The sequence below is a fragment of the Pholcus phalangioides genome, unplaced genomic scaffold, assembly GCF_987345545.1.
Source record: "Pholcus phalangioides strain wild (caught in Gottingen) unplaced genomic scaffold, Ppha-v1.0 ptg000009l_1, whole genome shotgun sequence".
Taxonomy (NCBI): Eukaryota; Metazoa; Arthropoda; class Arachnida; order Araneae; family Pholcidae; genus Pholcus; species Pholcus phalangioides.
This window is the reverse complement of record NW_028301602.1, coordinates 37646751-37718839: the sequence shown is the minus strand read 5'-3', so window position 1 is coordinate 37718839 and position 72089 is coordinate 37646751. Positions and strand designations below refer to the sequence as shown.

General features: G+C 34.7%; 3 protein-coding genes across 3 annotated transcripts; 2 read left to right on the top strand and 1 right to left on the bottom strand.

Annotated features, from left to right (window-relative positions):
- The first annotated feature begins 15303 nt into the window (after positions 1-15303).
- Positions 15304-31658, top strand: LOC149083027 (uncharacterized). The gene is made up of 7 exons (XM_089236126.1): positions 15304-15586; positions 19876-20478; positions 21716-21864; positions 27127-27253; positions 28167-28364; positions 29340-29461; positions 29568-31658. Exons 1-7 carry the CDS (start codon positions 15380-15382, stop codon positions 31270-31272), a joined length of 3111 nt encoding a protein of 1036 aa, XP_089092252.1. The 5' UTR covers positions 15304-15379; the 3' UTR covers positions 31273-31658.
- A 3131-nt stretch (positions 31659-34789) lies between these two features.
- On the bottom strand, positions 34790-47886 carry LOC149083026 (uncharacterized). Its single transcript, XM_089236125.1, has 10 exons — positions 47690-47886; positions 46465-46539; positions 42564-42621; positions 41677-41928; positions 39802-40037; positions 39605-39682; positions 38228-38329; positions 36687-36848; positions 35793-35891; positions 34790-35149 (listed from the first exon to the last, which is right to left on the bottom strand). The coding sequence occupies exons 1-10, from the start codon at positions 47717-47719 to the stop codon at positions 35024-35026; spliced, it is 1218 nt and encodes a 405-aa protein (XP_089092251.1). The 5' UTR covers positions 47720-47886; the 3' UTR covers positions 34790-35023.
- A 190-nt stretch (positions 47887-48076) lies between these two features.
- LOC149083025 (ATP-dependent DNA helicase Q1-like) lies at positions 48077-70226 on the top strand. Its single transcript, XM_089236124.1, has 11 exons — positions 48077-48421; positions 50729-50905; positions 52411-52590; positions 55080-55385; positions 55504-55670; positions 56814-56895; positions 59069-59335; positions 62409-62547; positions 65281-65375; positions 65665-65937; positions 69632-70226. Exons 1-11 carry the CDS (start codon positions 48403-48405, stop codon positions 70201-70203), a joined length of 2277 nt encoding a protein of 758 aa, XP_089092250.1. The 5' UTR covers positions 48077-48402; the 3' UTR covers positions 70204-70226.
- The last annotated feature ends 1863 nt before the right edge of the window (positions 70227-72089 follow it).

Here is a 72089-nt window from a genome sequence, read left to right as displayed (position 1 = left end):
ATCGCCAGTAAAATATCATACGCCATGTTACCTACGCACCCTGCAAATGAATTAAAACAGGATCCGACTTAACGATGGACTACTTTAAAAGTTCGTTACAGCTAAGCAAATGCCCGAAATCGACAAAAACCCTTCGGGCAACGGCATGAGTCTTTGTGAGCCTCAACAATGACTTTTGGAATGTTTACATTGGCTGTTGGGGTTCCTAAGCAGTGAGTCTGAGACATGTGTGTTTATTCCTTTACAATTGTCTGTTACTTCTTCAGTGCTCCAAGTATATGGAGAAAATCCGGGTATATTTTTTCTAGTTACATAATAATAATCAAGCAGATAAATGCTGCTGGAATGTAAAAAAGACTAAAAATATCTAAAGTGATTTGATGAACATTTTTATTTATTTTGAATCAACTATTATGCAATTACATTATGCCATGCTATTTTATGATGCACGCAAGGTATTTTAACACTTTTTTCCCTAATGTTTGAAAATTTTCAATATATGTATATACTGTATATTAAAAAAAACACCAGTGGTTATAAATGGTGTAGTGAAATTTCTACCAGCGAATAGTTTTTGACCATATTAAAAGATATAAAACCCTTTCAAGGCAGTAGAAAGGCGATCTTTGGCTTTAATTCATAATTGATTCATAAGACATAATTCGGTACTTACATCTGATATAAAAGAATCATCAAAATTCTCATTGATGCGAAACTCATACTTGGTGTCAACAAATGTGACAAGTAATTGTACTTATCAATTGAATAGGTGGAAATGCATAAGGAGCGTTCTCATGATTGATCTTTGGAAGGGCCACACACACAAGATTTTTCCATGGATTTCTTCCAGAGACTTTTGAGTTGTTAACTTTAAAAAGCCTTTTAAATTAATAGAAATGCGTTAAAGGTAGCGTATAAAGGTGTTTTCTTTCGATATTTTAATTCTTTTATAAAAATATTTTTACTTTTTCAACGTCTTTGGGGGGGGGGCAGAGCATTAGTCTCTTGTGTGCCTCTGGAATTGATACTATTTGTGTTAACCACCTCATCTATCTGGTATTTTTCTCTCACGCGTGGATCTAGAGGCGTACCGCTTCTTTGTTCTTAACGAGGATCTAGTCCTTAAGCTTTCCAGTAATCCTTAACTGAGGACAAGAAAGAAATTCGAATTGTCTTACGGTAATTCAAAGCAACTGGTCTTAACTTCTGACAAGCGTTTTCTAAGAACGAAGAGACGATACATGCTGGGTTCAGTATAATTTGTCCTTAATTTACCCCGCCCACTATTAGTTTTCGATTCGTACTGCATATAACTCGTAATTTCCTTCAACATGTGAAAGATCTGAACAATTCCTGAATAAAAGAAGCATGTCACTTCAACATTGTTCGATACCCAATGCGCGCATTCACATATTACTTAACATTTCGTGATATCGATTGCTCTTGCGAGCTTAAGAGCGTATAGGGACTTAATAATTTCTTCAGGGGGGGGGGGATATGAATTAAAAATTCCGATCAGATCAATACATGATAATACACTTGATTTGGAAACTTCTTTCCATACGTAGTTATCATCAATTATTATACCTCAAATCCATTATCCTATAATGGGATTTTAAAATTATAGAATTTTTTTCATTAAGGTTTTGTGAGCGAGCTGCATAAGGTTCTTGAACGGGCCGGAATGGCTCATAAGCCAGAATATATACACCCGGCCTAATCTGATCTGTAATAGTATGAAAACACGCGGTAACAACTGTAAGGTGGTCAAGCAACGTTATCGTGGTTTAGCGAGATTATCGATCCTGTGAACAGGACGGGAAAAAATAGTAGATAGATCTCACAATTTTACCGAGACATACCTCATTCAACATTACTGACATTAATTCAGTATTTCTGCCATTTATGCAGAAATAAATATCCAAACATCAACTTACCATCATCATAATCTTGGGCAAACACTAGAAGAAAATAAAAGTTAATAAAAATCAATTTTTTAATTATTTTTAATATTTAAAAAATGCTCAAAATTAGACATTTAAAATGCTATAAATATTTATTATTTAAATACTAAATAAAAAATTAAATCAAAATTTTTTTTAAACGTAAAGGTAAATGTTTCCAACTGAAAGTTTCTCTGATTCATATGTACTACACATCTTCAACAATTTCCAAATCTCGAGCACCTGTTTTTTTGTTTCTTCTTTCTTTTTTTTCCATTAGAGACCCAAGTAATAAATCATACATTGAACATTTTTTCAAGGGGCCCCCAGGAACCGCCGCCGAAATCATATGAAACAAGTTGAAGATGCCTCTTCGTGCATCGTAAGTCCTGTGAATGTGTAAAAAGTATGCATAGAAATAGATCGAAACGATCGTTTTGGGGCCTCAAACTCCGTTACCCTCAGTGCTGACTTTATTTTTCTAACCTTGCGGTAGATAGATCGTAGGTTCCGTACTATGTGATGTTAAATATGTACTTTTAAAGCAGACACGTGATGGGGGTTAAAGAAAGACATTGAAAGAAAATGCTAAGAAATAAATAAACATTCGGAACGTTGAAATAAGTATAAAAGCAGTTCTGATATACTCTTTATTCCCTGTGATATACGTAATTCCCTCCAAGACTAACGACGTAAAATGAGGTAAGTTTTACAACTTATATATTGTAAAAAGCAATGATGTGACTAAATTCCCAGCAAATTCTAATTACCATAATTTACTGCAGTTTTTTTTTAGACTTCTTTAACCCATGCCTCCCCCTCTCGGAACATATTGCCTTTTCGTGGCCCTCTTTCTTATTAGAGGCCTCTCCACAACCCTCATCCATGAGTGAGACCCTTTCTACACATTCAACTGATTTTTTTCCATAAAATTTCTATTGAAAAGAAATTTTACAAATAAGGTCGGTCTGTGGTTCGTAGGGCCAGGTTCCTCTAGTTTCAGTTCTACGCACGGCCGTCTTAACATCAAAGGGTAAAGTTATGTTCTAGGGTTCAATATTTAGCTGGAAGTGAAAGTTTACATCATGCCCCCCTCCCACTCACAAGGGTGGGCTAAGGCTCTAGCCCTGGAACCTGGGTCGATTCTCGGCATTTTTGTTTTTTTACCCAATAAATTCATCATTGCGGAGCCCATGAAAAGTCTGGCCTGGGCCTCTCCGTACCCAGGATCCCAGTCTAGATGTCTCTGCTCCAGGATGTGGGGGCCATGGCGTACATATTAATAATCGAAAATAATATTACCAGATCTGGTTTTCTATGGGAATTTCTGCTAGGATCTGAAAAAAAAGTCACACTTTTCCCCCGATATTTCACTTGAAAACTCTATTTATTCGCATCTAAATTATCTCCACAGCTCTCGGTGGGCCCCCCCCCCCATTAATCCCTTAAGCGGCAATTAGAAATAACTAAACTCCCCTTCAAAATGGCATATCTTTTTTAATTAAGTAGGTTTTCTTAACCGGTGCAAACGTAGGAGTGTGGGGAAAAGTTTTCCACTGAGAAATTATTTTTACAAGATATCTGGGTTTGTCAATACTAAAAGAGTCTTTTATGGAGACGAGATATCTCGTCATTGCGGCTTAAAGGGTTAATCACCTGTCATGGTTCCCTTTCCACTTAATTTGAACCCGTGGCCCTCTCTGAATGTCCCACCAGTTGGGAGCCACTAATATACTGTATTTAACGACGACGTCATTAATTTTCGGCAAAGAAAAAAAGTTGCCAAACGTGGAAAAAATTACGACTTTGATTAAAATTTCGAATAAATTCCCTTTGGCCACAAAAAATAAAATAAAGGTCACCCGCAAATCTGAAATCAATGAAAACGTATTTCATGAAGCAAAACGTTTAATATAAGATGAATATGCAAGGCGAATATCTATAGCGTCGCAATTATAGTAATGTAATTTATAAGAGAAAAATAAAAATTATCTTCATGCACAATTTCAGTTTAGATTTACAAGTTCAAAGTAAGCTTCGTTGAAAATACCAGGTAAATATGGATGAGTCCCGTTAAATATGTGGGTCATGAAGTCACTCTATTTTCTAATTAGAGATCGATTTGACTACTCTCTCGTAGAAACATTTTTCTTATGAAAATATGATATGAAAAGCCTTCAACGCTCAAAGGACGTCCAGTTGAAAAAAAAATGAGAAGGGAGAGGGGTGCAGAGAGAGAGTGACATAAGTCGGGGGTATCACTGTATGCAGTTTATTTCATGGAATAAATTAATAGTTATTTTTATAGTTTTGCTGGGGAAAAATTTATTTCGAGGTGTACGAGTAATTTTCAGGAACGAATTAGGCAGGGAGTGGTATGACAAGCGATACAACCGCAACATCGACACTGATAGGTTAAAATCCTGAATTTAAGGTTTTTTAACCAATCCGCGTACTGTAATAGTACTGTTCAGTATGAACCGTGCCTCAAACTTCTAAGCAATCTTGTGATTTCAAACACTCCTGTGTGATAAAAATAAAAAGAATGTGTATTACCCGGAAAGAAAATTTCACGGGAAATTTTCCGAACATTAGTAATCACTGAACGATACGACACAGCTATAATTGTTACTGGAATTCAGATCGAATATGAAAACTAGGTAACAGAGCACCACCTACCCATCATGATGTAAGAAGCCATAGCGAGGGCGTAGATAGCTAGCTTGAAGGCCTTCATGTTGACGACGTATGTTCAATGAAACGGAATAAGTACGTATCGTAACTGCAGTTCTGTCCAGCTATATACTCGTGATTTCTAAGTGGGGTTGTGCGTGCTAATCCTGTTTTGTTTATTTGTTTTTTTCGTCTACGTAAACTCGCCGAGTGTTGTGAAAACAAAAAAGAAAAAACTCCGAGAATCCAACTGAATTAGTTTAATTTGGTTGACCATAAGCCAGTCAGAAGGTAATGAGTACAGGTGCTTCATTACGAAACGATGAGATGAAATGCAAACTTTTCTTGTTTGACTTTTTTAATCATGTTGACTTTCCGAAAAATAATAGGAAGGGCATAATCTTCAATAGAATGTGTAAGACAAGTTAACGGAAATATTTTCTCGGTTTTTCTCTCAGATGGCATTCCACTTTGCATCCACGTCCAAAATAATAAGCCGGTAAAGCGTTTTATGTGCGAGAATTCTCTGCCCTAAGTTCGAGACTTTTTTTTTTTAAGTATGAAACTACTTTAGTTATGGTGGAGTGAATCTGTTACACATGGAAAATCAGCGTCACAAAAAGTGAAACGTTACCACCAAAGTACGAAAGACTGGATATACACCAAGCGAAGATGGATGAAGCTCGGAAAGAAAATTCACAAGCCCTTTGGAGCATCGAACTGCCAACTTCTCACAATCCGAGTGAATGCTCTTACCCTAAGCTACAGAAGACCGACCAATGAATTTTCATTCCGAATTTCATCCATCTCCGCTTGATATCCAGTCTTTCGTACTTTGCATGAACAGCAGAGAGTGGCATCGTTTCTCTCTAAACGCCTCCATCGATACAACTACAACACAAGTTACTGATAACGAATCGTTTTAAGCACATGAGATGGTGTCATAGTATAGTCCCCATCATCCGTTATTAGTATGTCGATGACGGAGGGTTCGAACCTAGTTCACGGAATACATCATTTTTTCACTCCTTCAGAACCCGAAATTGCTGAAGGAGTTTCACTCTGAAGAGACTTGTTTCTACGTTATAATCGCGCTATGAAAAATCAGTTCATTGGATTTTGTAAGCCATTGAACCTGTATTTGCACGATATTTGGAAATTTCTGAAATGAAATGTCTTTATAGGTCAACCACAACTTAGGTGTGTCGTTCTCAGACATATAATCAGTGTAAATACATAATAAGAATGTACCGTTGACACTGCTAGTCACGGATAATATCATAGTTCAAGTGTTGTTATTACTTTTGCAAGGTATGGAACCGAGTAATATCATAACATGAGTAGAGTAAAATTTTGTTTAAAAGCGGACTCCGGTTAATGTTATCTTTTTTTTCGTCGAAAGTTTTTCCTTCTCGCATATTTTAAAATTAAAGTCGAACCAGACTCGTTTTTTTACCCTTGTTACCATTATTAACCTGCAGCGTCAGGAAGAGATCAGAAATAGTCTTGCAGTGCAGTCTAAGTAGGAGGTCAGCATACTACTTTGTTGACAAAAACGTGCATTCTCAGTTCACAATAATATTCAAATTGGACTGTAATAGTCGCTATGATCCATGAACGTGTAAAGCTCGTTTTGCAGTGACTTTCCTATAGTGCAGGTATGCATGAATGACATACTCCCCCGACCCAGTCCTAAAGCCATGCAGAAGTGAAGCCGAAGCCTCGGCAAAATCTGCAACTTTGATGTTACGAAGCAATCCTGATCCTCTCTCTCACGTTCGAGAGATAGAACTTCTATTCTAAAAGTACGCTACACCATTTCCACCAAACGAGCTTCTAGTGCAGCTCGCATTAAAGCGATCACTCGCTTTAACTTCTAATTCGAAATTAATTGGTCGTTCGCGTTAACTTCTAACTGGAAGTTAAACTAACCCTTGTGATCCGTAAACTCCGAATGCTGTCTTTCAAAGCTGGACAATTCTATTGACCAACATATCCGAGGTATGTAAAAATTTTGAACAGGCATGTATTTTTTGTGGAAAAACAAAAAAATTAAACTCGTTTGTAATTTTTTTTTCATTGCCTTCAGCAATTTGTTATTACACGCATTCGTGAAATTCCACAGAAATGCTCTCTTTGTCAGTCATAATAACAATGTATAGTCAACGTATTTTGATCAATTTATCGAGTCCTAATATTTAGCAGCCCGGTACGGCATGGGGCTTATCGGTTCATTTCAACTCTTTAGTGAATTCAACTGTTTCGGTAAAAATAATGAGGGGTTTCATCCTAGGCCAGGATGGTTAGACGTCCCGGTTTCCAGGGAGAATCCCAGTATTTGACTAATAAATGCACTGTCCCAAGATATTGTTTCGGAATAGCTGTTTTTCTTGATATTTTCTTTGCAAATCAAAGATTCAATAAGATCAAATTATATTTAAGAATTTAACTGTTTTATTTGGAAGCTTCAAACCACAGACCCACCATCGAAAGAGCTGTGATCATCAACATGGCCGCAAGTTCGGATACAATATGTATTTCACATAATTACGATACTGAGGCGCCAGCACGGTACTAAATAAGGGCCCCCACCCTTTACAGATACTGGAAAATAATCGTATGATTCTTCGTATTCTATTAGCTTTTCCGTGCCGTTATTTTTTGTATGGGAGAGAAATATTCATAAATATTTTGTATTTACGGGTATTTCTTTTCTATACAAAGAAATATGTATAAGTATTACTTGAAATAGGAAAGTTCTGCTCTAGGATTTTTGCTGCCATCCGTCAAATAATAAAAGCAAAACTATTTATTTTAATTCTTTTTTAATGAGATGATTGTTGGTTTTAAACCAATGTGAAGGCTGAAAATTAACAGCATGTGGCATGAAATTATAAATATTTTATTTTTATGGTGCACTTCGGTGTAAATTTAATGCGTCAAAATATCGTTTACTGTACGCTTTTCGTAAGTTCAGCATGTCATTAGCGGAAAGCATGTATACCGGTATTTTGATCCACATCGATTTAAATCCAACAATTATTCAATTTCAAGAATTATGACAGCTAGTTTTGTTTTTATTCAATAGGTGACAGCAGGGGAAGTCCTAGTTTAACGCGGTTTTTTCGCATTTAAAATAGCAAAGTATACACATTAAATGCAATTAGTCAGAAGGTCAAGGAATTTTAATCCTAATATTTTTTTCATCTGTTCTCAAATTTTTTCTCCCATTTATGCTGGTTTGTAAAAAAATTTCACTTAAGTTCAACGGTCTGCAATGAGGAAAAGGTTGGAGAACACCATACTCTAAACCAGTGGTTCTCAACCTTTTCAAGCCCGCGGCTCGGTTTCATTCATTTTTGTGAGTCGAAGGCCCGGTCAAGCACACGACCAACGGAAAATGAATGAAGAAAAATGAAACGGCTAATCACTCGCGGCCGGTATGAATGATATCAGGGCCCGGTACCGGGCCGCGGCCCGGCGGTTGAGAAACACTGCTCTAAACCGTATCTGGCCAAAGCTTTTCGTTCCGATAGGTAATTTTATACATTGCCTTATAATCCGACACTATATACAATACACTCTGTGCATTTTTTTTCAAAATGTTCTAGTTTTTATCAGGATTTGTCTCGGTTTCCTCAATCGCATGATCTAGCCACCCTATCCTAGTCGCCCAAGTTCGGTCCCGTACCGTAAGGGTAGATTCACATCTACAGACACTCACCGTATCGTGTCAGACAGGACAAACATTCTTTAACATAAAACCAATGAACTTATTCATATCTCTCGTATAGCGGCTGCGCAGGCGCAGAAATTTTTGTATTGAAGAATGCTTGCCGTGTCTGATACGCTGTGAGTGTCTGTAGAGCTATGAACGAAATACGTTAAAGAAATACGATACGTAAAAAGAAATACGATACGTAAAAAGAAATACGATACGTAAAAAGAAATACGATACGTAAAAAGAAATACGATACGTAAAAAGAAATACGATACGTAAAAAGAAATACGATCAACATGTTGGGGTAAATCGAGAAGCTATCCATACTTAGAATAAGACAACCATAAGTATTCTTTATGGGCATTGTATAATATTTTATCATGTGTATATATTGTTTACGATTTTTGTTAATTGCATTTTTAATTGGGTTGCTATATTTTTGAAATATATGGCATCCATATTTTTATGGGCATCTTTTTCTCAGCCACCTCGTTGGGCATTTTGCCTGTTGTGGCGTTGTATTTGTATTTGAATCCACCGTAAATCGGTTATGCATCTAGAAGCGAAGTGAATTATAACTTTCTGACTTCTTTTACAACGCCAACAGACCGAAAAACTGTAATTAGCGGTTTGAAGAATTTTAGATTTTCAATAGGTGACCACATTGCTTTTCAATTTTCGTATTCTTCCAGAGAATTTCGATTTAAAAAAGAAAATTATATCACCTTCGATCATTTTCATATAAATAAATAAATTTGTTTTTTTAAATTTTTAAAGCAAATCTAGTGATAAAATTTTTCGGGCCTGAAAAATATTTATTCAGGCATCTATTATATTTCACGTTACATGCCCGGTCCTTTTCCGCCTAGAGTTATCGAGCCACATGTGCTCGACAGGTGAAGGTATGATATAGCGAAGGTATGTGCGAGGTAAAAACAGAAGTCCCTTTCTTCAGTTCTTGGTCAGTTTCTGTCAATTGTCCACGTTTTTGATAGCTCATAATGAACGCCAAGTAAAAATATTAAAAATGCACTAGTTACAATAAAAAAACCAGACTGATTCAGCTTCCCCTCCCCCTCGCTGCAACAAAAATATTTACTCTGATATGATTACAAAAAAATATACATATAGTAGTAGCAGCTGAAACGATACGAATTGTACGTCTACAAAAAAACACGCTCAGAACTTTCGGTATGACGAATATAAATACAAAAAAATATCGTTAAATATTTGTGTGTGTGTTAATTTTTTACATAGAGAGAGATGATGTTTTCTCGGCCAGCAGTATACTTGGCAAGATATTTTTTTAGATGTAATGCCGATACGAACCTTTATAAAGGAAAGTTGGTTGTCTCTTTTTGAGAGAGAAACGAAACTAACTTTTCTTTTCAAAGGTTTGTGTCGATTGGTGTTGTCTTTAGGAGTTGCACCGCATTTAAGGTCAATAATTTCTTTCAAAATTTCTGGAAAATCTTCATTTTCATCTTGAAAGAAATAATTCTGGAAAGTTCTGCACTTTCTAGATAGAAATAATTCTATAACTATGCATTTTCATCTCGAAAAAAGTAATTCTGGAATTATTTCTTTTATAAATTCTGAATTTCCACCATATATCTGGAATTCGTTTTTTAATCATTTCTGAACTTTCATTTTTGGAATTCTAAATTTTCATCGATTCTGAAACTGTCTTTTATTTATTCTGAAATTATTTCTTTAATTTTCTTTCATTTATTCTGAAACTATTCCTTTCATTCATTCTGAAACTATTCCTTTCATTCATTCTGAAACTATTCCTTTCATTCATTCTGAAACTATTCCTTTCATTCATTCTGAAACTATTCCTTTCATTCATTCTGAAACTATTCCTTTCATTCATTCTGAAACTATTCCTTTCATTCATTCTGAAACTATTCCTTTCATTCATTATGAAACTATTTCTTTCATTCATTCTGAAACTATTCCTTTCATTCATTCTGAAACTATTCCTTTCATTCATTCTGAAACTATTCCTCTCATTCATTCTGAAACTATTCCTCTCATTCATTCTGAAACTATACCTTTCATTCATTCTGAAACTATTCCTCTCATTCATTCTGAAACTTTTTTTTTTTTCATTTATTCTGAAATTATTTTTTTCATTTATTCTGAATTTTATGTAATTCTGAATTCTGATCAATTCTGGAATTCTGAAAATTTTCATCATTTCTGGAATTCTGAAAATTTTCATCATTTCTGAAACTATTTCTTTCATTTATTCTGAGATAATTTTTTTTCATTTATTCCGAGATATGTTTTTCATTTATTCCGAAATTATATTTTCATTTATTCTGGAATTATTTTTTCATTTATTCTGGAATTATTTTTTCATTTATTCTGGAATTATTTTTTCATTTATTCTGGAATTATTTTTCATTTATTCTGGAATTATTTTTACTTTTATTCTAAAATGATTTTTTTCTTAATTTTCATCAATTCGGGAATTCTGAAAATTTTCATTAATTCTGAAACTACTTCTCTCATTCATTCTGAATTTCCATGGATTGTGGAATTTTTTCTTATATTTATTCGAATCCTCCAGGATTTTCATTTTGTAAATTTTTGATTCCCCTCTGTCACAGAAGAGTAAAATCGTGGCTAAGTGGCCGCACTATTATTTTTTGCGCCGTCCCCCCGCGTCTGCAAAGGGCGGTCTCGGTACGGCATTATAGAAAAATATCTTTCTAAATTTTTTACATCCATTGACGACAACCGTCTGAATGAAAAGATGCGCCCGTGTCCTATACACTGTATTTGTGCGATCTGTATTGTTTCCTCGTAAACTTTTTCTCATGACAATTTTTTATCTTGATATTTGACGCAAAATTAGGAACACAAAATCTTTTTTTAAAAAAATCGAAAAACAAAATGTCCAGCTCAATGTTCAAGCGTAACTATCGAATTTCATAATAATTGATGACGAGCAAGAAGAAGCAAACAGTATCCGTCGGAACTATTTGGGCTTGCACAGCTGCAACTTCTATCGCTATATTTACTAAAGTGAAATCAACATGGGCAAATATTCAGTTCAGATTTTACGTCCGAACCACCTTGTTCTCATTATTTCTATCGTTCAAACAACCGAGCATGTTTAATAGCTATCATCGGATATTTCGTAACAGTCTGTACAATATACCCCATATTAATTATATATGCATCGGAGCCAATATGTGTTTTCTCCAAAATAAATAGTCATTTTTTAAGAACATTTTTTATATATCAGTGATTCCTTGCCTATATTCAGCGAATATGAGGCAGGTGATCCATCGGTAAACCAAAAATTTGCAAACCCGAAATTATGCAAACAGAGTTATTTTTAGTGATGGGGATGGGGAGGGGGGAGACTTTGGGGGAAATCAATTTCTGGAGAGAGTCAGTAGGGCGAAAAAATTCGGAGACTCTGGTATATACAGTTTGCGTGTTAGTATGAGTTGCCATTTGAACAGGGTTGCTGGAAGTCTCGTATTTCGGGGAAGGAGGGGGGCGGGGCAGTTTGCCCAGTTTTTGAAGACAATTTGTATATCCTAGGCTGACCATATTTCTTCGAGAGAAATACGGGACATTGGGATTCCAAATACAGGAAAATACGGGACATCGCCAATTATCGCCAAAAACGACGCTGAAACCAAACAAAAATGCCAAATATTGCCAGATATAAAATCACAATGGCGGGAAATAATGCATCGCTGCAAATTGCATTGGATTAAAATCTATTCCACGAAAAACAAGGCAAATGTGGGAGATCAATATTCTCATATATAGTTGTAATTATCGTAAAATAATTTATGAGTTGAAAAATAATGTCAGTCTTTGACTTCAATAAAGAATAAAAATTCAAGTAGGCTTCGTGTAAAATACGGGAAAACCGGGACACTTTTGCCAAAAAGTCGGGACGGCGAAAAAATCAGAAAATACCGGGACTGTCCCGGGAAATACGGGGCGTATGGTCACCCTAGTATATCCTATATTTTGATTTTTTTTTTTTAAGTGGAAGAACAAGTTTAAACTCACAATTTACCTTCTCAGTGACATTAAAGAGATGTACCATCTTCATAAAAGTTTCTTATTTTAGCAATGACTAACAACGATATTTTACGAAGTTGATCTCTCAATGAATCACTTTTCCCTCTAACGCCTAACTCCATGATTCCCAACATGGGGGCCCCCACGTCCCACAGGGGAACGATATGATGTTTAGGGAGGGGCAATTTGATTTTTTTAAATCATTTTTGTCGCTCCACGGTCATTTTCTGCACAGAGAGATAATTAAACCGTGGCCTATACAATTTATTGCTGACTTCAAAAACAGCAGCCTCTATTTTTTTTTACTCACCCATATGTTGGTGCGCTAACCCGTTGGTGTGAGACTCCCCTGTGGCAGCAATCTTTTGCTGTGATCATGTTGCCGTTTCTGTTATACCCCTGTGTCAGGAAAGTTTTCTGAAAAGGACGAACCGCGGGTATCGAACTCGCGACACCTCTAAACATCTTTTAGTACTTCAGGCGAATATCTTATCGACCTCTGGGCTACAGACCCCAATTTTTTATTTATATTTTTTTTGTTGTTAATAAATCCGGGTTTTCCTAGCAGCAGGTTTTCTGTGCCACACGCAACGTGATCCGTCCAGCGCGACACGCCGCCCACTCATCAATAAGAAAAGCAGTACGATTGCTTTCCTACAGAACGCAATACGGCTCACGACCGCGCTTTACGTCAGGCGTGATTGGCGGACTGCTTCTGGAGGAGTCAAATGCGTCGTGCGCCGCGCGTTTCGCCCATCTTCTCTTCATATTTTTGTTGTATTTTCTTTTCTTTCCCTTCAAACCGGAGCTTGCAGACGACACAGAGTAGCTGATGCCAAGGCCATATACTATATAGCAGTCCAGCTGAGCTGATTCGCCACGCTAGGAAAACACAAACGCGTAGCATGATTATGTAACATGTTTCTGCCGACGCGAAATGGTCTAATTCGGTTCACGCGGCGCAAAAAACCTATTACTAGGAAAACCCGGCTTAAAGGGAGCAATAATTTTTTATGAAAATTCGTATATATTTGATGAAAAAATAATTTCTCAGAATTAATGAAAAATTCATGGGAAATTTGTCATTCGGGGGAAAATAATTTTTATTGGTGAGTGGAAGGCATGTCGCTCTGGGTGACTCACGTTGCGCGCGGCACAGAAAACCTGCTCCTAGGAAAACCCGACTTTAATGTATCTTTATAGATTACTAGGGGCACTCTGCCCCTCTCCCCCCTTTTCTCTTCACAACATATCTTGTTTATTTCGTCCCACTTCATCAACGTGCTATGAAAAGGGACACGTGAAAGCACCAGCTAACTGAAGAAGCAAATTTTACAATGATAAAGCAACATAAAACAAATGTGATTAATCAAATACGCCCAGAAAACTTGCCCATGGGGTCACCAGACTCCAATTCGCTGAATTTTAGTGAGGCCCAGACGATTTATCTCGGGCTACCGATGTTGCAAATTCTACAATGTTAAACAACAGAAAAGAATGCGATTCATCCAGGGCCCCACAAAATGGAACCTGTAAACATGGGGCCCTCGACTTGGAAGCTTGTCGGTCATCCCCCGCTGCGAGTGCCACGAAAAATTTTCATTTGTATTCATTTTACCAACGAATAAAATCCAGGCCCGCCTCAATTACCCGTGACCGAATTCGCAAATTTTATGGGGCCCCCAGACTGGACTTCTTGGCTTCCGCTATCGAAAATTTTTCAATGTTAAGCAGCAAGAAAACGAGATCCATCAAAGGCCCCTGGAAATGAAACCTTTTAACGTCCCCATGAAGGTATACGTGCAATTCCCCCCCGGGTACCTCGACCCTGTGTGTTGGGAGCACTGGTGTTATATGTATATCATACATATACATACCTCTCGGCATGACCCCCACAGGGGCAGGGCTGACAGGGGCCGGAACGATTATCACTTTGATTTTTCACACTATAAATTAACCACAGAGGGGGGCCCCCTGAAAAGCTGGTTTAGTGGCTCGACATCTATTCCAGCCTAGGGGCCCTGCTGTAGAATATGGGAGCCTCTCGGTACATGCACATAACTTGGTTCCGATGTATGCTAGAGTTAAATGAAAACTTGACCCAAAATCGTAACCGATTTCCGTCACTCAAAAACGTAACAGATTTCCGTCACTCAAAAAACGTCACCGACTTCCGTTACATAAAATCGTCACTAATTTCGGTTGCATAGAAACAGGCCCTTTTCGAGTTTGTGATTTTATATTATAGAGTAGATTTTGCACTTGTGTCAGGATCAGTTATCCGGACAACCATTGCAGCGGGGTTTTTTTTCTAAACTAGCTCTTTTTAGGGAGAGTTTGCTACATCGATAGTAGTCTGCAGGGCCGCAACTAGATGCTTAATCACCAGGGACAAGTGCGCATTTTGGCGCCCCCTTGTAATGTTGATAGAGAGGTTTGAGAATAAAATTTGCGCTCCCTCTGGTCCAGCGCCCGGGGCAGGAGGTCCGCCTGCTCCCCCCTAGTTGCGGCCCTGGTAGTCTGTATCAGCAATATCGTCAGGTACATTCCATTTGGGTTTGGCTGCGTATTCAAACGCTGGCCGCCATTTTTGTTGACAAAAAGTTCTGGCTTTGACTAGAAAAAAAAATTTCCTCATATCCAGCATTTGCTGCCATCTATGATTTAAAAATAGCATTAGTTGATAGACTTTCGTTAATTTTCTAAGTAATAAATAACAGTATGAATTCAATTTTTTTTTCTTTGTTTCTGATTCATTAATGAAGTTCGCAAACTATTGAATAGATGGCAACAAAAAACCATCATTGACTGCAACTTGTATTGGTACCAGGTGACCATATTTAGTCGACATATTTTTTTGGCTACTTTCCAGGAGAATTTTGGCTGTTGATTTTCTGTGGATCTGGCAACTCTGTCACGTACTTTCTTTGTTTACATACAAATTCAACGTGGTTTGGCGCGTTGATTTGTCTTCTGCTTGGAGATGGACAAACATAAATCGATGACGGACATAATGTCGGCCAGCGAGCTCAAAGACAAACTTTACAAGTATTTCCACGACAGCGGCTCCCTGGACAATTTGAGGTGTCAGCTTCGCTCTCAACTCGCCAGCGAGATGCTCTACAACAAAGTCGATTCGCCACCGGCACAAAGCAACGAATCCGGAGACGTGCTCTTACTACCATTGCAAGTACGTATTGCTTATAATCAGGACCGCAACAAAAGCTGGGGGTTGGGAAGAGTGAAGCAAGCACGTCGGGTGCCCTGGGCCTCCGGACCAAAGGAGGCGCAAATTTCGCATCGGGGCATGAGGAATTCCGGGCATAAATATTCTATGTAATAAAACTAAAACCCGGACCCTTTTTTTTTAATAAACGGATCCGGGCATGAAAAATTCTGTAGGTTCATTTTAAATAATAAACCGTTAAAACAGCAGGCATGGCAATGTATGAGTAACTAATAAATACAACGAAATAATAAAACAGTATGATACAACCTGAGCAGTAGATAATCCAAATGACGCGAGCTACAGAAGGGAGGAATAATAATCAAAGAGAGAGACGCGCTGGAAATGAAACAACGGCTGTTTAGAATTTTTGAAAAAACGCTGTGAACAAAAGAAAAAGCCTGTTTGGCGAAGCCAGCGCCATCACCCAACGAAACCGGAAAGGTGTTAAAAAATACATCAACCCAGAGAAGCATTATGATGGTCTTGGCGACTTATTGCGAGGAAAAAGTCGCCAAAGTCGTGGCGGACCATACTGCATCTGTTACAATTTCGCCATTGCTCCCTCCCTCCAATCATTCAGGGGAGCTACATAAATTGGACAACAGACCCGCAGGTGACAAAAGTTTGAAAACCAACGATTTAACGCTATAATGCATGTTCGCCCTAGTTACACTGACATTAAATTGATGCAATCGAATCTCGTTGTAAAGAACTCCAAGAAATCACATTGACCTAGTGTAAATTTCGCTATAGAACCTAGAAAAAAATGTTGCATTGTTCCTATGTAAAGTTATGTGGAGGATTAGAAAAGTATTCGTTAAAATGAGATTTTCGCTATAACGGTATTCTACTGTATCTGCATCTAAAACTCTTGGGACTTCTTTGCAGCACATAAAAATAAGAACGGCTTTTGATGTCAAGGGAAGAAAAACAATCTTGTTATAGCAATTAATAGACATTGGGGCTGTTGATTAGCCTCCCATTTTAACCCTCTAACTTCAGCTTTACAAAAGGGGGTATTAAAATGGGTGCTTGTCCCTGTTGACGCAGCATGTAGTTGCAGTCCTGATTATAAGGACCTGACAATAAATTGATATCTATGTTTAAAACTGTGGCAACTTCTTCACAGCACTTAAAAATTTGAGCTACTTGTAGAATCATGGCCAATTTATAGGACTACTACTTTACCGCACACCAACTCGGGTCATATATCGCCATACTGCAATTTCCAACCACTGGAGTTGGGTGGGAAATGAAGGTTCCATCCATCGGTGGTCACCCTAGGCTCGGTAGGTAAAGAACTTGCTCCTGACATTCGATGCCCGGATTCAAAACCACGAACCTTGATGGTAACCTTCACAGTGGAAGACAAGCATCTTGCCACTCAGGCGTCAATTTATAAGACTGGTCAGGTGCAAAGGACATATCTGCATCTGGTTGCAAAACCCAAGGGCCATAAAAATAAACATACATTATCAGGGGTTTGTCCAGCAAAAATTTCGGTCCATTTTCTGGATCCTTCACAAAATATATATTAATGGAACCATAAATTTGACATTTCATTTGTTTTGTAATAAGTTAACCAGATCATTTCGCTTCCCATAAAATTACTTATTTTTCACAAAATCAATAACCATTTCACAAAAATAAACAAAATTTTCACAAAAACAGGACCTACAAAAAAGTCTGGACAGTCTCCTGATTATTTACATGGCAGAAGATACGTATATGGAGCTGGTCGTTTATTACGTATACGGCAGGAGACTTGCAGTGATGTCATGCACATTTGCCGGATCTTTTAGAGAAACATGACATCAGACATTTATTTGATGTGTGGCAGGTGTGATTAAGTCATGTCACTGGCTTGCTGTATCATTTAAAAACTAATAAAACAAATAATTATCTCATCTGTATTATAATTAGCATGATGTGTTTTCACTTTTGTTTTGTGCTTGTGCAGGCCAGTGGGCATACTTTACTTCAGGTATTAAGCTACTGTCTCATTTTTTGCAAAATGCGAAAGAAGTGGTAGCCACTTTTGCAAAAATGTATACAGGAAGTATGGAATGAGTAGAAATCCAACCATCCACCATTACATTAGCATTGTAGCATTTTGCTAAAGCTTTTCTCCCCTTTTTTCGCTTTTTTGCAAAAGGAATTTTTTATCTAGCTTAAACCCTGCTCTATTTGCTGATTAGCCACCCTACATAGCAAGCGCATCATCACCCTTCACCATCAACACCCTCACCATGGACATGAGTTAATCGGGCTTGAGTGACAGTAATTATGATGATGACTGGAGCTAAAGTTCAGTTCGTGACAAATCAGTTTTATATATTTGCCTTGCATACCCATATTTATCCTATTACAGATGTCGATGGCACAAAAAAATACTGGTCTTAGCCTTATTATAGTAATTTCCTATGGCGGTTCATGCTCTGATGTTCTGAATTTTGAAAATTATACTACTGCCATCTGCCAAGAAAAAATTTATTCATGTATTTACAATCAGTGATATATTGCACTGCAATTTATAACTTATTTTTATTTATCAAATTATTTTTCACATTATCTGTATATCTATGCAGTACAAAAATAATAATGCTGTAGCAATGCAACATTAGCATAAATAATTTGCACAGTGAGCCTAATCGATATCTTGATGTTGAAAATCCTTATTTAGGTTCAGCAGTTGCCATCGGCAATGGCTTTTTGCAAATAGTGCAAAAGTTCATATAACAATATTAAAAGATAAGCAATTTAAAAGATAGAAGATAGCGTAAGTACCTGGGTGCTTTTTTCAGAGTGGCGAAAATGAGCCTAATAACCTGTGTTATCCATCCCCCTTTCTCTCGTGTTTCTAACTGCTAAGGGTGTCTCATAATGGTGGACACCTCATAATTAATTCCTAATAATGGTGCAGGGCGTCACCCAAAGAGGAAAGAAGAATAGATAGCTCTCCAAGGAAAATGACACAAAACCTTGACCTTTGAAGACCAGACAAACCCCTCTTCCCATCTCGGAGGAGATATCAAAGCGTTCCCGAAGCACGGGTGCATCCTTTATTAAAAGCAAAGAAACGTAGTCACCTCAGACGAAACTTGACCATGTAACCCGTATCTTACAGGACACTTTTTTCTAATCAGTGCTTCTGAAAATGGTTCTTTTTTAATCCATCAAGTTCATTTGAAAAAGAAGAAATTCTGTGGTATTAAGTTGGTATCAGATCCATTTGAAGAATTAAATTAATAACAAAATTTTCAGGTGGGGGGGGGGGAGCACCTTCTGCAGAAGCAGCACCTGGTAATTTAAATAACTTACGTTTAAAAAATCTTTTAACATATCTTTACTTTAACTTTCATTTCAAAGGATGCACTTGCGTAGCTGTCTATAAGAAAACAAAAAAATATTTTTTGTTTTTTTACGCATGCCTGCATTGGGAATGTGGTTTGAAAAAATAAATGCCCATTAAGAGTTTTTACATTTCCGACAATAGATTCGTCCAGCCCTGGTATACAGGCCATCAATAAGGTATTGTGGGTTTTTTAGTTTTCTCATATTGTTGATATGATCTCGCAGTTCATTTTCGTTATAAGTGAAGGAGAGATCACGCTGTCTTCTTCTGACAAATTCATTTTGTAAAAAGGCAAAAAACATAGTTGTCAATGCTTCTGATTTTATCCAGAAGCCTTTCAATTTTTTAGCCTGTTATCAAAATCTTCCAGTCGAAAAACCAGATTCTTCCAATTTCCCATATCTTTAACAAAATCCTCAAATTGGACTTCACAGAAATTTAAATCTTTGGGGAAAATCCCTTCTTCCTTGTAATCTCAAAATCATCATGTTTTCTTGAGAAAAATATGGGAATTGTCAATTGTTAACAAGTATTCTACCAAAACTGAGCAAAGTTTCCCATTATTGCTAAAATTTTCAAAAACCATTGGCAGTAGTGGGAAATGAAGTGCTACTACAAATCAGTAGATTAAAATGGCTGTGGTGGAAGAGTTCTCATGGTGACGGACTCGCATTGCGAGGACCTGGGTTCGAACCCCACCTTCACCGCAGTGGTTGTTAGCGAAGTCTCATCAAATTAGAGTCTATCTCTTTTTTTACTTTCATAGAACTGTCTGTGTTTTAATAAAATAAAGATTTTTTTACTTTCTTCATATTAAAATAGTTTCTGTTCATTATGAAATCATAGGTTGTAACGAACTCTATTATAATCTGTTTGTCATTGTTCTTTATTCTAGGTAAGCAATTGGCTTGTTTATGACCACTTGAAAAGATTAAACTTCGAGTATTCATTATCAGTTTTCATGAGCGAAGCAAACCTCAGCGATCCAAAGAGACTTCTTAGCATCAAGGACATACTTAAAATTACTGGAATCTCTGAGGGCTCGTCAGATTACAAGAATTTATTGAGCAGCTACGAAAAATGCTCTCAAGAGAGCTTTCTATATTTGTTTGTCTCTTCTTTGAGCAAATACAGAAATTCTGTGCCAAAGACGGTAGGGAAAGATGCAGATAAGGACAGAACTGTTTTAGAGGATCAAAAGCAAGTAAAGCTTGATGAGACACAACCAGCATTATCGTTGGGGCCATGCACTGGTTTTATGGAAAGTTCAGTGGAAAAGAATTCTTCTTTTACCAGAGAAAATGATTTGCCGTACCACCAAATACAACTGGAGAAGCAAAGGCATAAGGCAGAGATGCTGAATCTGCAGCAGAAACTTTTACAGGAAGTTGACAGTTTGCACGAACGTGAATATGCTCAGAAACTACTGTTAGAAAAAGAAAGAAATCGACTGATTCAAGAGCAAAGTCTTGTCAGCATGGAGAGAGAAAGACTGAAGGTAATTTTTTCAAGTGCTATTTTTATCAGTGGGACCAAATTTCAATAAAAATAAAACTGGAACATTAGGCCAATTCTTGCCAAATACGTTGATGCCCCCCAACTTTCGAATTTTTTGGCTAATGAAGATTTTTTAAAGATTTTTCTGTCTTGGCTAACAAATACAACTTCGGCTAATTAGAATTTTTGCTGATATGAATGCACATGCTTTTTTTAAATAGCTACATCGTGGGCTGAATTGTAGCACCAATTATCACCAGAATTACTACTACTACACCAAACACCAACTCTGGCCATATCTCTATAATGCAATTTACTGTCATTAATGAGATGGGTTAGAAATGAAGGTGGTGTCTATCGGTAGTCATCTGAAGCTTGTTAGGTGAAAATATCTTATCTATATCCTCCCTCTGGTTTGAACCTGGAACTGTGACAGCAACCTTCATGGTGGTAGACGAGCATCTTACTACCACGTCACTCGGCCACTCACCAGAATTACTGTCGCCCAAGCCCAATTAAGTGATGTCCAAGTCGGAATCTTTTTCTAGATGTATCTTCATGTCTCTTTGTGGAAGTTTTGTAACCATTTCATGTGAAATGGAAGATTCAGATAATAAAAAATGCATTGAATAAATAAATAAATAAAAAGGAGCTATATATATGTTTTCAGAGCAAGCATTCTTTCAATGCAAGACTTTTTAGCATCAAATTGAACAATCTGGGCATTGTAAGAGCTTATTTTTTTCACACCTGCATGTGTCAGACACAACAGTGAGCTGACCAAATCACAAATGGATGGGGACACCTATGAATTTGTGGAGTTTGTGTCAGCACCAACATCAGTAGACTAAAGCTGGTGTTGCCATTTCCATTTTGAAGCTGTTCATTTTCAGTTATATAAAGTTTTTTTTAGAACTAATTTAATTAATTATCCATAGAAAATTATGGAAACTCAAGTTTCGGCTAACCTAGTGTTATTCCGGAAAGAACTATCTTCATTAGCTCAGATATCTCTGTAAATTCCTATTAATTATATGTCTATTAAAAAACTAACTTATTTGAGACCTAATAATATGCTCTCCCAGGAAAATGCAAAAAACTAGCTGAGACACTAGAACAGGTCCTTCAAACCCAGAGGTCTGTTCACCCCTATCATTTTACAAATTTTTGGTTACTTTCTTCAAATGAATCGGTTTACTTGAGATTCATGAAAATGACTTGATGATTGATCTTTGCAGATGAAAGAATTAGAGCTTCAAAGAAAGACTGACGCATGGCATAGAGAAATCAACGAAAAGGTGAAGCGAGTTTCTCAAGAATTTCCAGAAAAGCCTAGACAAGAAGAATACCATGATTGGGAATTCAAAGTTAGAGAACAGCAACAATGGTAGCGAGAGTAGTTTTAGAAAGTCTCTCTTTCCTTACTATAATGCTAGCCTATATATATTTTTAATGCAGTTTTTAATCATCCATCAGAGTTTTTTGTAACAAGCGTTACACAGAAATAAACACACAAACAATTTCACGTCAGGTTCACTACACATACACACACATTCCAACATGTACCAAGTCATTAGAAGTACCACAGAGGAATATGGACAAGGTGCATGTGCAGTTTAGCAGTAGCCAACACCATCTATAGCAGAAGGCCTTTGGTCGAGGCTTGTGATTTCACTGAACAAGGTCATCTCCCCTGTAGCCATTATATACAGCAGGCAGATGCATGCACCATCTTTACCCTTTTTTGTGTATCCAATTGCTTCTTCAATGACGTCACAAGCTTCACTCGGAGGCCTTCTGCTATAGATAGTGTTGCCCCAACCCTATGATGGGTAACTGGTGTAATAAAATACAGGGCGTCAATACAATTGAAAGACTGTATTTTAAAGTAGCCTACAGGTGAAACCAGTCATCAGAAAATTGTGAAATTTTGTGGAGGACTTCATGAAGTGATGGGAATTTGTTTCATCAGAAAAGAATTATTTGTACATGTCTCCACCAGAGGGCGTTTTATTAAGAAATGACACAAATAGGCAAACGGTTACAATTTTAGCAGTTGTTAAACACTTTTACAATTGGTACTTCAACAAAACATGTTCCACATGATAGCCATCATTTTCAGATACTATATGTAATTGCAAGATGGTATGTTCCACAACTGACTGAAGTGTGTGCAGGGAAATGTTCCGCACGTGGCGTGAAATGCAGCCTTTAAGGTCAGGTAAAGTTCTTGGATTGTCACGATTTACCACATGTTTCAAATGCCCCCAAAGTCAAAAATCCTATGGAACAAGGTCATGGATAATCGCACTAATTGGGGGAAGTGCCGGCTGATGACACGTTCTTCTGTAAAATGTGTTTTAAGAACATTCTTAACACACACTGCAATGTGTGGAGGAGCTCTGTCTTGCATAAATATTGTGTCTTCAAAGCAGTGACGTGCTTTCAGAGCTGAAACAATTTTGTTCTCTAACAGCAATGCATATCGCTTCCCAGTGATCAAACATGTCACTGGACCTGTAGAACGTTACTCCTCATAGAAGTAGGGACCGAGAATAAATGATGCAGTAAATCCACACCATACCGTCACTTTTGGTGAATGCAACGGAACCACTAAAATAGAGTGCGAATTTTCTAGCTCCCAAATTCAGCAGTTGTGAGTATTGACTGCACCGTCGAAATGAAAATGTGCTTCATCTGTCCAGAGGATTTTCCAAGGCCATTTTGAATCAACCTCAATGAGAGCTAAAAACTGCAGTGCGAACCGAAGTAGGGCGTCATAATTATGTGGAAGCAACCGCTTCACAAGTGAAAGTTTGTATGGATAATATTGGAGGATATTCTGCATGATCATATGGACAGTTGAACGTGGCCTATCCAAAGCCTGACACTATTGCTACCACATGAATTCATAGCTCTGTCCTCTTCCACCTGAAGTGAAACCTCCTGTACTGTGTCTATAGAAAGTTTTTTTCCTCTTCCAGGACCAACAGCCATCGATCCTGTGATTTCAAATTTCATTATCATATTCTGAAGGTTTTTAACATTCATTGGACCTTTTCGAATCCTCTTCCAAGTCTGATATTTTTGTAGAGCAGTTACTGTGGAACTGCTGTTTTGGTAAAATAATTTGACCAAGAAAGTGTGATCTCGTAAACTTGTCGTCATTGTGAGCAGCAAACGCATTGGGAAACAAGATCACAAATGTTTCTAGATTTTATAACTGCTGCATGGCATCACATAAATTTACATGTTTACAGCAAGTATTCAAAGTGAAATACCCTCTGGTGGTGGCATGTGCCACTAATATTTTTCCCCCTGAAACATGAAACACAAACTCCCATCACTTTAAGTCCTCTACAAAATTTCACACTTTTCTGATGACTGGTTTTGCCTGTAGGCTACTTTAAAATAGGGTCTTTTAATTATGGACACCCTGTATTAGATTCCCTTGAATGGACGTAAGCCTATTTAACTTTTGGGAGGTCACTGAGAAAGAGGAGCAAGTTTGAAGATTTTCTTTGCAATGGTGGGCAATGCCATTGTCCCCTAATTGCTTATGTAAAGTCATTGGAAAGGCAGTTGTCTTAAAAATGTAAGATTAAGAGATTAAGATTTAAAGTTAAACGTGAATTTTTTTCCTATGTAATGCTTGTTATGTGCAGTGCTGCCATCAGTTTTCCTAACTATGATTGAAGTGTTATTACACTAAAACAAACTTCACGTTAGGTTCACAACACATACATGCACATTCTGGCATGTACTAGCTCATTAGAAATTCTGTAGATTATGTGTACGAGGTGCATATATGGTTAAGTAGTAGTAGTTGAAAATGATCAGTGTCTCAGCATCAGTCACTATCAGTGCCATCCCCAACTCTTTTCAAGGGTGCGGTAGCCCAGGTCGATAAGATGCTCGCCTAAAGTACCGAAGGATATTTAGATGTGTCGCGAGTTCAATACCCGGTTCGTCCTTGTCAGAAAACTTCAAGTTTTTAGGTAATCTGAGGTACAACAAAAACGGTGACAAGACCACAGGAAAAAATTGCTACCACAAGGAGCCCCCCATTGAGGGGTTAGCTCACCAACCCCTCGACGAGTATAAAAAACAAGCCTGCCATTCGCAATCGGCAATAAATTGTATGTCCCAGTCTAATTAGCCCTCATGTGCAAAAAGTGACTGTGGTACGACAAAAATTATCAACTCTTTTCAATCACTCTCTCGTCTTCGTGCCCTTTTAACCCTTTAAGCAGCATTGACAAGATATATTGCCTCATTCAAAGTGTCCTATTTCAGCGTTGACAAGCATAGATATTTTGTAAAGTTGATTTCTCAATGAAACACTTTTTTTCTATACCTTTACACCTGCTGAAAATTAAAAAAAAAACCTACTTCATTTAAAAAGGCATGACATTTTATGTGGGTTAGTGATTTATGCTATGCTGCTTAAAGGGTTGACATTCTTCATTTTTTGAAGCAAATTGTATGTGTGGCATCTATATCTTATTGAAGAATATAAATACAGTGAGTATATGCTAGTACTGCTTTTGCTTGTCTTTTTTTAAAAGTAAAATCAACATTTTTAGAGCATTTTTTATTTCTCGGAATACTTCAGCCTGTCCTTTTCTTTGTGGATGACCTATAAGATTCAAATCACATTGACAATGCAAGAAATTAATTGAAGCTGTTTTGAGGAATTAGCGATTCTGCATACAGGATGAGATAGGAAAATATTTTTGTTTAGTTCAGATGACTACAGAGATATTGACTTGGGTAAAATACTAAAAGATATGGTACATAGATAATAGAAGAGGCTCATGTGCACACACAAGACCTACGGCTATGTATGCTATATTATGACTGAGCTTTTCTCTGTACTCTGCAAAAAAAAACTTTTTGTTTTGACATGTTATATCACTCCTTGCAACAATCTAGTGCATTCCTAGTTTAATTTAAGTTTTCCCAAAAAAATTGTTGATGGATAGCAATAAACAATTACACAACACAAAATTTTCCACTTGAAAATTTATTATAGTTTAATTAGAGTTACATCAAAAATTTTCAACAATTAAAATTTTTTTTCATCATTTGAAATAACATGTTGCTGCAATTTCAAAGTTTTATTCTAATAAAATATCACAAATTATATAATTCATCACAGTTAGCAAATTAGATATGTCTCGCCCGATCGATGGCCAACATCAATCCAAGTAGAATATTCCTGGAAGTTCGTTCCTACTCTGGAACCACCTTTCTGTGGCAGCACAATCGCATTCAATCAGCTAGGAAGTCTATGCTGATTCGCATTACCTTTCCTCAGACACTACAGGGATAACAGAAATCTTCAGGAAGAGAGCGTTATCAGATTGATAAATGATTGACTCAGGAAATTAGTGAAGGGAGGACCATAGGAAGTCACATCATTGTTACGATTATCAGCATGAACATTTCATGCCAATCTTTAGAATGTGATCACAACAGAGACATCAGGGGGATTGATAGCGAGTAACTGATATCTCCATTCCATCATCATTACAAGAATGGCGAGGTGACCACCAAGTCAAGACTATCGCATATGATCCATTATAGCATCCATATGATTGGGAAGTGCTTTAGGCCATTGGCGTACGCAAAGGGGGGTTTTGGGATTCTAAACCCCCACCCCCCCTTGAGACAAGATTATAGTGTTATTAAAAACTTGTACTCCCCTCTCAGAAGGAAAAAAATCTGACCCCGCCCCCAATAAAATTCTGTGTATGCCTATGCTCCAAGTCTAAGCACTTTATTTTTGCTCAGACCGCAACTAGAAGAAAGCAGAAGAGTAAGTACATGTTCATAACACACTACTAGAATTTAAGGAGAAATTCCCAGGGTCATGCATGACCACAGGACCCAATCAGCTTTCAGATCCAACATCACAGAAATTAGCAGAAAATCTCAAGTGAGCATAACTTAATTTGCATGTATGCATGTAATATAATATTGAGAAATCTGAATATGGCAACATAGATCTACCGTGATTGCCAACACCGACCGACCATGTCAAAAGTAAATATATACTATTTCAAATAAAAATTACTAAATTTTGGGATTTGATAAGGACTTCTCTGCCACAGGTCTGAGGATATGTTACACCCTTTCATTTTGGCAGTAGAGGTCTGTGACACTGTAGATTGGCTTATCCATTTTGGAATGATGGAAGAATTTCAAGAAGCTTATGTTTCTTCCATTCATGCAGCACCTATGTTTATTTTATTTTTGTTAAAAAAATGCAATTGATGAAAAATTGTCTATGATCACCATCAAATAACGTTCAAGTTTTTACTATTTGAATTACATTTCAAGTGTTTAGAATTTGTTCTGATCATCCAGTGAGAATTAAGCAGGGGTGAGAGTTAAGCATTTCTTCCATGATTCACCGGTGATGTATTTTATGCCCATAAAATTAATAGAAACATAACAAATTATAAATTCTACTTGAAATCTTTATCTTAATATTTGGTGTTTGCTGTGAAAACAAGATGTTTGCCACATTTCCATACATTAATGGTAAATTTTTGGTTGTAGGTTATTTGCTCACTTATGCAGTATCATTACTGAACTGTAGTCGTAGTGTGTATTATTTAGCAGTTATGATTTTGTTCATCAGGTTGGAAACCGAAATACAGAAAATAAAAACTCAAGCCACTGAAATAAATATGCTGAAACAGAAAATTGCTGAAGTTGAAGAATCTTACAAAAATCTCAACCAAGAATATTCAGAATTAAACCATGAGGTAGGTATACAGAGTATGTTTTTAGAGAATTAGATGAATGATTATTATCAGGTTTTTTGTTTCCTAAAATTTTCTGTGTGAAAGATTATGTATTTCACTGCTGCTAAGGCTTAAAATTTTTTTTGTTATCATCCAGATGTTTATCCTGTTTAGCAATGTCACCTGTAAGCTACTCGTGTGTGCAGTATGCATGGCTAAAAATACTTCTTAATACAGAATGTTTGCAATGCAAATGAAATTAAATATGCATGTACTGTATGTATAGTATATGATAGTGCATTGTTTTGACATCCCGTATGAGACATCAAAATTATGAGGTGCAGGTGAAAAAAAAAGTCCAAGGTCACATTGCTGTCTAGTATGGGGAAAAATCCTCAGTCTGGTAATATGAGTGTGTGTGAGGTTTAAATGGATTCAATTTATTTGAATATAAGTGCTGGTAAAAAAAGTATTTTATGTGCATAGAATAAAAATCCTATATAACAATATTCAAGGGATTGAAGAAACATATTGTTATAAGTGGAATATACTAGCCTTATAAAAAAAATGTGTGTTGAGACCAGAGATTAATATGGTTATATTGCCGTTATGTAGAATTTTCACTGCATTATGTATGCATTTAAAAAATAATTTCCTGCTCAGTTTGGAAACAAGTTTATTTTCTCCACTAGCGTACACAAGTGGGGGATAAGCCTTGAGTTCAGATCATGGTGTTTTTTTGCACTTAAACCCAAGTGAAAAACAATAAACCTCTTCCCTTACCCTGGAGGCAAAAAAAAAGATGACTCCATTTGTTTTAGTTTGGGAAAAAATCCTGCAATCCTACTACTGGATTCGCTCCAACCTCTTTCTCTAACCAGAGTCTATTTGAATATCTATAGCCAGTTGTTATAAAAGATTTGTCTGTTTTCAGAATGCCAGTCTTCGGACGAAAGTAAACTCTATGTCAGACTATACCATCATGAAAGAAGAACTTTCCTTAAAAACCAAGAAGCTCATGAATGCAGAGATGCAAATTTCAAAACTTAAGTCTGAGATTGAATCTGAAAAAAGAGCATCATTTGATATTATCCGAAAATTACAGCAGGAGATAATACAGAGTTTGCCAAAGGTAAATTTCACATGCATACAGTCAAATCTCTAAGGCCTAACAAATTTTCTCAATTTAATTTCGTTTTTTTTCTCTTGTCCCTGTGTGCACACTCTGCCCCATAGAGATATTTGCTGTTGTTTAGCAGATATTTCTGTAACCTTTGACTTAAAAAATATACCTTCAATTACAAAAAGTTTTTAAATGATGTGTAGTTTTTTTTACGTAAAATCTAAAAATTTCTTTGAGGTGTCATATATATAAGAAAATACAAACATTTACTTTTTATTCGGTCCCTGTGTACCAAAAGTTCCAATTATTGAAATGCAGATCCTACTTTGAAAAGTCATTTGCAAAAAATTCAATTTTTAGATGCAATATTAAATATATAAAATCATTGTTTTGGCAACTTATTACTGTATTTGCAAGTTTTCATTAGCTCAAAAGTTACTATTTTTAGGGAACAAAAGTAGAATGAACTCAACACCATTTTATTTGAAACAACAATTACATTTTTTGGCAATTACTGAATTTTTATAACTTCAAATTTTTGATTTATGTTCACATTTTGTGAACCACACCCCTCGATCATTGGCAATAAATGCTGAAAACTTCAAAGTCAAACATCAGGTAATATTGAATTTAAAAATATGAAATTTTTTGCAAATGACTTCTCAGAGCTGCATTTACAATTCATTAATTGGAAGTTTACGCACCCGGAGTCTACATAAGAAGTTAATTTTTTTTGTATACAACATCTTGGAAAATTTTAATAACCACACATCATTTCAAAACTTCTTATAATTGAAAGTGTGTTTCTAGAGTCAACGGTTACAGAGATATTCTCAGTGAAAACAATATGGGACACAGCCCATATATTTGTGTATTTTTGAGCTCTTTACTCACATTACTCTAAGTATTATAAATATTTGTTAATTTTTTATTTTTATTCAGGGCAGATAATTGATTGATGCAATTATTTTTATTTTATTGCAGACAGAGTGCCAACCATTATCAAGTACTCGTCCTGCACCTAGTATGTTAAACAAAGAGAAAATACTTACAGAGGAAGGGAACAACAAGGATACAGAGAGGTTTTGCCGAGCTGTTCTTCAAAGGTAATTATGATTTCTACAATATGTGGAATACAGTTTATATATATAGTGATTATGGTTTTGAAGTTTTTTTCACTCTGTGTGTAAATCTTCATAATCAATTTTGCAGACTGCAAGAACAGAAAGATGACATACAAGAACTTCATAGACTCATACGTAATTTGTATTATTCTACCAACCAGTCCAAAGATGCAAAAAAGAACATAGAAACTTCATCTCAAAACTTTCTTGACGATCCTGCATCAAAGCTCAAAAATCACAGAATCTTTGATATCTATAAGAAAGATATGAAGCAGAAAAATGCAAATTTCTCATTGAAGTATGAAAATGTAGCTTCACAGTTTATAGCAGATGCAAAAAAACGTATCAGGGAGCTCGAAAATGAATCAAAAGCACTGGAACAAAAATGTACTGAAGTCATCAACACAACTCCTATACTAGCTGCAAATACTGCATATAAACCAATTTCATCTTTACCAGGTCAAAATATGAAAGTAGTATCTTCCAGAATAACTGCATGGCCTGAGCAGAAAGATTATTTTCAGTACCAAAATTTTAGTGGACAACAGCATGGAGATTTATCGAAAACTATGGATTCTTTTATAGAAAAGGATCTGATAAAGTATTTCCACTATTTGGGTGTTGATCGTAATGGTAAAGTTGATGTAGCTACCAAGGAAGATGGTGAGGTTTCAGCGTCGAAGTCTTCAGGCCCAAAAGTAACTTCAAATAATTTTGTTCTTCAGAACAAAGCTTTTCTCAATGAACAAAGATCTTCAGTATCGAATATGAAAAATCAAACATTTGTAAAAGAAAGCATTGCCACAGACCAGTTTCCTGGTGACTTTAGCTCTTTCTCAAATATCAACAACACTGATCTACAGAAAGAAACTGTAAACATCTCTAAATTCAATGTTGCAAATACAGGTCTTCATACTTATGAATCAGTTTTTAAAAGTCCTTCACTTGTTGACATAAGTGGTGAAAATTCTAACACTCTGGACCAACATAAAAAGGGTGGTGAGAGAGAGCTGATCAAAACTACAGATCAATCCAGTTCGATTCTTACACATGAAATAAGAGACCTTGAAGAAGAATCAGGTCAGTCCAAGAAAAATAAAATTACAGAACCAGAGACTTTTGTAAAAAATCTGGAAACAGTTAAAGCAAGTATGAAAATTGCACCAGAAAATATAAACTGCAAAAGCAGTTTGAATAAAGAAACTGAATGCGAAGAGAATGCTGGCTCAGATGGATTGGAAATGATATTGAACATAACTGAAGTACCTGATAACAACATGGGAGGAGACTCAACAACATCAAAAAGACCAGAACCTGAGCCAGAAGCAAAAATTCCATTAAGATTGCCCTTTCAGAAACAACAGAACTTTTTTGTAGCTGCTGTTGTTTCGGAAAAAGAGCCAGACTTGGATTTAGATGCATTGCTCAAAGATGATAATGCACCAAACAAACATCCTTCAGAACTGCATGTTTCTGCAGAGAATTCGTCAAAGCCTTCTGTTTTGTCCCGAAAAATGTCAGAAGAAATGAAAGCAGAAGATAAAACTGTTGAAGATTACAAAGAAGACACCAATTCTCATGGTTCACAGACAAGTTGTTCGAAAAGTTCAATTTCAGATTGTGAGAAAGTCAGTCATGAAGACATCTCTCATAATGAGTCAGATTTTGAAAACATGGAGGCAAATAGTCAGTCAATTAGTGAATTGGAAATCTCTGCGAATGAACTCAGTGATCTCCATGTTTCTGTTGGAACTGATGAAGAGGAGTTAAGAGAAAGAAACGAAGACTGGTAATAGGAATTTTTCAGTAGTGGTTTAGCATCTAGCGCTGTAAATTTTAAAAAGCTTGGCTTTTTTTTATTACCCAATTAACAATGATTGTGGAAGGAAATCCTTCAGGATTAGGAGATCATTGTAATTGAGATAAAAGGTACTTTGTTTGATATTTCATCACCCACTGTGATATTAGATATAGTTACTCTGTAATCACAAATGCATTCCATGTAAAAAATTTCATTGGGCAGCATAAATTCATTGATATACTGCAATATGTAGAGATACAGTGAATTTATGAAATGTGTGATGATGTATCTACCAAGTGTTATTCATGTATCTGTTATTTATTTGGACCTTGCCCTCTTGAAAGATCTCAATAAAATAAAATCCATTGTTTCTCTGAATTTCACATAAAATATATAGTTAAGATGCTATTTGTGCCAATTGATATTAAGCTTACAGTAGAACCTCTTGATAACAGATACATGGCACTGAAAATTTTGTCCACTAATGAAGGGTGTCCATGAATAGGTAGTGAAGCCTGTTGACAGAATTAAGAGTGGCAGTTAACCATAGGTGTCCACTAAAAAGGAGCATCTGTTATTGGAGGTTCTACTGTATATTCTTTGACTATAATTATAGAAACGTTGATATCCTGTCTACTTTCAGTTTATCATCGCATGACTTAATTACCATTTGAGATGAGAAAAAGGATCACTGAATATTGATTAAAACCATACAGGATTTGACAGCTGTTTTGGCTTTTTCGGTCAATATCCATACTCATTTACAGATTCAGAAATTTTTTTAAATAATAAATTTAATACAGTTGAATCCCATTTTTACAAATACCAATATAATGAAAATCTCGTTTTAACGAACACTTTTCTAATCCCCTGATAAGTTTACATATGTAGGAACAATGAAAAAAACCCGGAATTCCTTTATAACAAAGTGATTTCTCCGATCTCTTGGAGGCACGGTAGCCCAGGTCGATAAGATACTTGCCTAAAGTACCAAAGGATGTTTAGAGGTGTCATGAGTTTGATACACGGTTCATCCAGGGGTACAACAGAAACGGCGACATGACCGCAGAAAAAGTTGTTACCGCAGGCAGTCCCCCCCATCGAGGGGTTAGTGCACCAACCTCTCAATGAGTATGAAAAACAAGCCTGCCATTTGGAATCAGCAATAAATTGTGGGTCCCTGTCTAATTAGCCCTCGTGTGCAGAAAATGACACTGTGCGACAAAAATTATCAAATGACCGATCTCTTGGAGTTCATTATAACGGGATTTGACTGTATGTATAGAAACTGTCTATTTACTCCTGGTATGTATTTTGAAATGGTAAAAATATTTAATACAATTGTTATTTTGGTTTATTTAATATCAAGAGAACATAGATTGTGTCTCTCGCAGGACATTTTGTTATCTGAATCACATCTTGTGGATAATTAATAAATTAAGGTAAGCCATATTTTGTTTTTTAAATTGGAAGTTCCACAATATTCTGTGGTCCAAAAACATTTTTTACGGCATGTTTCTAGGTATATAAGTAGCTGTAGTGATTCTTTGTTTGAGAAGCCAACTTGCATAATATCAAGAGAAGTATGAGAACCAGAAAAAAAATTTTGTAGTCAGTACCTTTGAAGAACTACTAAACCATACATGCACCTCATCCATATTCCTCTGTAGAACGTCTAATGAATTGATACATGTTGTGAAGCTTGTTCTGTGTAATGCTTGTTATAGTGTTGCCTCCTATTTTCTGAACTATGAGTAGTGAAGTGTAATGATTGAAGATTTTACTGTTGTAATCCTGTTGCTGTCTGTGGTGAAACTTTTAACGTGGAGATAGACTTGCATTCGCACCTCGAAGTTGGGAAGAAAACAAACTTCAGCCAATCACCACATTGGCGACGGTTGGGTTTGATCCCTGGCCCTCACGATGAGAATCTATCACTATGACCACCACAGCGACTACCTTTGAAGAACTCCTAATCTGGGATAAATTTTGGTCATTTCATATACCAAACACAGTATGATCACATCAAAACATTCAAATGAAAGAAGCTAACATACCAATCCCATTTCTGCTCACCATTTTCATATAAAAATATACAGAATAACTTCATTACTGCATGGTTTGTGGGACTCATTCATCTTACAAGTTACAGAGACAGTGAATTACAGTCTGTCAATTCAATGCTGATGATGCTTGAGCTGAAAACTTATATCATTTGTATAAGTTGATGTTCAGAGTTTCATTTCCAGTTTTTGAAGATAAAATTTATTTCAATTTTCAACATATCTCTAAGCAAAATTAATTTCTGAAAGCATATATGTATCAGAGATATATTTTGATATCAACATTAGACTATTAGTTATGATGCAAATTATATACTCAATCCTGGTTTTTTTGACTGATCATTCATTAATTATGCAGTAGAAACTCAATTAACCAAGCGTCTATCAACTAAGACCAGGGTTCTCAACCTTTGGAAGTCCACTGCTCGCTTTGACTGAAGTCAGGGCCCAAGCATTTAGCAACACTGAACGAAGGCACATGGCCAGACCAGGTCAATGATTTACGAATTTCTTATACTGTTTCAGTCTGCAAGTTCCAGTAATAAACTTAGAGGAGAAATGGGAAAAAATTATGGGTTAAAAGCCAATGGGGGAAAAATTACAATGGAAAATAGATCGTCAAAAGTATCTACATGAATTATTACTCTTGTCTTTGAGAAATCAAGATCAGAGACTGGAAACTATGCAAGCAAAAATTTAAGATGTGCGTTAAGTTAAGGTATTGAATTTAAAAAAAATCTCTGAGAAAAGAAGGAATGTGTTAAAAATAAAAAGCCAGATTAGACAAGAGTGATGAGGCAATTTGATTTAAACTGCAAAGAAATCCTATCTCTGATGTCATCTTGCAGAAATCAATTATTTTTCATTAAAGACTGGGTGGTGATTGGTGATAAATCATTTACAGTAAATCGAGGTTGGGGATGGACAAATTTAAAATGTGACACAAGATGGATTAGATAAGTTATGCATGGAAATAAAGCTTTCATCTGTCATAAAGGCCTGTTCCTAAATTTAACATATTCAATTAACCAAGGTTCCTAATATCCAATGTGACCACAGACTCACTTCTCTTGGTTAATTAAGGTTCTACTATACTTATGTATATAAATTTTTTTTTTAAATCGTCAATATAATTAACTCTGATTTAACAAATTTCTAGAAGTCTCTGTGCAGATATTTTTTCAATCTCAGCCCTCTCTTACATAAGAATTTTCCTTGATTTAATGAATACAAATGTCTGTCTTATCCAATTTTTAAATCAGGGTTCCACTGCACAAAAGTTCAGTATTGTTTATTAAGTTATTAATATATCACTCTGAAAATTTTGCATTTCATTTCTTTCTGGTTAGAAAAAAATAGTTGTCATTTGTTAATTTTAAACAAAACATTTAACAAAATAATGTTTAATAAGGGAATGTGTGCACCATGAAATTAAAAGACGTCGAAGGCTGTAAAACATTTTATTACAAATGCTGGCACGAGTAACCACACAATATTGATAGTTTCGTGGTGCTTTAAAAAAAATGCTAGGCAAATTTAAATGAGATGACAACATATAGTAATATACTCGCAACAAGCCATATTTACAAACACCTGAAATTTACACTCACAAACCATAAGAAATGGGTGGAAAGAATACACACTATATAAAATTTTCCATTGATCATCACACACTGAAAGTTATGAATTTTCCCCTTGGTTTTTTTGGGAAGTGTTGTTATTTAGCGCACCAGACAGGTGTTGAAGAGCCGATTGTAAAGCATTGAATAAGGTGCTTAGTTGCCTCCTACTTTCTTGCTCCAAAGCCTGTACAGAATTAAATTAGAGATTTGCAGTAAAAAATTGCTATATAAATTGACAATCATTTTCAGATTTGCAAAAAATTTGAGAATTTTTCCCTCTTTTTACAACAGGGAAAAATCCCCCTCAATGAATAAAATCCATTTGTATACAGAGTGATGCAAATAAATCTGGCCAATCTCTGTAAAGAGATTTAGAAGAGCTCAAAACAACCAATAATATTTATAAAAATTGTGCTTTCAGTTATACAAATACAACGCCACAACAGGTAAAATGCCCAACGAGGTGGCTGAGAATTGCTTGATTACATTTCTGAAGCAAAAGATGCAAGAATTTTTTTTTATCTGAAAGAGTCTTTCATCACATTTGCAGGACCATGTATTGTACGAAAAACAATTTTGTTTTTGTGTATTCTACCTCCTCTAAAAAATTGAACAAAAAGTTTTGAATCACTCTGTATGTAATTTTTACTAGAAATTCCTACTAAAAATACAGATACAATGAAACCTCGATATAACGATACTCTGTGGACCAAGAACAAATATCATTGTAAAGGGATTATCAAAGTTATATAGTGAGTATTGCTGTAGAGAGGTTTCACTGTAGTTGAAAGAAGAGAAAGTTTATTTTTCTTTTTCATCTTTCTAACCTTTCTCTGACACTCTTCGTGCCTGTCTAGCTCTTCTTTGATTTTCTGCATCAAACTTCCACTTTCATTACATCCACTGCAACTTTCTTTTATTGTATCCTTAAATTCAAAAAATATACGGGGGGGAGTCTTTACATAATTTTAATGAAATTTACTTTTCTTTCCTTCAAATTCATGTGCCTTCATTCAAAATATATTTTGAAAAAAAATCTATATAAAATGACAAGACCACTTTTTTTTATTGTTCTCATAATCATTACAAAATTTTAAAAAATTATTATAATTACAATGAAAAATTATTCTCAGAACTTAAGGCTCAATTACATTAGGCGAGTTTACTAGTTACTCGCTTGCGCTTTTACTCGCTGGAACTGAACTCGCTATGTGTAATAACGTTAGCAAGTAAAATCGCCGCTCGCTCTGCTAGTGCGAGAAAAGTTGAAGGGTAGGCTACTTTTCTCGCTACTCGCCGGCATTTTTGTTATCTCTTGGGTGCAATATGGGCGTGGCTACTTTTTTGCTCTCTCGCTTTGGCTCACAACAAAAGAGGAAGACGAAAATACGCAAAAAAGGAAGGGGAAAGAAAAAGAGTTGCTCGCTCATCTAGTGAGCGATTTTACTAGTCCTGTGTAATTGAAATTTGCTGCGCTAGTTGAAACCGGTTTGCTTGCCAGCTACTTATTCGCTGGAAAATAGCTAGTAAACTTGCTCAATGTAATTGAGCCTTTAGAAAGAAATCGGCTTTTTTATTATGCATGACTTTATGCATGAAATTTTTTTTTACATTAAAAGGTTTATTACACATAACCTAATTACAGCCTTATAAAAAGAACTGCTAGAATAAAAGAATTGAAACAGCTGAAATCATTAAAAATCTTTAATATTAAAACATACCATAACTATTTGAGAAAAAGATGTAGCAAATTGCTGTACAGACTGCTGCACCACATTTTCAACGACATTTCTGATCTGTACACATTCTTCTCCAAATTTTGATATCAGTCGTTGCTCTAGCTCTCGATACTCTTGATGCCTATTAGACTCTAGATTTTGTAACTTACATGTTACATGTGTGGAGGAAAATAAAACAGAAGAAATCAACACAATTGCCAAGAAACTGGTAAAAATGTATTGACATACTCTATAAACTTGACAATTAGCTTATCTTGCACATTCTCTGGAAATAATCTTGGAAATTCACTAGTAAATGAAAGCAAACTAGAAATTATGATCTAGCAACTTATTTGTTAAATGGCAGCCTAATTACTGTGTAATTACTAGGGCTCAGATTTTTATGACCTAAAAACCTTGAAAATATGCAAGCATTTATCACCTAAAAAATATGCAAGCATTTTGACCTAAAATTATGAAAATATGACCTTAAAATTTTCCCATTATTTCATCGTTTCTTTTTCAATTATTGCTTCTTATCTTATCAAGTTAAAGACAGATTCAAATGAAAACAATATATGCACAATAACTATTTTTGGGTATGTTCTAGAATGGCACTGAATTTTACAAGATGCAGTTTCATAGGCTAAAAAAAAATTGCTATTGCTTAGTTTCTTCTAATAAATATTTAACAAAAGTACTTTGCAAAGGGGTTTTTTTTTTTTTTGAAAATTTGATAAAAATTACAAGTTGGAGCAATATCTGAAAAAGACTTCATAAAGCAGGTGTCTAGTTTCTGCAATCTCGTTGATTGTTTCTTAAGATCAATTGTAATATTGCTGCACATTAAATCGGTTTTGTGCTGAAACTTTTAACATATTTAACAAAATAAAATACAGTGGTACCATCCATCCTCCTTTTATACAGAGCACAACTCAAGTCTACCACATTGGGCAATTTACTATCATTTTTATACAATTTCAGTGAAAAAATTCAATAACTTACTCTGAACGGTTAACTCTAGGCAGTTCCAGAATTGAAGAAAAGCATGGAAGGGGGTTTTACAGTGATAGAGAGTAGCAAAACTAAATCTGCCCCTCCTGACAAAAATCTGTTTAAAGAAATAACTATGATGGAAATGCATTGAACACAAAGATTTTGAGTGTCCGAATGAATAGCATCTTTTGCAAGTGCTTTGTGTGCCATTCAGAAACATAGCAAAAGGATCCTTCAAGAACAAAAATGTGGCCACTCAGGATGCAAAAGTTTTTTCAGAAGAAAAAAAAAGAATTCATTGTAAAGTGCTGATTCATACATCATCTCTAAAGAAAATGCAGATAGATTGAAATTTTTTGCAATAAATGACCAGAACATATGGCAGATTGCTTGAAAATTCCTAAAATATAAATGATCGCTTAAAATGTGACCATATATTAATTACAGTATTATTTAATTACCATATTGAATAAAAGAGCACAAGTCAAAAAAAAAAAAAACCTTCCTGCATCATAAATTGTATAAGTAATGACAAACATGAAACTCACTTTAATATTAATATCATTTCTTATGGCTTCTATTCGCTGCCTGGATGCATCCATATCTATTCTCTCGGCAGATTGTGTATCTCTCATAGCCCTTATCTCATCCTTCAAAAATATATTTTATAAAAAATTTCAGATCAACAAAAAAAAGATTAATGTGAAGATCTATAGTGAATGCCTTTGTGGCCAATGTTTTCTTAATCCATGCTAACATCAAAACAAAAAAATCTAATCATGAATTTTTAAACATTTTTAGCCACTATTTTTTTTATAATTGCCTTTTTTTGGGAAGGGAATATTCTAGTGTCTTCAAAATGTTTTCAATTGGAGTAATATAAACACATTTATTTATTTTTTAATTATTTTCATGAACACACTTTTTTTTTAGACTTTGAACATTGTTATTGATTTATTACATGGATTTGAAATTTGTCAGTGTGATGTACGCTGCTATACAAGTGCCCTGTAAGTTCTCATCCAATCTTTATCTCATCAACTGTTTTGTCGTAGAGGTATGGTTCCAATTTAAAAAATGCTCAAAATGTGTTCGGAATCACCCTGTACCAGTCTTGAGAATGAAAAAATAAAGTATGTCACAGAATAAAAACATCTCAATTTTTATACGGTCTTCCCTGTCTTTTAATTTCCAACTAGAAAGTTGTTGCCCTGTCTCTCTTGACGACAACAAAAAAAAGTTCCTTGTTTCTCTATGCAATATTCGCAGAGATATTTGAATTCAAAATCACAGGAAGGAACTGCACAATGAGCTTGCCTGTTTGTTTATGCTCTCCTCTTTCCCCATCCCCCCGATTTTTGAATTTGAATATCTCAGCAAATATTACACTTAGAACCTTACAGAACACCCCATATACTGGATTGACATCTAAATTAACATTTTTCACAATTTTGAAAATTGGTCCATGGCAAGACGAAACGTGTCTAAGCAGGGCTGTCTTAAGAGCATTATGGGCCCCCGGGGCCAAATGATTTTTCTGAGACCCTACATGGCCAACTACTTCTCATTTTTCTGAGGCCCCTCTGTTCTTGAGGTGCCAGAGTGGGCCCATGCGTTAAGATGGCACTGTGTCTAAACATGTCAGGTCAGACTCAGTCTAGTATAGCTTAAGCTATAAAACTATTTATGATGCAAAAGCTACCATAAAATTTCTTATTTCTTTTTTCTTAATATTTCTTTTCATAAGATCCTCTTAAAATCCTCAGGTTACTAGGACAAATTTGGATGTAATACTCTTTGCAGTATTAAATTTGTATTCCAGGGCAAGCATGTATAAATCATGTTTTAGTTTTTCATATTAAATTCTGTTTTACAATTATACCTGGATTAGTAGGATTTTGATTAGTATATAAAATAAAATATACCTGTAACTGCTGTAAGTTATTCCTCATATCTCCATTGGTTAAATCCCTAATTTCAGCAAGTCTCTGCTCAAGAGCTTCCTGTAAATTCACAAAAAATTTACCACTGAAATAATTACAACTGCAATAATATTCAACAAAGTATTCAAGCAAAAAATCATCCAATCTTTTTTTTTCTCTGGAACAAAAAAAAAACTTACCTGATTTTGTTGGAGCCTGGCATTAAGTTCATTGATTTGCGCCTGACTGCTAGTGACTTCTGCTTCCAATTCAATATTGCGCTGCCTAAGCTGGTCAACTTGTTCTTCTAAAGCTGCTCTGCTCTGTTCTGCATCTCCAAGCTGTTGTTGCAGAAGATCGAGTTGTGCTACGGGTAGTCTTGCATCAAGAGACACTCCACCACCAGCATGACCCATGACTTCTGCATGGGCTGCATCTGAAAGAGAACAAAAATTCTGTGAGGAGCTTGAATGAAATTCAGAGAAACAATTAGATCCTAAATAGACACACATGGGGAACTAAGTATATCAAAAGTCACTTATATAAAGTTAATCAGTAATTATCTTTATGAGACCATTAGTTACAATGGAAATGATCATTTTCCATCATTCATTTCCAAATCAAAAATCTTTCAAAAATTTCTTGGATATTAAAAACTATACCATCGCAAATAATTGATAAGGTTTTTGCAGCTGTCATCAATTGAGAGTTTCTCAGGTCAATGAGTTGATTTTCTTCTCAATGCTTTCCCAATACTAGTAATTTGCATCATTAAGAGACTCAGATACTAACAAATGAAGAAATTTTTTCTCGAATATTCAAAGCCCACTAAAATATTCAAACATCAAAATTTTTACAATCAGAGAGAAGAGACAATGAAGCGCAGCAGAACATGGATCCCTGCTCTGAAGAACATCAGACCCTCTCCATACATCAAAGAAATGAGCAAGACAACCAGTTTTCTAGTGTAAGTGCATTTTATGTTTTCTGGGGTTATTGTGAATAAATAAATAGCCTCTCGTCTTGAGTCTCTGGTTTCCTCACAGGCATCTGGCACATCCGTTCAAATCTACAACAACCAATTGAGACAAAGCAGCACCAGACAATCTGATAAAGGATAAATACATGTTACAATTGTAGGGAAAGTCAGTCAATCAGCTGTTGTAAAACCTTAGTATTGTAGTTAATACTGAATCACCTAATTCACTATGCAACTTCGACACCTCTTAATGATGCCAATCACTAGTGTTGGTGAAACATCAAAAGCAAAATGAACTTACCGACTTTGCCCTGAGAACATAGTAGTTCATGAATAATCAATACATTCATATTATCTCAGGTCCTTTTAATGTATCTTATATAGGATAAAAGTGGTTTTATTGATAAAATTCATTACATAGTCAGCCAAACATAGGCAAGCAATAGAAAATCCAAAGGGAAAATTTGTGGGTCAGCCTGCACATAATTATATGATAATTTTATTAGTTATAATCTTCAACTTAAACAATACTTCTCCTGATCAAAACACAATATACTGCAGAATTCATTCAATGATAATGCTTCTGATTTTATATAAAAAATCTACAATATTTGTAAAATTTGATTAACACAAAATTTTCTGGAGTACCATTATTTTTGTTTAGTTTTCTAAATAATTTTAACAAGATGCATCTGCAACCATAGCTCAGTGGTGCCTTGTAATTTGTTACTCTTTCAATTTGACTATTGAATTTCTGTAATTGTGCATAATGAAATTGCAGGATGAATTTTATTGTTCCCTATTCCTGTAATTTGACAGTTTTGCATATCAAAATTAGTTCTCTGGAAGGATTAGTGTCAAATCGCAAGGCTTCATAGTATCTATAAAATTAAATACTAATGTAGCAAAAATAAATACATATGGAACCTTTGTTTTTCTATACATACTACTCTAAAATAAATTGATTAATTATTTATATCAGGTACCATCAGTGATAAAGGCTTAATTTTACAGAATCTGTTTTGAGAAGAAAAGAAAAAAACATTGTAACAAATATACTACTTTCGTAAAAACTCAATAACATAGTTTTTCATACCATGAACATTATCAGGAGTGACTCTCCCACCGCTGCCAACTTGACTCGTTCCCAATGACACATCTGGAGGGTTAAGTGTACGCATAGGTTGCCCATGTGATCGAGAATCTCCTATATTTGAAGGTCCACCCCATGATGCTGAAGCAACTGCAGGATGCCATATATCACGTAGCAGAGGATTATTGCTGTTGCGTGCAGATGACTGAGACTCTTCTGCCGGTGTTGCAGGGCTTGTTTGGACAGGTAACAAATCTAAGCATTAAAATGTTCAGATTTTTGAAAATGATTAATTCCAGGTAATGAAAAACTCTGTTTCTAATTTCACCTTGCAAATTTAGTGACGTGGTAAATGTGATAAATCAGGTGATTATGCATAACTGCTAACCCTTTTGGTCTGTGATTATGCATAATAAATTATTTATCACATCTGATAAATGTCTGAAGTCTATTAGCTTTATGAAGTGACCAGTGTCTAAAGTCAGGCAATGTGCAAAGTGGCCAGTGACTTCATGAAAACACTAGACTTGTGATAGATTTCTATAATCTCACATTTTATACTAAAATAGCCAAGCAGCTTGCGATGTGTGAAATTACAGAGAAGCAGCAGTTAAAATATTTTAATTTTGTAGTAGAAGGGGAAAAAAATCTCATCCGTCTATATACAATTCGACATCAAAGCATGATGATATCCTATTGATGATATTTGCAGGAAATTACAGCATAAATGTCTGGTTCTGTCATATATAATCTCTGGAACAATACATTTTTTATAAGTTATATTATTGTGAAACATGCATTTTAGCTATAATATAAGTAGGAGACATTATGAATATAAAAAAAACATTATGGTTATGTGCTTAAATATAAAGAGTAAGTCAATTTAATACCGGGAAAAGTTGCCCATGGAGAAGGAGCGGCTTGGGCTTGCATGTGCTCAACACCTCCCTAAATCAAAAACAAATATAAATTAAAAACTGAAAATCATAGGAAAACAGTAAATGCAAAAGGTAGGATTTCAAGGTGAAATAATTTGCATATTTAATATGCAAATTATTTAATACAAAACTAGCACCATGTGTTGTTTATAAATTTTATAAACATAACACATGGTAAATAGTTGATAAGGTTTTCGCGGCCATCATTTGATAAAAATTGTTTTTTCGGGTTCGAAGACCGTCGTCCGTTTGAGTTTGTTTTCAATGTTTCCCCAACACTAGTGGTTGGCATCATCAGGAGAATTGATAAACTGGATCAAAGTCAAGTTTTCCGGAGTCTCAGGTTGTATTACCACTTATGTGCATAAATACAACCTGAGACTCCGGAAAACTTGACTTTGATCCAGTTTATCAATTCTCCTGATGATGCCAACCACTAGTGTTGGGGAAACGTTGAGAACAAACTCAAACGGACGACGGTCTTCGAACCCGAAAAAACAATTTTTATAACACATGGTGCTAGCTTTTTTTTTTTTTTTTTTTTGGATAGTAAAGATTAAATATCCCTGCATGTGAGCAAGGAATAATATTTTGAGTGCTAGCATAAAAGTGTTACCCACACGGGTAAAAGGCCTATATCCCGGAAGGGACAGAGCCTGGGACGTGTCTGGTCTGACTGAGCATATAAGTGTTATATAAGTGTTGAAGCCAAAGTTAAATAGACAGGATATCTGAGTTTCTGACTCCCCTGCCTGTCATGTACTATTTGCTATGCATACAGTGACTTTGCTTATCTTATGTGATGTTCGAGAAGTCACATCAAAACATCGTACAATATTTTTGAGAGAGCTCTGAAACTTCTTTTAAAAATAAACCCCACCCTCCTATAAACCACATGCAAAATATTACAATAATTGAAAATGTTTGAATTACACACTAAATTCTTTTGTTAAAGAGTAACTTTAATTATGCTTGAAAAAAAAAGTAAAATTGAATTTTAATGTAATTTGCACAGACATCATTCATTAGATTATCAAGACTTATTGTAATAACATTTTAAACCATTTGCTTATTTTTCGGGAGAACAGAATTACAGTGATATTCCGACTTACATCAGTAATTTGATCTAAGAATGATGACATAAGTCGAAAAAAATGTAAGGCAAGGTAAACTTTCTGAAGGATAAACCACCAAGAAGGGACCTCTCTCTTCCGACAATGTTCCAGGAAGAGGCCACCCATGCTCTTTAGTTTTAGTTCCTCTTGTTTTCTCCTTTTACTCCTTGTTTTTAGATGTGTGCTTGTGTAGATGAGGACGGTCATGTAGAATCATCCTCCTTACATAGATGAATTAAACATCAGTTAATTGTTATGATTCAACATTTTCCTTATTGAGAATCTTTTTTCTATCGAAAGAACCTCTAACACTTTCCAATGGTAATGCCCCCCTCCCCCTCAGGGACAGAAGAGAGGTAAATTTCAGATTTTTATGAGAATTTTCTTTCTTAACTTCATCTTCTCTGCTTGTTATATCCATACTTTGTATTAACAGCAGAGAGTGACATTATGTGTTTTTCTTTATTTGCAAGCCAATGCCTCCTGTCACGTCTCCAGATAAAATGTAAATCTGAGCAAAAGAAAAAAATTTATTTTATTCACTGGCTAAGCCGAAGTCTTCCTCTGAACCTTACTGAAAATTTATGGGCATCAAGTTTATCCCAATAAAAAAATATCATTTATGAAGGAATTATTAAGTACATACTTTGGTACAGGGGTGCATAACCTCCAGCCCATGGGCCAAATGAAGCCTGATAAGGAGTTCCATCCAGCCCACGAAAGGTGTTCTGGTACAAAAATATAAATACACACAACATGATAAAAGCTAGGTTTATCATATTTCCTTCATAAAAATATGGGGAAATCATGATCCATAGGGGAATATTGCCAATTATTGCTAAAACTTGCCTAAAGTTGCCAATTACAGATAAACATTGTCTAAAGCAAATAAGATTGCCAATCACAACCAAAAAAATTATCCATGTCAAGTAAGATTTTCAATTACGGTCAAAAAAAATTGTCAAAGGTGAGTAAGGTTGACAATTACAGCCAGTAAAATTGTCAAAGTTGACAAGTCATAATAATAATCTCAAATTTTGATTCAAAAAATTCAAGTGAGGTTCTTTCAAAATAAGGGAAAAAAATAGGGCATTTTTTATGAAAAATTTAAAATCAAAATTATGGGAACATCCTGTAAAATACGGGCCATGTAGTGTCACTTTACAAAAGCAAATTTCTGGCCCATGAGCAATAGAATTACTGCACGTGTGGCCAGCAGACTGAAGGCATTGTGCATCCCTGCTTTAGTAAATCACAGATATTTATCACCACCTTCATTCTTGAATGAATATTAATTATGACAAATTTATTTACAAGACTATTATAAAAAAAATTATGACATTATTTCTTTCACACCTGCAGAACTCTGCAATGCAAAAACCAGTTTTGGGTGGGGGTTAGCACAGTGCAGGCAATTTTAATGGTAAATTTTGCATAGCCCTAAAACCAATTTTTGCGCTGTGGAATTCTGCAGCATTTACCTGGCTTTAGATTTGTTTAGTTTTTTCTACTATGGGTAGTTTTATTATTTGCCGCTGTGGTGGTCGAGTGGTCATAGTGACGGACTTGCATCGAGGGGAGCCGGATTCGAGCACCACAGTGGTGGTCAGCTGAAGTTGGTTTTCTGTGGTTCCCAACTTCAAGGCGCAAATGTGAGCCAATCTCCCCGTTAAAAAGTCTCGCCACAGAGAGCAACAGTCCTACAAACAGTACAAATATTCAGTCATTACACTTCACTTCTGAGATATAGATGGCAGCACTAAAAATCATACACAACACTAGATACACACTCAGACTGTTAGGTACACATACTTACACTTCCGGCACAACTCACTAGGTAGTAAATTGCCCATGGCGATAGACCTGAGTTGTGCTCGGTTTAAAAAAAAGTCGTATTATTTGCCGCTGTGGTGCTCGAGTGGTCATAGTGATGGACTCGCATCTCGAGGTCCCAGGTTCGAACCCCACCGTCACCATAGTGGTGATCGGCTGACGTTGGTTTTCTGTGGTTCCCAATTTCAAGGCATGAATGCGAGCCGATCTCCCCTTTAAAAAGTCTTGCCACAGAGAGCAACAGACCTACAAACAGCATAAATATTCAAACATTACACTTCACTTTCTGAAATACAGATGGCAGCACTGAAAAATCAAACACAACACTACATACGCATTCAGACTGTCAGGTACACACAGTTACACTTCTCCCACAATTCACTAGGTAGCCCATATATGGTGATAGTCCTGAGTTGTGGTCAGTTTGAAAAAAGTTATTATTCCTTAAAATTTAATATTTTGTTTTTCTTTATAAATTTGATTCTGATTTTTTTGCACGAAATATCATTTATGTGTCACATTTGGCGTAATAAGATATACATATCACAATATTTTTAAAGAAATATCCACAGCAAAATTGTTAAAAGTGGTATTTCTTAAAACTTTCTCAAACCACACTGTGTTACCTCTGTATATCAGGCGTTCTTAACCCATCGGTTGCAACCCAAACTAGATCGGAAGGGCTTTCAATATTTATTAGTCATACACATCCACTCACAGTCCTGTCATAAATATACTTGTAAATGTATAATAACTGATAAGTTTTTGTGGGAACGGCTATAAAAGATCAAGAACCCTTGAATACCTTGGTATATGTAAAATGAAGCTTCAACACTACAAGTATTATTGGGAAAAAATTGAAATATATTCCTTTAAAAACTGAAATATAGTCAGACAAGGTTTACTTCAAATCCTTCAAAATCCCCAAAATCATCATCATCTTGTCCTCCTTCAGCACCTCGTGGAGCATCATTGGGATTCTGTCCAATCAAATGAATGCGGAAAATTAAATAACAAATAATGCAATATTATCGCAAAATATATCTCATTAAAACAATGTATTGAAAGAGACAATTCATAAAGAAAAAAAAAGTGGCATGCACACCAGTGTACGATGACAGAGAGTCTAGATTTTTCATTTTCATTTTGTAATAAGATGATGAAATATCGAAGGCACCTTTGAAAAAAATTGGTAGCCTACTTCAGTGTTCTCCACAGAACTTTTTCCCAGAAACGCTGTAGGAAGAAACATCTGAATGGACGCACAGTATTACAAGGCTTGACAAATAAATGTTAAAAAAAAAAAAATTAGGTGCCAGCCAAATTTCATTGGAGCCAAGCACAATTTTTTCCCCAATTGCCTCGAAAAAAGAAATCCCTTCGGAAAAAAGCCTCGAATAATATTTTTCTATACTTTCATGGGACTTAATGACCTGCTATTGATAATTGAAGAGACACTTATGAAATTAGAACATTTTGTGCCTTCCCTAGACTCCTTTTTCTTGTAAACATATACAAAAATTTTAGGTGCAATACCCATTTTCTAGTCTCCTGAGATTTGTCAAGTATTATGAAATTTCAGACAGTATCATAAGATCCTAGCCGGGCTGGTTAACTCAAATTTCTGGATTGTCCACTTGGTGAAACAGCTTTGGGTAATTGTATCTTTGGTTCGCTGTTATCATTAGAGCTATGAGTTTTGTTTTTCCTCTTCATTCTTGAGGGCATGCTTCGAAACACCTATATCTCAAATTTCATTAGTATTCATTGATTTTTTGCAACCACCAGGAACTAGTATATCAGCGAAGTTATTTTATGCCCACGTTGTAGATAATTATCAAACTTTTTTTTCACTCTCACTGTAACCACTTACTGATTGCTTTGATTGCTTCCCCCCCCCTCCCCCATACAATCAAACCCAGGCCCTGGGATCGTGTATTATAAATCAAGGGAACGTGAAAAACTTTTTCACACCAAATATGGCTTGATTTTAAAATACAGAGGATGTATATGGTTTTAATGTCACAGTTACAAACATTCGTACATAGGTTCACATTAATTAATGGCAATGTAATACTGTAGATGTTTTATAAAAAAAAAAAGAAAAGTGGATCGATTTCAAAGCAATACCTCGTCCATATTTCTTTCGTCGGGATCCATGGGAATCCACGGATTCTTTTCCGTTTCCTAAGATTCGATGGCACCTATATGAAAGAAATGATGAGGATTAAAAAAATGATGAATCCCCCAATGAAGTGGATTGTTTATGTCTGGGCCACTCATTACAACGATGGACCGCTCTCTCTCCGAGCGCTTGCCCCCTACCTATTCCCGAAAAAAAAAAAATCTTTATTTGAATTTTGAAAATATTATAAAAACTGGTGTTATTTTGCATTTTAAACGCCAGGAAACAAATTACTCGGTAAATTAAGTTGGAAAATTTCAATTTCAATGTTTTGATATGGATTGTTTTCTCTATGGTTCTCAATAGTTCCTCTTCAGAAATTTTATGCGGCGCTTTCACGCATGGAAACGTAAACAAACATAGACATGGAGCTTATATTATAATATTATTTAAATAATATAATATAAGCTCGATGAACATAGCATTTTTCGTTGCCATTTTTTATTCAACCGTAGGGTGGTTGTAAAATACACTCATTAATTGCAAATTATTGCTGGTTTTTTTTATATTTAATTATCTTGAAATTGTTTTTCCCCAGAATGAATGAGGTTACCTCCAAAAAAAGTCCTTTGACTGTCCGCAAAAGTCCTTTCTTTTCGAAAGTCCGCATTCTCGATGTGTAATTATCATTATTCAAGCATTACTTGATTGTGTCAGTATGGAAGTTGATGAAGATGGTAATTTTTGTACTTCAAGTTTTCCTCATTCTTTATTTTACCGCTTTTGTATTGTGAATGCAAAAGTAGTAAGTTCAAGACAAAATTAACCCGGTAATATCGAAACTCGACGGGCCGTAATATTATGCCGATGTAAACAATGTTTCATTCAAATATAGGTTGTGGTTTTGGTTCAGACGCTATCATAAAAACATTCACTATAATATACAGTGTGAACGTGACCTGTTCTTCCAGACAAATGGTGGGGGTGATGGACAAGCCCAAGGGGAACATGGAACACCCTGGCCAACCCTGGCTTATCTCAAATCGTTTTTGAGTTATGGTGGATAATCGATTATGGGAAAAAAAAATGTAGGTCTCAAAAAACCCTAATTTATAAAGTTTCTGAGAAACCTAAGTACGCAAACTAACCATAAACTTAGAAAAAATCCTATAAGGTGACACTATTTTCATCAGAATATCTAGATTTAATGGTGAGCTAGAAGCACTGAAAGATTGACGTAAAGTTCTCAATTGAATAAATTCCCGCCAAAATTTTTAGCCACCAATTTTGCAAATATCCTTCCAGCTACAACTGTCAAATTTACCAACAAAAAACTTGTCCGTTGCGCCAGCTTTGGAAATAACCTACAGTAAACTATATCAGTGTTCTAGTTTAAGAGAAATTTAGCCTTTTTGTTTGCAATATATCACTGAAATCAGCATTCGCTGAAGTACTTTCAGTAGGTTTTGGCAACAATTTGATTTTTTGCTTCACCAATCTCTCAGTGCTTGCAGCTTGCCATTAAATGCAAGTATCCTGTAGGTTCCCTGTTAAAAAGTCTCGCCGCAGAGAGCAACAAGCCTACAACGTTACAAATATTCAATCATTACACTTCACTCACAATTTGAGGTATAGATGGCAGCACTGATATATCAAACAACACTAGCTACGCACTCACTTTGTTCCAGACTCTGCCACGAAGCTGGGCTGGAAGAGATCTCGGCAACTGGATAAGTCCGGTGGCAGAGCCCCTGGCATTCATTCATTCATTCAGGTATCCTGTAGGTAGAGGTAATGTCACCTTAATACGATTTTTTCTGCAAAAGCAAATATTCTTATAACTTAAAAATGTCATGATAGGACAGTGTTGGTGCGTGTTTTATGGTTCATTTAAGCTCATTTATCACCTCTTTTATTTGACAGAGCAGGTCATGTTTACCCTATATACTACTATATGTACATGCACCTTGTAAACTTTCTTCTGGGGATTTTTAATGGTTTGCTGGAATGTGCATTCTGATTTTCGTAACTAGAGTGACGTCAGAATGGTATTTTGCATCGTGTATCAGAGCACCTCCAGAATTGATTCTTAAATCAAAGTATATGTGAAACTCAAGTCGAGCACCCACAGGTCTAAAACACTTCAGACGCCCCTGGCCCTAACGTATTTATGGTCTCAGAGTCATTCTGAGTTTTGTGTTGTGCTACAACCTGTCTTTCATATCTTAAAGTAAAACCAACAAATGACTGAACTTCCATGCCATGCAAGTATCATGGGAACAGCTATAGTATAATCCCTTTTTGGCTATGTGTTTTCTTTGGCGAGAAAAATGTCAGAAACCATGATGAGAAGTCACCTAGAGTGAAACAGACTTGCCAAAGAAAAAAATTTCTGAAAAATAAATTGTGCTACAATTGTTAAAATGATACAAAACCGAGCAATGATGAAAACAATAACAAACAAAACATCCGTCTCTGGCTAAATGGGGATCAAGATTTAAAATATTTATCCTAGACCAGATACAGGATTAAAAATGAGCAACATATATAAAACGAAGAAAAGAGTTATAAAAAAACATGATTCGAAAATAAAAATTCTGGGTTTTAAAAAAAAATTGGAACTCTCTTAAATAATATCCTCCCCTCCTGATATGTAGGAGAGAAATATTCTCTCTGGAGTATCAATAAAAATCTGTGGACTCTCTTTTAAATAATACAATAATCAGGATAAAAAATCTCTGGGTTTGTGCAAAAATGGTCTCTGAGGTCAACAAAAACTTGACTGCAGGATTAAAACTATAGCGGCTAGTAGCCTATTCAAAAAATTGAGAAAAATAGAAACATAGCCTATATGTACAACCTAAGAGATAAATCTTAAATGAGATATTCCAGCAAGGAAAACTGAATTTATAGGAATACGGGGCCTTCAATAATAAGGGCCCTACAACAGTGTTATTTGTAATTCCATTAATATTTATATAGGCCTATAAATTTATTTATCTTGGTCTATTTTTCTATTTTTTCCCCTATGTTTTTCTCTCTAGAAAAGCAAGTGCTGGCTGAGCTGAAAAAAATTGATGCTGAGTTGTGCCAAATCAATCGAGCCATTCAGAAGCTAGAATCGAAAAAAAAAAGCTTGGAAGTTAGCAGAGAAAGTTTGAAATCGAAACAAGAACAGCTTCAAATAGCCAAAAAACCTACTGAGAATTGGGAGAGGACTGGTATAATTTTTAAGTTGTTTTTTGTAGTTGATTTGTAAATTTAACCACCTATTTAAGAATAAAAATTCCTTAAAAAATATAAATTTACAGGAGAAAAAATTTCAGTTCAGTTTTGCTTCACACCTGGAGGGAATATACAGAGTAATTATATTTCATTTCCTCCTTACCACATTTTACTAGTAAACCATTGATCCTAGAAGCATATTTTCAATTAAAAAAATTATCCAAATAACGTGTAGAACTCGTATACGCCATTCATGTTGCAAGGGGTTGTATAGTTATTAAAATAAAAAAATCTAAATTTTTATATGGTCTCCCTGTCCTTCAAATTGAAAAGAACTCTCATGATATGGCAAAGACTAGTTTTTGTCAAATTCCAGAAGCTTCTATTTACAATTAGAAAGTTCTTGCTCTGTCTTTCCTGAGGCCAAAAAAATTAAATAAATAAAATAAATCCATGCTTCTCTAAGTGTAATGTTCACTGAGATATTTGATTTCCAAAATCCTAAGAACGTTGGGGGGGGGGGGGGGAACAACATAAACTAACAGACAGTGCTCCTTTCTTTGATTCATGCTGTTCTTTCCCAGCATTCCTCTGGTTTTTAAAATCAATTATCTTTGCAAATATTACTAATAAATTTTCTCAGCCTCTCATACATAGCTGCATTTGTCTGAAACAAAAGCATTGATGTCTAACACCATCCGGCCAAACCATGGGCGGAGATACAGGGGGGCATGGGGGTCAGCGCCAAAGGTAAAGCCAACTGATCTAATGTATTTCCGTATATATAAATTGACATCATCATCATGCCCCCCCAGACTTTCAAGTCTATCTCCGCCTATGGGCCAAAGCAAATTTAATGCAGGGCAACACCAAGTTTCTATCTCTTGAGCACTTGCACACATTCGCATTTAAATGGCTCTTGGGGGGGGGGGGGCTTTCTGATAATAATTAATACTAACCCCCAGGGTCTTTTGAAGTACATATTCAAAATATCCAAGCTCTGCAGAATATGGCCTCTGAAATTCATGAACTTAAAGCCATGTTAAAATAAGCATTTATAGCAGGAAAAATTCAAAAAAGCCATTCTTTCGAAAAAAAAAAACTTAAAAATAAGCATTTTGTCTGAAAGCTTCCAGGCTCTAATTATTACATTATGCATTCAGAGATCTGTTCAGATATTTTTTAACAGGGTTCTTTTTTTGTGAAAATTTTCTTTAATTTTGTGAAAAGGATCTATGATTTTGTAAAACATTTATAATTTTTTGGGAATCAATCTAGTTAATTTCTTGTATGAAAAAAATGAAATATCACATTTATGGTTGCATTAATTTGTATTGTGTGGAGTGTGCGTTTTCAGATTCAGAATTTAGTGAAGGGTCTAGAAAACTCTGTCCCTCATTTCAACTGCACAGGCCCTTGGCATTAATATACGTATTTATGCTGTGCATCAAATTATGATTTTTTTTTAATACTATATACAGATGAAAATATTTTTCCCTAGATTACCCATGGTCTAAAAGAGTGAACAATATTTTGAAAGATGTCTTCAAAATTACTAATTTCCGACCATATCAATTATCTGCAATCAATGCAGTTATGTCGAAGAGAGATTGCATATTGGTGATGCCAACTGGTGGAGGAAAAAGCTTGTGTTATCAATTGCCTGCCATGTTAATGGATGGTTAGTAGCACTACTTTCAAACATGATATTGATATGTTATCCTTGCTTTAGCTTATTCACAATGATACCATGAAATATTTATTGCTAAATTTTTTGTGCTCTTTATAAATCTTCATTATCAAAAAACAATGTTTAGCAGATTGCTTAGGGAAAATTAAGAATGTTTATATCAGTACTAACTTGTGTTAATTTTTTTATGGGAATCGATAAATTTTATTTTCTTAATCCTTGATGAAGATGACTATTATATAAGTATGAAAAGTTTTATATAAAATCACTCAATTCTCGGAATCTCTTGTTTGGAGAATGAGCAACTCAATGATTCATTTTATAATTCTTGTCAAATCAAAACAAACTACCATCTTGCCTAAGAATCTGAAAATGTCTCTATTTTTTTTTTTTTGAATGAATGAGTGTAAAAGAGGGGGTATTGCTGCAGTGAATGCCATCCTTTGATAGCAGTCTCTCAACTGCTAGACTGTTGCATCAATCATACTGTAAGATAATAGTCTATGTGCTAACAAATCGTAGAGACTAAGCTGTTTTTAATGATTAGTTGGGTCGTGCTGAACCCTTTCAACCCTCCAGAAATTTGTGTAAAGTAGGCTTTTTTTGCAAACATTTTTTCCCATTGCTTTTACCCTCAACCTGTCAGATCAACTGCCAGTGGGAATAGTCAGCTTTTGGTTAAAGTTTAATAACAGAAAAAGAAAGAAAGATGTTTTTTTTTGTTGTTTTTTTTTCTGTCCCTTTGTGGGTAGTATAGAAATATGGATGCAGAATAAAAATAATAGAAAAAACTAGAGTATTTTTCTTCTTTTGTTTATTATTCTTGGAGTTTGGGGGTAAGTACTATCACCTGCGCAAAATAAGGAAAAAAATATTCTTGAAAAAGGTGTGTCATATTACTGAGGGCTTATTGATTCCCTGTGTGCCAGTCAAAATGTGGATCAGTAAAATTGTAAAAAAACCCTTTTAAGTGTTAATTAATTAATTAGTGCAATATGTTAGTTAATAATTTTATATATAGTATATAGTTAACATAGGAAAAAATGTTTATTGATTATGTCTTAGTTTTAATTTAGCCTACCATTTCTATTTCAAAAAGGTTGAGAACCACTTCTCTATCACATTCTAGAGGATAATACTACAAATGCTTCATCAAGATAAAAAACGTCATGCCTACAAATCGTTTCAGGATCAATAACATATACTTATCTTACACATACCTTATACCCACTTTGTGAAATTCTCTTTTCAACAATATTCTCTCTTCATTTTATTCATTTACAGGGCTCCCACTTGTCTTACTTTTCTTACTTTTTTACCAAATCCCATCAACAAAATATGTATAATTCATTTTAATTGCTGAAGGAATTATCGATATATTTGCAAATATTACAAATGCTTTAGATTGCAATTAATGATTCTGCCAAAGCAGAAATTGTATCATTTTCAAGTTTATTTGGGGGGGGGGGGTGTATGTGGACCATTTGGTTTATTAATTTTTCTTTTGCTTAGTTTGAGGGTTCAACATGTAGAGTAGTCATTAAAAACTTCTGTCTGGATGGGATAAAATCATTTTGTATTTACGACTTCATTGTCTTGTACAGTAACTAACATTCATCATTCAAAATTATGATGCACAATTTGTGTATAGGTGAAACAGTTTGCATAACAATGCGGTTGGGTACATAAGCCTATTCTAGATTTGATGATTCTGATGCTGCCCAATAGCATTCAATTGTCTTCTGTATTTTTAGGGTATGTGTGCAGAGGCATAAACAATATTTATAATGCTGAGCAAAGAGCTAGAAATTAAAGTGCTTCATTTGTCAGAAATTATTACACTGTAAATTATTACACACCTTAAAATGCAAACAAATTCCTTTTAAAAAGGGATGGACAACACAGTAAAACCATCTAGTCCACCTTGACTTATTTACATCGGACCTTGTGATTTACACATTTTGCACTATGCTTCTGGAAATGGAAGTGGTTTTGAAAGAGCATCGTTCTTAAACTTACTTGTCTGCTGTGTGCATTGTCGAAGAGAGTTGACAGACTGGACTGTGGAAGACTCCAATAAAATAATAATAATATAATTTATATTATGAGGAGAGACAGAAAAGAATTATCTATGGTTGCTAGTGAACTGTTTGGGCCAAAAATTGTTTTTGTAACCAAGTCATTTCTGTCTCCAGTCAATCTTACAGGATACTTAAATGGCGCTATGAAAATAAAAAAAACTAATATTGTAACAAGAAAAAAAAAATTTGGGATTTTTTTATTATGCTATGATTATATGCTGTCTAAGGGGGTACCCTTTCCTGCCCCCTGTCCTATTGTTTCTAATTTTTTGAGTGGGAGCCCTGCATTTATTTTCCTAAATTCTGTATTGAAATATAAATTGTGGTGTCTGAATATTCCAGTTTAGTTGAATAGCTAAAATCAGGAAACCTAATTGTTTTTGGACTTTGGTTTCACAGGTATAACGTTGGTGGTATCCCCTCTAATATCTTTGATGGAGGATCAAATTATGGCCTTAGAATCTCTGAACATTCCAGCTGTGGCTCTTACAGCATCTGCCACAAAAGATGTTGTAAATCAAACACATGCAGCCATGACAGAAAAAAATGCGTCACTGAAACTTTTGTATGTAACGCCTGAAAAACTTGCAAAGAGTAAGCGGTTCATGGCCAAGCTGGAAAAAATGTACCAGATGGGTAGTTTCTCATTACTTGCGATTGATGAAGTACACTGCTGTTCACAATGGGGGCATGATTTCAGAACAGGTATTAACTCAAATATATTTGTGATTAAAATTATTGAAAATGATAGAAGAAATCTCAATTTTCTTCACAGAAGTGTTAGTGTTTGTTTAATATAAATGTAATTTATCAAAAATTTCAGACTACAAGTTCTTGGGTATTATGAAACGGCAGTTCCCTTCGGTGCCTGTATTGGGATTGACTGCAACAGCGACAGCAAAAGTAATCTACGATGTTCAAAAACTTCTCAACATCCAAAACTGCTTAGTGCTGAAAGCATCTTTCAATCGACCGAATCTCAAATATGAAGTAACCATATGCTCTCAATCTTTGTCATGCCTGATAATATTTTGTATTTTGCGCATTATAACTGGATGGGAAAAATAGTGATTTGGCCGAATATTAATTTTCTTAAAATACATGACAATTATAAATAAAATTAATGTTTTTAATTGAAAATAGTATTATTGGTAATTTCACATGATTGATATTGAATTTAATAATGAAATTTATTATTTAAATAAATATTAAAGACTGGTAATTGAAAGATTTTTATTTTCTAATAATCAAATTTAACAATGATATATTGTATTTTAATATTACTTAAAAAAAAACTTTATTTTGAGCACTTGCTGCAATTTCACATCTAACTAAGAAAGCGTCAATCATTATTTTCTCTCAATTAGTAATGCATCATAAAATTTACAACTTATTTTCTTATTTTTCCTCTTTAGATGTTCTTTGCCCCTTTCAGTAGCTCAATAGGTATCTTGTCTAGGCACTTACTTCAGTTTGTGAACTTGTGTAATTCATGCTCACTTTCACCTTATTGTATTAGAATTCCATTTCTGTTTCATGTTTTCCTTATTGTAGATATTCAGCCTGACATAACCTCTTTTTGAGAGAATATACACCACACAATATCAAATATAATCAGCAAATTTTTAATTTATGGGAAAAATTACAATTAATATGGGTTTTTAAAATTAGTTTGATGTACTAAATTTACACAAATAATATAGCAGAATACCTAAGCATTATTAAACTGAATTCAATATTTGGCAAAAAAAGGCTGATTACTGAATAGCAGTCGAATATTCATCCCATCTCTAATTATAACTCTATAGATTTAAGCCAGTAGTTTTCACTATTAACTCTTAAATTGGTCTCTTCACTCATAGATGATGCACAGTGCCTGCTACAAAATTTTTTATTGACAATTTGAACTATTGTGATTTACCATAATAACACAGGTAAAAAGACTGGTGTGATAAAATTACAAATGGTTAGCTAATTCAGCTTCATACGAATGAGCGCAGGCTCAATCATATATTTTTAGGTTCATGTGCCAATGATTTTCAGAAGAAAAATAAATTTACATTCTGTATATTTTTTGTTATTTAAGATCAGTAATAAGTGAGTTATGCCATATTTGTGTTATTTTATTTTTAGGTTTGTTGTAAAGCTGGTTCCCAAAAAGAAAGCATAGAGCAAATAGAGTCACTGCTAAAAGAACAATTCAAGGGACAATCTGGTGAAAAAAATTTTTTAATCTGCCATGAAAATCTCTTGTGTTATATTTTAGAGGTCTTAAAGCACAAGGGATGTAATTATGCATAATTCTGAGAAAATGGGTTTAAAAGTTCAGTTACAATAGAAAATTGTATGCAATATCAGTTTTGTGCTTAAACATTGAGTTTTGGTCATATAAAGTAGTTTACAGCAGATTTAAAGCTGCTGTGGTGGTCAAATGGTCATAGTGATGGACCCGCATCGCAAAGTCCCTGGGTCGAACCCCACTGGTGCCACATTGGTGTTCAGCTGAAGTTGGTTTTCTGTGGTTCCCAACTTCAAGGCGTGAATGCAAGCCAATCTCCCCATTTAACAGTCTCACCAGAGGGAGCAACAGGCCTACAAACAGTACAAATATTCAATCATTACACTTCACTTTTGAAATATAGATGGCAGCATTGAAAAAACAGATTATTTAGACATTACTAGATATGCACTCAGACAGTTAGGTACACACTTAATGCTTTCAGCACAACTCACTTGGTAGTAAATTATACCCGTGGTGATAGCTCAGAGTTGTGTTTGGTTTGAAAGGAAGAAAAGAGAGCAGATTTAAAGAATTTTTCAATTTTGTGATAAAAATAACCATTTGATAATGAGAAGGTTGCACTTATATCTCTTGTGTTCCAAACTATTTTTCAGATGAAATAAGAGTGCAAAGTAAATTATAAAGATGCAATGCGCAAATTACATAACACAATCTAAATAACGATAATTTTGCAAAAAAAGTTATGCTGTCACATTCTCCAACTGTGTAAAGAATGTCTTTCAATCAGATTCATATACATGGTCATGTTCATCCAGTTCCATTTTTTCCGCGGTATTTTGTTCTACTCGTGCTCTTGGATACAAGTTTGTCTTTATTGGCCTCCTGGAATTTTGTACCGAAGAGAATTGTAGAATTCATGGCGCACTGGCGACACAGATATAGAAGGTCCTGCAGGATTTTGAACTTCATGTATTTGATCTTTAAGTGTAAGTCATTGTCTTTCAGTTTGGTAAACCTAAGTACATCTCTTCCAGCTTGGAGTAACTTTATGTTCATTGTAGAAAACTCTTCATTGTTACCTAAGTTTTCACACTTAATTATTAATTATTAATTAACACTTAATTATTGATTCTAGTGAATCGGTGCATGCTAAAATATGATATATGTGTTCTGTACCTAGTTCGAAGTCCATTTCTCAGGAATGCTTGTTGTGTGTTTGGTTGAATTGAAGAAAGGTTGCTATTGGTCTTCCGAATTCAGAAGCAAATAACTTGGCATGTTGTTTTGCCTGTTGTATTAGACATGAATTTTTAAAAGTTGTGGGCCTGGGTCTTTTCTTTCAAGAGATTTTTTTAACTAAAAAATTGGCTCCCATTTTTACTTCAAAGTTGGAAAACTGTACAGCAAACTAACCTCAGCAGACCTTCACTATGTTGTCAGTGGGGGTTCATACCTGTATCCTCATAATGCCTACACGGCTGTATAGCAGCCCTCAGAAGTGCTACTACTTACCCATACATGCATCTCGTACATAATCCTCTAAGAAATTTCTAAAATAGATACATGCTGGAATGTGTGTTCTGAGTGTATGTGTGGCCCTAACATATTTATGTTGTCGAGTTACGATTGATTGGTGGCCGTGCTGCCATATATCTTCCATTTTCTGAAGTAAAAATAGAAATGCTCGAATTTTCACGTTATGTCAGTACTGTGTTATAGGTCTGCCTGCTCTCTGCAGAGAGACTTTTTCATCTGGGAGATCGGCTTGCATTCGCACCTCAAAGCTGGAAAACCAACGAACTTCAGCCGTCCACCACTGTGCCTCAGAACTGCTAGTGAATAAAGGAGTTTTATCAGTACAGTGAAATCTTTCTTGTTATAGCAAAGACAAAAATAATTATTTCATGTTTGATAAAATAAAAATTACATTTAAAATTTTTTTTAGAATTTATTTGCATTAATTAGGAGTATATAAACACATTTTTATGGTTTTCTATCAGTGATTGGTTTTATTTTAACACATGCAGTATAAAATGTTTCTTTATCGTTAGAGCAACTTATATTTAATTTGCATATGAAGGCTGTGTGCGTTATCTTGAATGTTGGATTTTAAACTGGTGTATTAAATAGGTTTCAAATATTTCAGGCATAATCTACTGCTTTTCCATCAAAGAGTCTGAAGAGATTGCATCAGAACTTTGGAAACGTGGTTTAAAAGTTCAGAGTTATCATGCTCAAATGACTCCAAAGAACCGTAGTCTTGCTCACAAGAAATGGATCAGCAATAATCTTCAGGCTGTCGTTGCGACCATTGCTTTTGGTATGGGAATTGACAAACCAGATGTTCGTTTTGTTATTCATCATTCCATGGCCAAATCAATGGAAAACTATTATCAAGAAAGTGGTCGAGCAGGTTGACAATTTTTTTTCATTTTTTGATATAAAATTTTTTTGATGGGGGAAAATATTACTTGTCTCAGTCCAAGGGTATTTTTTTTATTGTAATGCTTAAGGATTGCCTTTGAGAAATTATTCTTAGTCTATAGAGTTTGTATTTCTGATTGCATGTGAGAGAGAAAAAAAAATTGAAAGCTCAACTATTCCTTAGTTAATTATTAAAATTTTCTATTATATTTTTTAGTATTGTAGCTTTTAGTGAATTAGTCGACGGAAGAACAGTTAACATGTGTGCTTAGAGAGAAAATTAAACCTGAACATGCTTAGGTTCTCTTTGAATAGTTTTACAGTTAGTTGACAACTTTTGAAGAGGTATGCTTCTATTTAACCTTTTTAATACTGAGGGTACTTTAACCCACGCATGGTCCTAGGATTTTGAGAAAATCGACTTGAAAAGGGTTCAAGTGATTGTCACAAAACTACTTCGAAAAACTGACCATTTTTCCCCTTCTCCTGTATGAACAGCAGGATATCTGATTTATTCTTGTGTGGTTAAAATTTTGTTCCACCCACTCTTGAATGCTTCTTTATACGAGACAGAAAAAAATTTGCGTAAATTTTTTATCAGGATTCAAACTGTAGAACTTGACTTTTTGTGGACTCTCCTTTTTTCCATTCCTCTGTTCATATATTTTTCATTTTTCAAGTAAAATTCTGTGCTAAATGTAACAGTGGTTTGAACTATGGTCAAATTATTTTATTTATAAATTTCAATAAACTTACTGTAATCCCATGCATTGGCTGGCTTTGAACAGAAAGCATTTTACTTACATAATCCTAAACTTTATAACTCTCTGCCATCTGATATGAATTCAGCATTATCATTCATACCTATAAAACTCAAATTTCTTCATTACAACTTACGTTTGCTGAAATTTCCAATATATGTATATAGATATATTCACCTTGTTCATTTTACTCTAATGCATGTTTGGCTCTCTGCCTCATTTATTTAATTATTGAATTGGTTTTTTTCAATTGCAAGACCACCAGTGTTTGCCACAAAATTTTTATTAACTTATTAATCTTTTTCTTTCATAACTCTCTCACGCACGCCCGCACACACACACACACATAAGTGTGAGGGATTAATAGATGAGTTGTAAATTATTGTTTTGTTTTTATTTGCATTCACCGCTTAATCTCTAGCCATAGCTAACCTTTTATTGCATTTTTACCTGTGGCCTCTTAGTATATTCTAGAGCTACTGTGTGGGCATTGTTCTGGGATCTCATTGCGAGGATCAAGGTTTGCACCTCGTTGGTGGCCCAGTGCAGTCTGCTGAAGTTGCGTTTTCTGCAGGTTCTCAAATTTAAGGCGCGAATGTGAGCCGGGCTTCTATTTGGAAAAAGTCTTGGAAAAGGGCAGGCAAACATTCTCTTTCTCTCGCTCTCTCTACACGATCCTTACATTATATGAGAATTCAGTCACCTGCCATTTTCAATTCAAAATATGGAAGACAAAGCATGGAACACATATAACTCTGACAACATAATTAGACACACACTAGAGGCCATTTAAGTATTATGTAAGTAGAATTTTTGTCATTTTTTGACCCTTCCTCTTGTCAGCAAAATTTAGTGATCTGTTCTGGTCTCAATCATGGAGGTTTCAGCCCCAAGCGATTAATTTGAACTAAATTTTAAATATTTTTGTAAAAACAATTTAATTATTGAGGGGAAAAAAGCCTTTAAATATTTTTATGAATAAAGGTAATAAGTGGTAAAAAGGTAAAGATGAATAAATAAAAAAATAAAACTCAAAATTTTGCCTATACTGATAAAAAATTAAAATCACTGAAAAACCAGGATGTGTGTCACAATTTGGAAGCAGAGGCAGATCTTGTTTATCTCTATCATGCATCCAGTTTTTCACAGTCATTCAGATGTAATACACAGTAACTTTCAGCCAAAAGAAAAGTTAATGCCAGTAATTATAATCGAGGGATAAGAATTTCTATAATAAGCTAAAAGCGAGCTGTTTAGGAGGGGCATTTGTTGCTAACAGCTTTTTTTTATACATTCTGAAAATTCCTTTTCATTGACAAAAGGTTTAAGGTTTCTTTGAACTGACTATTCATGAGGTGCTTGTTGAACGTCTATATCTGCTAAGTGATATAGCTGATGGCTGATAAATTTAAAACTGTCCCCCCCCCCCCCGAAGAGACAAAAGCCATTTTGTCATTTTCCGACGCCCAGCGCTGTTACGAATACGATGCCCATTTCGTGGAGAAAGTATAGTGGCGTATAATAAGTCAGCTTAGTGTTTCTTTATGGGAGGGAAGCAAGGCAATATATTTATGGTCAAGACTGTTTGGGAGTTGAAAACTTCACAAATTAATATATGTGCAGGATCGCCTGTCGATTGTAAAAACATCAACTTTTTAACCCCTATAACATCCCTTACATATGTTGTTGAATGTTTGTATTTTGAAGTATAAAGGCTGTATGACTAGTTCACGATTACCAGATAACAGCACAAGTTTGGGATTATTAGTTTTTTAAACATGTTAATTAATAACCTAACAAATGTATAAAACAAATTATGACTTTCTTTGTGGTAAAATAAAAAATATCTATTATTATGCATTATTCAACTTATTTGAGAATTCGGTTTTTTATCTTTATTTTAAGCGTATTGTCCTGACAAAACTTTCAAGTACCAGATCAATTAAATTGTTGTGTAATATATAGTATTTTTAAAAAACAATTTTTTAGGCCTTAATTAGAATTAAAATGACTTACCAAAAAATTTCCATGATAGTCATTTTTTTTTTTTTTCATAATGTAGTACTGAAAGGGTTAAAGGGATTTTCTGTATTCAAATTATTGTTTTTTAGAGTTTTTTTTATTCAAAGTGAAATTTCTATTCGCCTTTGGTAATGCATCTTCATATACACCTCATAATATTTTTTTAAATCAAATTTTCTGTATCACACTAGTCTTGATCTCACATTATTCCAAGCCAATTATCCATAGTTATTTTTTTATCTTTAGTGGATTAATAATATATTAATATTTTTGTTCTAGGTAGGGATGAGAAGCCAGCAACATGTTTATTATTGTATAGATTTGCTGATATGTTTAGGCAAAGTTCAATGGTTTTCACAGAACAAACCGGGCTTGAGAACTTGTATGCCATGGTTGCTTATTGCATTGATATCAAAAGGTCATTCTTTTTTTTTAATATTTTATAATCTGAATTACTTGATTCATAAAAAGATCTGATTGAAATTTTGAAAGTGTGATTCATACAAATCTCGATTTAACTTTTATATTAATTAGGAGCAAAAGATGTGTGTTAAATTGAAGATCTGTCAAAATCACATTTTTTTAAACACAAAAAACAAAACATTATTAAAACAGTTTCTCAAATTTAATGGCAGTAGTATGAAATGAAGGATTCACATTATTTGTTGATGTAAAAATTTTTTTTGTAGTAAATTTTTTTTGTTTGTTTCTGATAAGGTCTTCGTAATTAATACTGTAATATTTATATCAGATAGTTGAAAATTAAGAAACTCATTACAGGCATCCCTTTATTTATGTTTATGTGATTTATTGGTTCAGTATATTTGTCATCTTATAAAAACTTCTGTAGCAAGGCCAGAGAATTCCGTATATATCTCACAAATATGAAAATTGTAGTTTCACTGGAACTGTTTTCTTTTGATTAAATTTCTCATGGCATTGTCAATGTGTTACAAAATTTTCATCGGTAAGATCTGGTGAGTTGTATCTGAGAATTTGTCTCGGCTACATCATCAAATTTCATGTATTTCATTGTCAAAACTATGTTATATACAGTCAAGTCTTCCTCAAAAACTCTGTCTCGAAAAATAAAAAAAAATTATTTTACTTACTGTACTAAATCAATGTATTTTCCCCTGTTTTTCAAAGTAATTTTCAATAAACTATCTCAAAAACCAAGCCCAATTGATGGCAAAAAGAAAAACTAGAAATTTCTTTTCTTTTTCGTTAATCTGACTTTTTTTTCAGAGGTGAAAGAAACTGGTAATAAATTATTATTCATATTATAGCCCATTTTATTGATGAATCTTGCTAATCATAGGTGGATACAATGACGGGAAGGGAGGATGCCATGTGGATGGCTTGCTTGTTCGGCATGGCGAAAAGTCAGCCAGCAGGCAATTCAAAATTGCTTCAAGAAAGCTGCAGGTTTTGAACCAGTCATTGATGAAGTATCATATCTGGTGGTTCACTCAAATTTCAATGATTCTCAGAACAATATTTAAGATGAAATTTCAGAGCATTATGCCATTACTAAAAGCAATTGAAGAAAAAATTTCAATTTTATGGAAATGAACAAGTTTACTACAAACTTTTTAGCACCTTGACTGATACCAAATTATTTCTGAATGTATGGCCGACTCGGGTAACAAAAATACAGCAGAGGATGCTCCAGAGGAATTAGAAACGCTGTGCCATTTTCTGGAGAAAGCTCAGAAAATAGGGCCCGAAATATTTTCAGCTATTGCTAATATAAATGAAATTAAAAGGCTCAAAGAACAAAAGATATGCATAAATCTAAGTTTATGGATTATTTTAGATAGGTATGTGAATAAAATTTAATTGAACAAAAAAATCGAACCTATTTTAGTGTATTTGCATACAAATTCAAGGCCACAATAGCCAAATTGCCCAAGGTGATTGAACATTGATTGTGTAACTTGACCAATAATTAATTCCCTTATTATGTAGTAAAATATAATATGGTATTTTTTAGTCTTATCAGTAAATTTTTTGTCATTTTTGGCATGTTTTTTTTTCTTACTAAAAAACTATTTCTCAAAAACTCTCTATCTTGAAATTTTTTTCTGTCTTGTCAGTTTCGAGATAGAGAGGTTTGACTGTATATCTTCAATTTGCAAGCCCATTTCCAGGATTAAAGTGAAACTCTAGGCCAATTTGGTGGCTGGAATTTTTAAAATCAGCTTTTGAAAATTGTGTTGTGGTGAAATTGCTTGAAGTGAGGAATTCCTGTAATTTCCACACTGTATGGGTATAAAGTAAAAATTCCTAATTACAAAACAAAACTGTCTTGCCTTCAGTGATTCATAAACTTTTCAAACTCATAGCACCATTGGAAATGAGATTGGAATTTTGAATATCTCTCTCACAATTTTGAGCACTCTTGCTTGATATTGACTAGTTGTGTGTAGGAAATCACAGCTATCTTAATATCTCAACCTAAATTCATACCCAAAATATCTTGTGACATAGCGTTTGTGTGTCGTTGGTTTAAAGTCATTTTTCAACATGGCCACTTCCACCAACATCACTGCCTCGCAGTGTTTGCCAATACGCATCCAGATGCGTATTTCATGCATCAAAATTCATATTCACCCTTCCAAATTTTGTTGAGGAGTGAAATTACTCTTCAAAATTATTTTTTCAGATAACACTGCATCCCGGTACCTTCACAATTGTGTGGAAAGTAAGTCTCAGACCTTCAAAATCATTTTCAGGTTCTTTATCTTGCAAAAATTTTATCTTCTGCTAAATTAATTTTTCCCCCATATCTTTCCATGCAATAACAAAATTAAAGATGGTAGCATATATGTTGTATTCAGGAAAATTTTACAACACTTACACTTCTTTCTTACACCCTCAAAAAATTTCATTTTTATGAACTTGCTGAATTACTCTAACAGACATAACAGGGATTGTTGATACTTATAATAACATAATTATTACAAATGTAATAATTATTACAAATTTAATGCAAACATCATTTTAGTATTTCATTTAAAGAAGGAAAGTGAACTAATGGCTATATGATTTTTTTATTTTTTTGTTAAATTGGAATTCCATAGAATTGAGGTCTGTTCAATAAATGTTTACTCTACTAATTTGACTATAAAGTTTTTGTGTTTTATAGATGTAGGAGGGAAATCATTGCTGAACATTTTGGTGAAAATTGGAATGAAAAAGATTGCAATGCTATGTGTGACCATTGTGATGACACCAGCATGTGTGAGTAGCTTTTTCTAACCTATTCACATTTCAAAATCTCCAGTTTTAGAATTTACACTCATATACAGTGTATGCCACAAATGATAACATTATCCATGATTCCTCTAAGCAGCCTGTACCATATAATCTACAAGTATGAAACAAGGTTTTTAGGAATACATTATTGTGGTTATTTTTGTTTAATAGCCACCCTATCATTAAATATATACTTTTAATTTCAATCTGTGTGGTTCATCTGAAAGTAAATAACCTGACAAGTGGTCCCTTCTTCCTTTTAACTATTTTCCAGACGATGTCAAAGAAAAGGATATGACAAAACACTGTCAGTCTCTGTTCAAAATCTTGGATCACTGTCATACCATAAGTGAAAGAATGACAGCTGCGAAACTAATTGAGGCATGGCTGGGTAAAGGACCTCAAAAGTTAAAACCACCTGGACACAATGCAACACTACTGAGTCGGTCAAAATGTGAACGTGCCATTGTCTATATGCTGTTGGAGGGCTATTTGAGAGAAGATTTTCACTTCACACCTTACTCCACCATCAGCTACATTGTCAAGGGTAAGTTTCTTGTAAAAATAAAATTTGCTGCAAATTTTATTTCAACTTAAAAATTAATGAATTTATTCTACTAGATTTCTGTTATCGTATTCTTCTTATTTTTTTTATGCTCTTATCATGCAAAAAATGGCGGCAAAACATATTTTGTCAAACATAATCACCAATTGAAAACAGAACTGAACTGTGAAAAGGGGGAAAAGTCTCTGTACCATGTGTACTCAAGGCTCTTACTTCAGGGTTGGCACGGTATTTACCATTGATGGGTTTTACCATCTTGGTAAAAACATGTTTTTACTGTGGTTTTTACCGCCCAGGGAAAACCCATGATTTTTACTAACTTCAGAGAAATTTTTTTTAATAATTGCAGAAAAAGTAATTTATCTACTTTTTACGTTTTTCCCAAAAAAATTCATAATTTTGATAGTGTTATGTGAACACAGAACACTAAAATAAATTATTATATTCTTACTAGCATGCATATTTAATTATAATATGGTAATTTATCTTATTCTTATAAAGTTTCTCACCATAAAGTGAGGCTTGACCCTAGGTGCCAGGTCGCCATAGCGACTAGAAAATCGGCATTGGTACACAAAGTTTTCTGATCTGTGTGTTTTAGCAAAAAAAGGAGATACTTTGAAAAAAAACTATTTAGGACCATTTCTCTCGTGCAAAGACTTATGCTTGGCTCCTAAGCGATTTGGCTAGTGGATAAATACTTTTTATTTGTCAAGCCCTATTTTGAAGATAGCCTCATAATGTCATCACATGCCGATGGATTAAAAGAGAAAATTATACACACTATAAATTCTAGTCAAAGTATCTGTTTATAAGTAGCAGAGGCAGATTTATGACTTTGTCGTCTGCTGGCTATTAGAATTTTGTTGCCCTTCTCCTGTTTCAATTTGATGTTTTTGACCACAAATTACTTAAATTCACAGCCTGCACTACAGACTGCTTAGGGTCTCTTCCTCCGTAAATAATGCCTCTGATAAATATTCATTTAAAAAATAATTGTATGAGCTCTTAGTGATAATAAAAAGTGGGAAAAGAACCAAAATATTGATTACATCATTTATAATTAAAATTGGCTTTTAAAAAAATCCAGCGATACCCATATTCATCAATAATTGTTTTATAGTATAGAAATAATGGACAATAGCCTCTCTATCTCTATACTAAAAGTAATGTACAGTGAAAAAAAAACCCCTCTATATAGTAATACTCTGTGGACTAAGAAAAAATGTTGTTGTAGAAGAATTTATCATTATATTGAGTATCATTGCAACGATTTTTCCACTGTACAATAATCTTATATAACAATCTCCTCTATATCGATATTACTCTCTGGTCCTGATTCATAGTGTTAATATACTCCATACATAATGATAACTCCCTTACAACAATATTTTTTATATATTGCATATATGTATATATATCTGGTCATCATTATATAGGCTTTTCACTGTAGCATTTTTTAGTTATAAGTTGTACAAAATACAAGTTATTAGAATTTGTACATACAAAGAGGTAGCAAAAGGAAAAAAAATGGTTTTACATTAACCTAATTCAAAGTGTGCTGAAGATGAAGACTCAAACATTGGTCATGTTACAACAATTTCTGTTTCTACAATTCTTATTTTTATTTTTTTTAATTAAAGCTTAAGTTTATTTGAATTTTTTTATGATTATTTAAACAACCATTAATCATTAGTGAACAAAAAAACTGTTACTGTGCATAATAATTATCAATACTGAGATGTTAATTGCATGTACAAGGTTTTTCCATGGTATTTACCGGTAAATACCTAGTTTTTACCATGTCTTGGTAAAAACCCAAATCTGTCTTACTTGCCAGGTTCATGCTCATCAGTGAGTATATCTGGCTTTTTTGTTTTTTCTTCTTCATTAGTTTACAAACTTGGTCTTTATAAGCCACTGACATGTTGCTTATCTTATAACTTGTCAACTCATCTACGTTAGTCCGAGCTTGGCAAATCACTCAAGCCTGACTGTTTACAGTCAAACTCGGTTACCATGACACCTCAGCTACAATGTCAATAATTGACAGTTCAGACTGATTCCCAAGAAGAACAATGTTAATGATTTTAGCTTATAACGACAATGAAAAGCAACCTCCTTGGATATAATGACAAATTTTTCAGTACTTTTGTTTTTGTTTCTATGCCATTTTCTCAAAAAATTCTAAAGGTTAGAGCTGATCACATCCAGAAAATGTTCGTCTGTTGCTCTATTTGTACATAATGTTGAAAAAAAGATTTATTGCATGTTTGACATTCCAACTTACTCGTTGACATGACCACTATAGGAATTCTTTCTGTATTTTGTCCGTTTCTGACTAATTTTAAAAAAATTTCTTTTTTTGTTGTCACAAAAAAAAAAGTTTCTTTTTTTTTTTCCTATGAAGCTTGCTTTAATTCTCAATCTTTACTCAAATCAGGAATGAAGATAATTTGCATAATTTATTAATTGTGCCATGATGCATATGACTATAAATATTCATCTCACATATTTGCCAAGTTTTTTATTTTCCATGAAATGCATTTTAGAAGACTTGCTGTAGTTTTTTTCTTACCAAGGGTTATTCATAAGCAATACAGTCAAATCTTGATAAGTCGAATGTGCATTGGCGCTGACAAAAACTTTGAATTATTGTTATAATTAATAATACTCTTATTTGTTTGACTTATCAGAAATTCTGATTTCGGAATGGAAAAAAAAGATTTATTAAAATAACAACGCTACTTACGAATATCTTATTATCAAATCATGTCAAACTATTGGAGGTGAAGAAATTCACAATAAAATAAATTATTCTAATTTAATAATATTTCATTATGGAAGTGGATGCATACATCATATTCATATAAATGAAACAAATTATAAATGAAGTGTATACATGATTATTTTCTGTCAAAAAATGCAGTGATTTTTTATTGTTGCTCTCTTCTTTTGTCCTCCTTTCATTAGAAAGGCATACACTTTTTGCGTAGTAGACACAAATGAATCCGCTAAATAATATTTCTAAATGCTAAACTCTACTTGCAAAATACTAAACTGCATTGCTAATTGCATTACTAAATGCTATTTTTTAAATTTCTCTCATTTCCGAAAACTTCCACGTAAAAGAAAAGCACTTTGAATTTAGATAAAATTTAACACTAAACTATGGAAAAAGTTCTAAGGCTGAGTGAAAACTTAGACTAAAACAGATATTCGAGTTATCAGAGTTTGACTCATTGGAAGTTGACTGCATTTGGTAATTTTAACTTTTGGCAACATGTCATCACGATTGTCCCATATTAATTATCTTAATTTCTCATTTGATCTTGATCAAATTGGTTACCCTAATCACAAAGAAAATAAAAGCATGCAAAGTATTTTACTACCTCTGATTATATTTTGTCAAAAAAGGTCTTGAAACCGTCAACCTCAGTTTTACAGACACCTTGATTATTGCAAAAAGTTTTGTGGAATCTTCCATGTCGTTATAACTGAGTATTGTGAACTCACCTTAAGAATTTCATCAGTTTTTATTAAAATAATTTCTCCATTGTAGAGTTTGAGTGCACCATATCGGAATAACACAAAACTACACATATGCTTTGTATTATGTTTTTTTAATTTTTATTATTCAAGTTTTTTTTACTGATAGCTTTTGTTGCCTTTTAAGGTCCTAAAGCTGCTTCAGTCATCAGTGGTCGGTCAACTTTAAATATCTTGATGCCAGTTTTGAAACCAGAGTTACCAGACAAAACTGATCCACCACCATCAACATCGGAGAAATCTTCATCCTCAACATTTCAGCCATCAGCAGCCAAGAGATTTAAAACTAATCTTGTGGATGTTCCTGAAGCAAAACCATGTGTTGTGAATAATACAAAATCTCATTTTAGCATTAGTGCTTCAAATTCATCTTCGTTGAAAACAACATTGATCAGCAAGCCTGGGAAGAATGTGCCAAGTGATACCAATTGCAAACAAGAAGTGAAGAATACAGTAGCTGATGTGTCTTTCGACGTAGGTTTCGATAATGCTGATGACAACATTCTAGATGCACTAGAATCAACTTTCGATGATTCTTCTTGCAAAGTAACTGGTTCAAGTTGTAAAAATCACACACAGGAAAATCAGAAGAACAATGTTGAAATCATCATATCAGATGATGAGGATTTAGATTTTGGTGAAGTTGAAGTAAAACGGGGGAAAAAAGCCAAGCGAATAACTTATATTGATAGTGATTAAAGTGTTACTTCTCATTTGAACAAGTGTTCTTTCTTAAAAACTCAAATTTGTTAGTTTTTTTTTTATAAAATGTTTTTCAATCCACACACGCACACTCCCTCCCTCTCTCTCTCTCTCTGCTTCTATCAGGAGAACCTCACAATGAGGCAGTAGGAAATTTTTTTTTATTTTTTGAGGTGATCCATACATGCAGTATACAACAAATCACAGCAGCAGGGCGGAAAGGTATTTGTAACCGCTCCAGTACAAGGGTTTCAAATGTAGAATTTCTCACGAACCCTGTGATGATAATGAGGCTGTTCCATCGTACTCTAACAAATTTTTGAATATTAATGAAAAGAAAAAGTATCCCTATTGCCGTTTCTACAGCATCGTAACCCCAATGCAAAATAAAAAAGAGCTTAGGCACCACCTCTTAATATGCATCTGTATATCTCCAATAAAGGGCACCATTTGCCACAAAAGGAAAATTTTAGATTTTTAAGATTTTTTTTTAGTATGTCTTTCTATTGAGCTCGCTTGTTTTATAAAGTGAATATCTCTGTTACTTATTCAAACAGGTCCGTGTCCCCACTCAGGTATAGGTCCCCTATATCTGTGTGTAGTGTAACGAAAATAGGTACTGCAAAATTAATAGTGTTACCCCAATGTTGACGAAAATGGACAGTTCCCAGCCCACCGACATACAGACACACACACACACATTTATTATCATACATCATTGTATTGGATCTTATCATGGAAGCCCCTATGAAACAGGTCCCGCATACATCATGGAAGCTGACAGGGTTAGTTCTTGTTATTTTTTGTTTTTCACATGAATATCGTGTAAAATAGGAAGAGGCCTATACAAATGATGTCTACGTACCATGGGACCGTTTGAGTATTATGTCAGCAAATTTTTAGCCATTTTTGACCCCTCTCCTGGTCAGCAAAACTCTGACCCACAGGCGGAGATAGACTTGGAAGTCTGGGGGGGGGGCACGATGATGATGATGTTAATTCATATATACATTAGATCAGTCGACTCCACCTTTGACGCAGGGGGGGCCCCGTATCTCTGCCCATGCTCTGACCCCCGTCAGCAATTTCGTCAGCACTGTCTCCTACTTCCTAACGCATATTGGTGGGATCAGAAACGTACGCGGGAGAAGGCATAGGGGTCTCGTGTGCCTTCCCCCCCCCCGAAAAAACAAATTTATTTAATGTAAAAACATTTTAAAAAATAAAATTTCGAAAGAAAATACCTTTATATGTTGTTTTAATCAATGTCTGTTAATTTCTGTGCTATTTGAAGGGTAAGAACTCAAAATTCCTCTTTAAGGAATTCATTGCGACCCACCCTTTAAGCCATATATGGTAAACTCTTCACCCGCAGACCAAATGTGGCTCTGAAGGTTATTTGATGTGGCTTGCCCCCCCCCCCAAACCTTATTTTGCAAAAATTAACTAAGAGGCACATTTAAAAATCGCTTAAATGACCCGTGGCACAATTCCAGAGCATTTAAGTGTCCTGTGGCACATTTTCAGATCACTGAAGTAGCCCTCAAAGATCACTTTCACATTCAAAGATCACTTAAGTAACCCAGGACACAGTTCCAGAACACTTAAACGATCCGTGGCACATTTAAAGATCCATTGAGTGACATGGCACAGTTTTAGAGCACTTAAGCTGCCCCAGTGCGGTTTTACATCACTCAAGTTACCCGATTACTTAAGTGATCATTCCCAGATTACTTAAGTGATCCGTGGCATAATTACGAATCACTTGAGTGATGCGTAATACAGTTCCAGAGCACTTAAGCGGCCCGGACACATTTCCAGAGCACTTGAAGGATCCGTGAAACATATAGAGATCACTAAAGTGGCTCGGTAGGGGACTTATC

Coding starts and splice junctions, on each gene's coding strand:
- LOC149083027 (XM_089236126.1), top strand. CDS start 15,380: ATGGACAAACATAAATCGATGACGGACATAATGTCGGCCAGCGAGCTC. Junction 21,865..27,126: donor GTTAGAGAACAGCAACAATG/GTAGCGAGAGTA, acceptor TTTGTTCATCAG/GTTGGAAACCGAAATACAGA. Junction 28,365..29,339: donor TAATACAGAGTTTGCCAAAG/GTAAATTTCACA, acceptor ATTTTATTGCAG/ACAGAGTGCCAACCATTATC.
- LOC149083026 (XM_089236125.1), bottom strand. CDS start 47,719: ATGGATCCCGACGAAAGAAATATGGACGAG. Junction 46,540..47,689: donor ACGAAAGAAATATGGACGAG/GTATTGCTTTGA, acceptor TTGATTGGACAG/AATCCCAATGATGCTCCACG. Junction 41,929..42,563: donor TCCATGGGCAACTTTTCCCG/GTATTAAATTGA, acceptor TTTAATGCTTAG/ATTTGTTACCTGTCCAAACA.
- LOC149083025 (XM_089236124.1), top strand. Junction 52,591..55,079: donor GCCTGCCATGTTAATGGATG/GTTAGTAGCACT, acceptor TTGGTTTCACAG/GTATAACGTTGGTGGTATCC. Junction 55,386..55,503: donor GGGGCATGATTTCAGAACAG/GTATTAACTCAA, acceptor CAAAAATTTCAG/ACTACAAGTTCTTGGGTATT.